The sequence below is a fragment of the Diabrotica undecimpunctata genome, chromosome 7, assembly GCF_040954645.1.
Source record: "Diabrotica undecimpunctata isolate CICGRU chromosome 7, icDiaUnde3, whole genome shotgun sequence".
NCBI lineage: Eukaryota > Metazoa > Arthropoda > Insecta > Coleoptera > Chrysomelidae > Diabrotica > Diabrotica undecimpunctata.
This window is the reverse complement of record NC_092809.1, coordinates 50,711,790-50,772,737: the sequence shown is the minus strand read 5'-3', so window position 1 is coordinate 50,772,737 and position 60,948 is coordinate 50,711,790. Positions and strand designations below refer to the sequence as shown.

General features: G+C 32.8%; 2 protein-coding genes across 3 annotated transcripts; both read left to right on the top strand.

The window, feature by feature from the left end:
• Positions 1 to 401: 401 nt before the first annotated feature.
• Positions 402 to 43,142, top strand: LOC140445337 (eukaryotic translation initiation factor 2-alpha kinase 1-like). 2 transcript variants are annotated; one of them, XR_011951386.1, is made up of 7 exons: positions 402 to 1,104; positions 4,977 to 5,341; positions 6,113 to 6,381; positions 14,540 to 14,745; positions 25,386 to 25,775; positions 35,234 to 40,371; positions 40,415 to 43,142. XR_011951386.1 is itself a non-coding variant. In XM_072537309.1 (6 exons), exons 1-5 carry the CDS (start codon positions 616 to 618, stop codon positions 25,770 to 25,772), a joined length of 1,716 nt encoding a protein of 571 aa, XP_072393410.1. In that variant the 5' UTR covers positions 402 to 615; the 3' UTR covers positions 25,773 to 25,775; positions 35,234 to 43,142. The 2 variants fall into 2 exon arrangements, 1 of the variants encoding a protein (XP_072393410.1); XM_072537309.1 differs by having other exon boundaries at positions 35,234 to 43,142.
• A 5,238-nt stretch (positions 43,143 to 48,380) lies between these two features.
• LOC140446727 (uncharacterized) lies at positions 48,381 to 51,782 on the top strand. Its single transcript, XM_072539318.1, has 2 exons — positions 48,381 to 48,672; positions 49,426 to 51,782. Exons 1-2 carry the CDS (start codon positions 48,453 to 48,455, stop codon positions 50,163 to 50,165), a joined length of 960 nt encoding a protein of 319 aa, XP_072395419.1. The 5' UTR covers positions 48,381 to 48,452; the 3' UTR covers positions 50,166 to 51,782.
• The last annotated feature ends 9,166 nt before the right edge of the window (positions 51,783 to 60,948 follow it).

Here is a 60,948-nt window from a genome sequence, read left to right as displayed (position 1 = left end):
ACACCACAGAAGAGCTGGTGGTAGACACTTTAGACGTCTTTGAAGAGGATGAATATTGGAATGATCCAGAAAAAAAACTTGTGGCGAAATTTAATTAGGAATGACAAAGGTAATTATGACGGTGGTGATGTGGTGGTGATAATATTTCAAGTTTTCTTTTCAAAATCTTCTATATTTGAAATTGTCAGATCCCAAATAGTTATTTAATATAAAATTAGAACAAGCTCATTATTATAAATATCAGAAAATATATCGTTTTTATGGATATTAGGAATAGTGTTTAATAACAGACCCAAGATTAAATGATCCACCTCTAACTTTTCTAGATGTTTCTTTGAGTGACGTAATGTATTATCAAAATAGAATGTCAACGTCAGTGTCAGTTTTTTAATTGTGTTACTTCATGTTGACAACTAGTGTAGAGCGGTGCAAGGTTATGTTTTAAATTTGAAAAACAATTTTCTTGTATTGTTCTTTTAATATTTAGATCTATTAATTTCTTCTAAGTGCCATAATAGTTATCTATAAGTTATAAGGTAACACTCCTCCGTAATCTTTGATAAAATCATTTATGAATATTTTGTGTGTTTTGAAACATTCAAAACAAGTTTTGACATGTCCAGTACGACCGATTCTGGAGGAATCTCGATAGAATTTACTAGCGAGGATGATGAAGACAATAATGAAAATCTTCGGGACGTTTCTAGAGCTACCAGAATTTCAAAAACAGCTGGCGATAAGCCTCGGTCCCTTTATTTAGTCCCAAAACCAACTGTTTCCATTCAAACAAGTTTACTGATCGAGTCGCTAATTAAACATATATGTAGCATATACGAGAGCAACAGCCAAAAAGCAGAAAAAACATATAAACTACTTTGTGATAAATTGTGCAGTATGAATCTGATAGGAGAAAGTTACAGTATGAATGAATTTGAAGGTATTAGAAGTCAGTACCAAACAGCACTATTTCAATTTGTGAGATCAGTAAATGGTGGCAATAAATCTTTGCCACTTAGTCCCATTTGGCCTAAAGTAGATAGTAGTTCTCATTACTGTACTGAGTTTGAAGAGGTGGATTATATTGCTGGTGGAGGATTTGGAAAGGTAACATTTTTTCTAAATCTGTACTTTTGAATGAAGTAAACTCTACTTAATACCTTTTATGTAATATAAAATTACTTTTTCATGCATTTATTTTCTATTTAAAAAAAAACTAAAATTATTGACAGTTCATGTGGTAAATATATAGATGAGTTTAAAGTGTCATACAAGTCAATTCATGTCAGATTAGGCTGAAATATATATTGTAACAGAAATTTCCATAAAAGAATAACAAAGGTAATCATATGATAGAATAAGAAATAAACTATTTTATTTAAAAGCTGCTCTTAAATACTTTTAAAATATTTAAATTTAAAAAAAGATATTAATACATGTAACAAATAAAAAATACAAATATATCAATATCTCCACCAAAGAATAAAATGCATAAAAATTGTGCAAAAAAAAACATAAAAAATTTGAAAATGTAATTATCTCAAAGTGAAAAGCAACTTTCAAGAACATAATAATCCAGTAAAGAACAAGTTCTAAACGGTTACAGCACTAACATTTAACATCTTTATTTATTTTTAATGCTTTGGTGTTAGTAAAGGAGACACTTAGATTTCAATTTATTGCTGTAAAGCCTTATCAAACTATAAAATATGAAGTAGCTTGTATCATAAATTGTGGTAATAAATTGAATCATATTGTGGTTATGAAATCTAAGAATATTATACTCCCATGTTTAAAAATTTCTTATATCACTCATTTCCCTGATATATTTTATATAATGTGATATATATTACCATATGGTTTAAAAAAACATGATATACAGTCACCTATTTCTAGATTGAGTATTTAAGAGTATTTAACTGAAATACTTATAATATGCTTCTAAAATGTGTAAAATCGTATTTCTATTTTTTTCTCAATCATCTCTTGGTGAAAAAGTATTAACCCTCCTTTCCACGGGTGACTTTCTTGTGACACAAATCCACGGGTGGGGTCTATCAGGACCAAATTTTAAACATCCTATTTCTCATTAAAAAATTTTTTTTAATATTTTTAAGGAAACTTACTGATATAACGTTGTACTACCTAAATGTACATATATGTGTATCAATATGTATTGGTATAGTTTACTGCGAAATAACTAACACCATTATTTTTTTACAAGAGTTTATTAAAAAAATTATGAACAGCAAAATACAAAAGAAAAATATAAAAAAAGACAACATTATTACTCTATATACTTACAGTAATACAAGTAAAAACTAAATATCCAAAAATAAAATTTGAAACAGAAAATAGAGGGGGTTAAATAATGTTAATTTTGTTTCTACACCATCAGCACAACATGCTTTTATATGTTCCAAACATAACCAGTTTTTACACAATTGGCAAAAATATCTAGTTTTTCTTTTTTTACAATACTTACACATCCCCGTTTTCCTGGGGCTGGCTCATCCTTCGTCGTTTGCTCAATTCCAGAAAATTTTGCAGCAAGTAACCGTGATGTTCTCGGTATACGCATATTTGGTGCTCGTATTTTCATTTTTTTCTGGACTACCCCAATTCCTAAAGACTTCAGAAACAATCGATGAGAAGACCGAAATTCTGCATTCCTATTATTGGATCTTAGTATATAATAAACGCATTTATAGCTGCAATGTTAGCCAAGCCATAGCACAAAAACAAGAAACCCCCACTCACGGGTGGGGTCTGTCAGGACACTTTTACAGGTAGCGATTGAAGGGATTCATATAATTTCACCAAATTATGCTAAAGTGTACTATTCATTGCCATTAAAAGGTACACCGAGTGTAGCAAAAAAATACAAAAAAAAAAGTGAAAAAATTAAGCAATTTCATTTATAGTTGTACTGATGGACCCCACCCGTGGGAAGGAGGGTTGATATGGCTAAAAATTTAATAATAAATTTCAACAATTTATTGATTCTTATTAAAGTCTTAATTTGCAGATAAGAAACAAGTCGAAATGTCAATTATTATTAGTTTTTTTGCAATTTGTAATTTTTAATATACTATATTTTAAAATCTAAAATTACTTAAACAAAAAAAAAACAACATTTTGAAACAGTTTTCTTGTGGCATGTATCTATGTATAGTCTTTACAGACCTTTTAGGCCCATTGCTGGATGGATAATTTCCATCTTTTTCTGTTCTTAGCTGTCAGCTTCCAATCTCTGATTCCCATCTCTCTGATATCTTCCATCACTACATCTCTCTGTTTCTTTTTTGGGGCTCGTCTCTTTTTTTGCGCTCAGGTACTCTCCAACCAATATTCTTGATTGCCTATTACCTTTCATTCCTTTTAGATGTCAGAGCCATGCTAGTCTATGTTTTTTCAATACTGTTGTTATTGTAGGGTTAGCATACAACTTGTACACTTCTGCATTAGTTTGTCTTCTCCATTCTCTCTCTATTACTTTTCCACTAAATATTATGCCAGTATCTTTACTTCCCATGCTTAAAATGTGTTCTTTATGGTTTTGTTCACAGCACATGTCTAGGCAGTGTATAGCATTGTGAGTCTAATTATAGTTTTGTGTACTCTTATTTTTGTATTACGAGATATATCTTCGGCCTTAATTATTTTGTTCATGTCCCCAGCAGATTTGTTGCTCTTGATCAGTCTGGATTTACAATGAGTACTTGGATTTATTAATATTAACTTTCATTTTCATTTTAGAAATTTTCCTGAATCTGTCTTTTTGCTATACTTGCCAGTTCTTTTCCATTTCTTGTAATGGGAACCACATCTTTAGCATATCTAAACATTGGTGCTCCTCATAGAAAAGAATGCCACACCTATTTATCCCACTAACCCTTACAATTTTTTCTAGAACTGTATTGAATAGTAAGGTAGACAACGGGTCTCCTTGGTGAACACTTTTTTCACTTTGAATTCTTCTGAGACTATACCATTGTGTTTCACAGCACAAATGGTTTTTCCAATTGTCCTTTTTACCAATCTTACTATTTTTTCTGGCACTTGGGATTCTAGATTTCCAGATCAAACTATAGTTATCAACAAATATGACCCAATTTTTCATGCAGTGACAGATTGAATTTTCATTTATTTTACAATTTTCAAAGCAACAAATAAGTACATTAACATTCAGAAAACGCTTATAAAAGAATTATAAGATAGTTATCTTTAATTTTTTTTATGTTTTACTTTTTAATGCTAGGTGAACATAACAAAAATGTGCATTTTTGAATGTAGTTGTTAAGGTCCATTCGCTCAACTAGGGCATATTTTGACAGATTCATAGCTGGAAACTTACAACACAAAAGTTCCTAGCTCACAGTATTAACAGCTTAAATAAACTTTTATTATAGACTTCTTTCATTGAAAAAGAAGAATTATTCTAAATAGTGGAAGTGTATACTAAACCCATAAAATTTTGGGTAGTATATATTTAAACGATATATTTTAGTTGTTATAATTTAACATAACTATTTATTATATGGTGCTAATAAATAAATATTGATTGTTGGTAATTCATAAAGTTCTATTTTATATACTCTTTAGTTTTTTTACTATTAATATTGGCTATGAGTATGTGTGCTTGGTTGTATAGTAATTTCCAGTCACTTCTAGTCTGTCAAAAAGTAACTAACTTCGCAAAAAAATAATTACTAAATTCACTAAATAGTTCGGACTGGGAATAGCGAGCCGACTATAAAAACTAAAAACCATGACCTAATTCAATGCAGGAAAAGTATAGATTGTTCTCATAGAGCCCTATACTACATAAAAAATGTCAAATAACTGGTTGGTTCAGAGTCCCCAGAAGGGTACTTTTTGGTATATACATTTTTATATTCATAAAATATTTAAATTTAACTGTAGTATTGAACCTTAAAATAGAATAAATATGTTTATAATAATCACTTTTGTTTTAGGTGTTTAAAGTAAAACACAAACTAGACGGAACAGAATATGCTATCAAAAAAATTCCAATACAGTCTGAAGGTATTGAGTCAGTAAGAACTTACCTTTCAGAAGTTAAAACATTCGCTAGCATGAATCATTCCAATATAGTACAATACAAAGGTGCTTGGCTAGAAATTGGGGCACCAAAAAGTACCAAAGTCATTACCCACAAAACTACTGAGTCTACACACCAAACAGACTACTTTTATCACCAAGAAACTACTCAATCGTTTAGTGAAGAAAGTAAAGAGGATAGCACTGATTTTCGAATAAGTTTTGAACATAGTGTTAGTGGAGCTATTTCTAAGAAAGATCGCTCGTCCAAAACTACCAGGTAAGTACTAAATATGTTTTCCAGATATCTATATATCTTTGTTGTCTGTTTTGCTAAGTTTATTAACTTACTTTTGAAGATTTTTTAAACAGTCTATTATAAGACAAATCTGAGTTGAGCCACAAAGGTGAAATAGACATCAGCGAAAAGGAAATGAAGGAGAAAAGTCAGACTATATCTAAACATTTCTGTTGGTGATGACAGTGTTGTTGCCACTGGAAATGCGTCAAAAAACTGGATGTAAAAGGTCATACAATCAATTGTCGATAGAATACATTAACGAAAACAACAAGTAGATGGCAACAGTGCTCAAAAGAATGAAAACAACTGTGTATGGTTTTTCGTGACTCAAGATCTCGGTCCAACTCAGCTTTGTTGTTTGTAGTAGTTACACATATTTAATATTACTTTAATAAATATATTGATGGTATGAGTAAAACATGTACTGTTTTTTTTGTAAGTTTTTTGTAACAATTCTTTCTCACTACATATTAATGTTTTATTTCTTCTTCTGCATTTACATACATATGCTTTTTTTAATAGTATATTGTCATTGCATCTCCTTCTAGCACCCATAAATCTATGTTATCTATCCTAAATTTTCATATTTTTCTTTCTCCAAAAGCTTTTTTTATCATATCTTGCTCAGAGCTTCCTTTCGCATGAAGCTCATATTTGATCTCCAGTTATTAAACAAAAAACGTTTTTGTACATATGTTTCTTACATATAATGTGATTATCGTTTTTAAAACAAGTTCTTTTTTTCAACAGTAGGAAGAAGAGAAAAAGCCTATCGGAAGGAGACGATATGGTAGTGTGCAAATTGGACCTGAAGGAAATAGAGAAGATTAGATCGCTCAATAGGACGAAGGTAAAATGGGCAACTCTTTACATCCAAATGGCTTTGTGTCAGATGACCCTAAAACAATGGTTAGAACAGAGGAACTCGATTTCTAATCCTGACAAGGCGTTAGTTCCTAAAAATGAACTGAAAATTAGGAATAACTATATTAATCAAATTCTTTTTCAATTATTAAATGGTAAGTAAATTAAAAAATTTAATCTTAACTTTATTTATAGTGATAGAAAAAATTATTCATTGTAATTTATTTTTAGAAGATAAACAATTATCACAATCTGTTTTGATCAAAATACACATATTTTATAAAGATTATCAAAGAATCTGCACTGAGGAAGCTGTAGAGGATTTCACTTCAATTTTTATGTATCTGCGGGATGAGTCCATTCTGAATTTTCTTTTAAAATTTGAAACGCCGATGACATTAGCATCATGTCTCGTAGAACAAAAGAGGCAGCAGAAATATATTCACAGTTAAAAACAGTGACAGAAAAGACCGGACTAGAAAGAAATAAATATTCAAAAGACCAAAAAACTACACAGGCAAGAGCTAGGGGAAACAGACACACAGTTGTATTAGAGGGCGATATTGAAACTGTAGACAGTTTCGCATATCTGGGAGTTACATTAAACACGGATGGAACAGAAGAACCAGAAATTCAAAGGGGAAGAGTAAAGGGAAACAAAGCTTACTTTTCACTCACTCATGTATTCCGCTCCAAAAACACCCACTGGAGATCGAAAATCAGTGTCTACAAAACTATTATCAGTATGATGACATGACACAAAACGAAAGCTGGAAGTCTTTGAAAGAAAAGTCCTAAGAAAGATATTTGGACTTATTAACGAAAACGGAGTATGGAGATCCAGGTACAACCATGAACTTTACCAATTGTTCAAAGAGGCACCAATCTTAGAATATGTTATTCGATGGGCTGGTCATGTAGTGAGAATGGAGGCATAGTTTGGAGGAGGCCAATGCTCGATTTGGGCTGTAGCGCCATTGGAGAGAGATTTTTTGATCTCTATAAACAGTCAACAAACTCTGGGGGGTCAGATCTGAATTTAAAGCTTCACAGACTGCTAATGCGTAATAATTCGAAGTACAATTCATCGACATGTGACACAGCACATTGTTTGGTCACTTTTCTTCTTTTTTGTGATTCAGTTTTTGTAATTGTATCATTCGAATTTATCAATAATACTTTGTAATATTTGTTATTGATAGTTCTTATTTTCTCAACGTAATCAATTTACAAAATGCTTTGCCTTTCCCTAAATATAAAAGCTATTCAGATAATATGTATGCCTTTTGTTCGCTTTGGATGGCTTTTATTTGCTGCTGTCTACTTTGCTTTTTACCGTTTTATGTTCAAGTGAAGTAATTTATCCATTTTCCATATATTGTCACATATTAATGCAAAAATTTTGTTTATTGTGCAGAAATAGCAATTAATACCACTAATCATGGACACGCTATTATTTTGATCCGCTGATAACAAACGCCTTTGAATTCATCTTTCCTATACTCCAGTGTTCAAACAAAATGGCAAATACACTGTTTCTGATATCTACTGCTGCACTGCTAATTCATGAACTTCAATTTACACTGTTAAAGTGATGTAAATTTATCTATCCAGGATTTACTTTATTTGACTTATTTGTTTATCTGTCCAGTACAACTATCAAATTTGCTCAACCAAAACATTAATTTATTTAATCTCGTACAATCTTATATAATATTCTGTTTTTAATCCAGATTCTACTCCTAGTTTCAGACCAAAAAAAAGTTTATATTCATGATCAATATTTACAGTTGTTACAACTGCGGTATCTTTTTTTATGGAGTGTGGTATTTTATGAGTTCACAGTGTTACCACATCTGATCCAGCTGCTCTAACGAAGCTCGCGATTTCAATAGCATATTTAACTGGTAGTACTGGTTAATAATGAATAACCAGTACGACTGATCATCGGGTCTTTACTTTATCGTAATCGTCTTTTAATAATCCATATCGTTGTATCATTGAGAGGGTTAGCAAATAGTCTCAAACATATTTTTTTTTTTTTATTTCCCTCTTAGATCCCCCTCAAAATAATATAGACACTGATTAACATATCCATAGTTTACTAATGTTATAATGAAGATAAGATATCAGTATTAAGATTAAAGATAATATTTTTATTAATATGATTCACAAAATAAGATTTTTGCTTGGATTGTAGTGATAATATCTAATAATACAGATTTTTAATATAAACATGATTAATAAAGTATAATCTTTGTTTTAATTATGATGATAACGTTTTTAGTCTAATATATGCATATCCAACAAACAAAGCATTTTTTTGTTCCTATATAGCTTTTATGGCACGACTTTATGAATATAGTGTATTTTTAATTTAAGTACTTTCACATTATTCAGTACAACTAACATAATTTGAATGTTTGTAAATCGAATTTTTACCATTTTGTTTTGAGCTTCTATCAAGCAATTTGGATTTCCTCAGCCAAAATATTTCACTTCTTCCCACCCGTCTGCTTTTTCGCTCTATATGGCTTTGGATCTATTTGCCTCAAGATGTATTTTTTGTCCATTTAATACACTTCTGGTCAAAAAATCCGAATACTTGCATTTTGTATATTTTTTTTTTAATTCTGTATTTTTTAAGTGGTTTAAATGGGGCGGAACTAAAAATTAATAGTAAAAATCATTTATTTAAAACACTAAAAAATAATATTACAAAAAATAAGTAACTCAAAGGAACGTAATAATTAATGCAAAAAAATTAACATTGTTCGAAAAATTAAACAAAAGAAAAAATAAAATTTTAATTGTCCACTGTTGACTGTTCTTTAGATTTGGTATCGGGTGTTACCTCGCCTACCTCTGTGGAGGATTTCAATACGCCTAGGCATACTTGCAATAAGTTGTTGAATCTGTTCTTGCGGCATATGTTCCCATTCTTCATTCAAGGCTATTTTCAGCTCTTGAATCGTTTCTGGCAATGGTTGCCTCTTTTTATTCTTTTTCCCTATAATGTCCATAAATGTTCTAATTTAGTTCTCATTTAGGTAGTCCATGACGATTCGCGCAGTAGGTAGTCGTGCGTTATTCTGCATAAATAAGAAATTATCACCAACGAAAGGGGCGTAGGGGAGAATATTGTCCTTCAGACACTGTCGTATGTATCTGTATGCTGTTAGAGTTCTATGTTAGATGAAAATTAATTCGGTACATCCGGATCCGCCACCAAACGGCGTTCTGGGTGAAATACAGCAAGGTGCAAATCGTTCTCCGAGTCTCCCCATACACGTTCGCGTCTGTCTGGAGATCGTAAGCAGAAACGGGACTCATCAGAAAAAATTACAACATTTCATTGTTGAACAGTCCAGTCTCTGTAATCATTTGTAAATCTCATCCTGTTATCTCGAGATGAGATGCTGTTAATTTAGGACATTTTACTGGCTTAGTTACAACATAAACCACTTTCATGCCGGACTCTTCTTACAGTTCGTTTAGAAATATGAGTTCCTCGGGCTTCTAACAAACGACTAGCAACAACATTTGACGTTAAAAAGCGGTTGCGTAATGAGGATATTTTTAAAAAACGTGTATCACTCTGATATCTGCACTTTTTCTGCCTGATCCTGGTCTTCTAGTGTGTTCCTCAGTCTGACGATACTTCGTAAGAGCATCATGGACGGTAATTTTGGCAATATCCAAATGATTTGCAATATAACTTATACTACGGCAATTTTCATATAATGCCATAACTTTTGCATTATTTTCGGGAATCATACTAACACCATTTGAAAACACTAATGAACAGTGATCTGAAATTATCAGAATAAATGTGAAACTTATCGTAAATGCAATAACAAACGCAAAAAAGTTGTTGCTAGTAAACAAAATAAAGTATCATTATTTGCCAAATGTCAAAATTTTATTTCTATGGTGACGCGATCATTTAATAGTTATTTAACCAACAAGTGTATTAATAAGGGCGATTAACAATTGAGATATATTAACGCGCGAGCGAAGCGAGTGCGTTAATGTTCGAGATTGTTAATCGCCATTTTAATTCACGAGTTCGTTACAAAACTTTTCCGTCGACCGAACTTTTCAGAAATAAAAATATCTTAGTTTAAATTTTTATTTACTTAACGATAAATAATTACATACAATGACAGACAGTACTTACAGCGGCTATGTCATTTTAAATAATTTTTTAGTGGGAATATAAATAGGTACCTATATGTTTGGTTGCCTACACCACAGGTCACTGCCAATCACAGAGCGTTAAATGTGGTTAAATTATTATACAAGCAATGTATGTTGTGTTGCCTATAAAAATCTTTCATTAATAGAAAATCATTCATTAATAGGGGTCATTAATCAATGATTTTGAGGGTGTTAAAATTAATCATAAATGGATGGTCGACGGAAAAACATTTAAAGAACCATTTTTATTGTTATGAATGAACGTTTTTTATTATTAATGTTTACTTCCTCCCATTAAAACCACTATACATTGACAACATTAAAAAAAACATACAAAATGCAAGTGTCCGATTGTGTGTGAATGAGTTTTTTGACCAGGAGTGTATATCCGAGATATTGCAATTTTCTTTTTTTATTAGCCTTTAAATTGTATTTATTAATATTTTGTATTTCAAAACGTCAAAATAAACTTATTTTAAACCCAAATTGTGGCTTATTCCCAATAAAAATAGAAAGCTGCCATTTGCATCAATTCGCACAAATTTTATTATCGTCTTAGCACATTTTTCAAATGCTAAAAAAGACGACAGGTCAATGAAAAACTATAGGTTTGGCAACAATGTTATCCTCTCAATTTTGGATAAGGTATTTCCGCTGCGATCTTGTGTCATTTGTCATGTAGGGATTTTCCAACCAGAGTCTTCATTTGTTCTGTCCATTGTGTTGGAGATCTTGCTCTTGGTCTTCGGCCTTCTACCTTTCCTTCTACTACTAATAGTTTCATTTCAGGCAACTAATATTGCTATGTTTTAAATTTTCCCCTTAGTTCCTAATGTTGTAAGTACCTACCCACATTAAATGTATTCCTATACATTATATTAGAATTAATAGAATTAATACACATTACATTGTTTCCCCCTGAAAACTGAATTTGGAACCCTCAACTTTAAATATGAGAACAGGATCAGCAAAGAACATACCTAAGCCTAAAAAATTGAAAGTCGAAAAAACAAGACGTTCATAAAAACTCTTCCATTTTGAAGAAGAGTTGCCAGAGGATTCTAATTTAAAAACAAAAAATCAAATTCAAAATCGACCTCAAATCATAAATAATATGATAGATTCAGGAGGTCGCCCAATTGATTTTTCTAAGCTTTTCTGGCCATTGGAATTTGTTCAACAAATTTGAAATGAATCTTTTACAATTTCTCCTGAAGAGTTCTATAAATTTTTGGCTATTTTATTGCTTTCTGGATATGTGAAACTTCCAAATCGAAGAATGTATTGGAAGAAATCGACTGACACCTACAACCCAGCTATGTCAAATGCTATGTCTCGTGATCGGTTTCTGATTATTTTTAAATACCTTCATTTTAGTGGTAACAACGAAACTGATTCACAGGATAAATGCAGAAAAGTAAGACCCCTTTTGAAGCATCAAAGTTTCAATCGTATGCAAACCCGTTACTACTGTATTGTCTCTGGATCAGTCGATGGAACCCTATTACGGTCGTCATCATTTCAAACAATTTATTAGGGGAAAGCCCATTCGATTCGGGTTTAAGTTTTGGTGTTTAAATACTCCTAATAGATGCTTTGTTAAGTTTGAACTATATGAGGGGAAAAGTCAAAAAGGTACTAATATGCCTTTAGGGCAGTTCTGTTACAAAAAAGATGGCTTTAGGATGTGTTCCTGAAGGAAGTTAAATTTTCGTAGATAATTATTTCAATTCCTTGCTATTACTGTGACATAACTGTGACTGGAACAATTCGCTGTGATCGTATCGAACATGCACCGTTGAAAGATTTAAAAAAAATACCCCGTGGATCTACTTATGGTCTTAGAGATGAGTCAAAAAATATATCTTTGTTACGTTGGCGTGATAATAGTAAAGTTACATTGGCTACCAATAGAAGCGATGATCTCACCAAAACAACAACTTGTAAACGTTACAGCCAGGAATACAATACTGGCATGGGAGGTGTGGATTTGTTTGATCAGTGTCGTGGTCGTCATTGCATAAATATTAGAAGTCGAAAATGATATTGACCAATATTCCGATTTTGCCTCAATGCATAGTGAACTCCTGGATATTATTTAGAAATATCGAGCCAAAAATCAAACAAATGGATTTCATACGACAAATAGTAATTCCTATATTATCAACAACTAATCCTCGTACTCTTACACCTCAGAGAACCTCAAATGTCCTTGATGAAGTTTGATATGGCAGACTTGATCATTGGCCGATCAAAAATCAAAAACAGAGACGTTGTGCAAGATGCCATAAATGAGTAACTGGTATTTGCAGCAAATGTAATGTTGGACTTCACATTAACTGCTTTAGATTGTACCACTTGAGATAAATTTATTTTGTTTATAATTTTAAGTTTTCGTTGTAAACGTTCGTTGGTTCATTAGTTTCTTTTCTATTATTGTATAATTTCTAATAATAAAAACGTGGTTTTGTGAAAGCCTAGCGTATGAATATTTAGACAGCTATTTACGATTAACTTAGCTATATTTGAAACAAAAATTTCTCAAGTATATTGTATCTTAATCTATTTTATTGCTAAATTGAAAAGAAAACATTTTTGAATAAGTTTTAAGGGGGGTGAGGTTTTGGGGGGGGTTAAAGGAATATGGAATGGATCTTAACAAAAATAAAACAAAAGTAGTAGTAGTCGTAGTAGTATGTAGACAATCATGTTAACACAAGAACTAGAAATAAATAACAGAATATTTTAAAATGGTAATATGTGATGAACAAAGCTTTATAAATAAAACAAATATACCAAATGAACAAAAATAAATGTTTTTAAGTCTATATACAGACTAATACTAAGGTTTGAATGTTATTTGTGGACTTGTAACTAAAAAATTAAAATCGAAGCAGTAGAAATGAGATATCTCCGAAGAAATAGTTGTCAAGATGTTACATGGATGGATAAAGTAAGAAATATAGTGATAAAGGACTAACTATATTCTATATAGCTATAGAACATTTAGAGTCAACTCCTAAATTTATAGAAAAAAGACAACCAAGTTTGTGGGGACATCTATAAAAAATTAACTCCAGACAAGTAAAATGGATAGACTTTCACGTTCACTCCATTGTCGTAGTCCTTTCCACCTGCTTATTATTTTGTATTGCTTACCTAGAGTCTCATAGAGTTTATGTATAAATGATTATTTATTTAAATCATGAATGTGTTGCTTGTGTGAGTCCATTTCAAAAGGTAAAAGAAATAATAAGTTAGACTTACTCACAATCAATTTAATTTAACTAATCGGACGACCGGTTTCGCTTTCTATAATATGCAAAGCATCTTCAGGTCACGATACAAAGTTAAAATGCTGAAAATAATAATCCCATATTAGGGTGTTGTCTAATAAAGATAAAAACATAGGTAGGTGATATAAATTATATAAATTACAGCAATTATGCCAATATTACATGTCTGTGGTTTTATAAATGAATAAAATGTTTAAGCAGACAAGGTAAGACCCACAAATTGGTAACATAGTCTATTAAACTGCAATGAATTAATAAATAAACCAATAAATAAACAGTAAACTGTAACAGTAAAAAACTGTTAAACAATTACAATAGTTGACCTGAGTTCTTCAATCAACAATCCAAGATAGTTTGAACCATGTTCTTTCAACCATCAATTAATAGAGTACCGGCATGTAAGTAATGTTTATTTATTGGTTTATTTATTAATTCATTACAGTTTAATAGACTATGTTACCAATTTGTGGGTCTTACCTTGTCTGCTTAAACATTTTATTCATTTATAAAACCACAGACATGTAATATTGGCATAATTGCTGTAATTTATATAATTTATATCACCTACCTATGTTTTTATCTTTATTAGACAACACCCTAATATGGGATTATTATTTTCAGCATTTTAACTTTGTATCGTGACCTGAAGATGCTTTGCATATTATAGAAAGCGAAACCGGTCGTCCGATTAGTTAAATTAAATTGATTGTGAGTAAGTCTAACTTATTATTTCTTTTACCTTTTGATTATTTATTTGTTAAACATATTTTACTTTAAATTAAAGATATAAACTATACTTTCTTAATTTTGACTGTAGGTCTAGAATATATTCACTCGAAAGACGTAGTCCACCATGACATTAAACCGAGCAATATTTTCATTCAAATGGAAAATGGTCAGTTATTGATACAGCTAGGAGACTTTGGACTGGCTTGTCCACTTCAAAGCGTTAGGCATAGTTTGGCGTTCGGGACGAAGCTGTACGCAGCTCCGGAACAGTTAGAAGGACAATGTGATAAAATGGTGAGTTAATTTTTTAAGGAATCTTTTTTCGGATCGATAAAATACTAGCAAAGCACGAATACAAAAACATTTTAATACATTACAATATTCACTATTTGACCATATTTTCGTAAAAAATAGGTATTTACATTGATTTCTACAAAAAAATCATTTAAAAAAAAATAAAACTTTTCAAAATAAAGATTTCAAGCTTAACCGAACCTAACTTAACCAAAGTAAATCAAACCAAACTTCTCACCAAGTCATCAAATTTCGCTCATTCGCACCTCAAATTTTATCATTTTCATATGAATCTTCTTCTTCAGATGCAAATCCACCAATGGATGTTAGCGATCACACTTTCCATTAATTCTCTATTTCTTGCAATATGTATCAGATAATGTATGTCGTTAATCCCTGTCCATTGCCTTATGTTTCGGAGCCAGGACATTTTCTTGCGTCCCATTCCTCTCTTGCCTTCAATTTTACCCTCGATTATAAGTTGGAGGAACTGGTATTTTTCATTTCGCATGATGTGACCTAGATACGCCGTTTTCCTTTTCTTGATGGTTTCGAAAAGTTGGCGTTTTTGGTTTATTCTTTTAAGGACATCTATATTTGTGATTTTCGCTGTCCATGGTATTTTTAGGATACGGCGATAGAGCCACATTTTGAAAGCTTCTAATCTGTTTATATCCCTCGTTTTGAGTGTCCAGCCCTCTACGCCATATAGCAGCACTGACCACACGTAGCACTTAGTAAACCTTAGTCTCAGTTGAAGATCGAATATTCTGAACAAGTCAGTACCTTCTTGAATTTTACGAAAGCTTGTCGAGCTTGCTCAATGCGACATTTTACTTCCCTGTCCGATGCCCAGTCTTCAAAAAGCCACGATACCAGGTATTTAAATTTACTCACTCTTTCAATGGACTTAGTATTCAGTGTTATGGTGGAGTTTTCAAGTGCATCCAAGTTTCTGGAGATGATCATAAATTTGATTTTTTTGGTATTAATCTCTAATCCCATTCGCTTACTGTATTCTCCGATTATAGTGACAAGTTGTTGAAGATCGACTATGTTATCACAAATTAAGACACCATCATCAGCATATTGTATGTTGTTGATCAATACTCCATTCACTTTGATTCCCATCTTTGCATCCTCCAAAGACTCTTGAAATATGGCTTCCGAATAAATGTTAAATAAAAGAGGGGAAAGCACACTGTCGAACGCTCCTTCTTATATGTATGGGTTTGGATATAGAATTGTCTATTTTTAACTGTGCCGTTTGATGCCAGTACAAGTTTTCAATGCATCTTATGTCTTTTTGATCTATATCAACTTTCTTGAGGATCTGCATTAACTTGTGGTGTTGGACACGATCAAACGCTTTTTGGTAATCTAAAAAGCATAGGAACACATCCTTCTTCTGATCGTAACATTTTTGCACCTGTGTTGCTACTATTGCTTCTCGTGTTCCTAAACCTTGCCTAAACCCGAACTGGGAGTCACTGATGTGTCATTCACATTTTTTGTATAATCTTTGATGTAGTATTTTTAAGAATATCTTTAAAGTGTGACTCATCAGGCTAATGAGTCTGTGATCCTCACATCTTTTTGCATTGACTTTCTTGGGCAGGGGAATAAAGGTAGAGCGTAACCACTGTTGAGGATAGCAGCCAGTTTAATAAATTAAGTTCAATATTTTGTGTAGTGCTGAAATTCCCCTTTCATCCAGTAATTTGAGTATTTCTGAGGGGATTTCATCTGGTCCAGGTGCCTTATTGTTTTTTGAATTTAATATGGCCTTTTCTATCTCCTCTTTGGTGATTGAAGGGCCAGTCAGCTGGTCGTCTGTATAAACTTCACTCATGGGTCTTTCGTCATGGAAGAGCTCCTGGATATAATTTTCCCATATATCAATTTTCTCCTTTTCACCCAGCCTTATCTGGTTATCTTGATTAACTATGGTAGTTGGTCTTCGTTTTCTGTATATTCCAGCAGTCTCCTTAAGCTTTTTATGTAAATTACGGTCGTCGTGCTGTCGTTGTAAATGTTCTAGATCGATACATTGTTGCTTAAGCCATTCATTTTTTGCTATTCTTATTTTTGCTTTTATTTGCCTGTTAATGTTTTCATACATATTGCTGCCATCTTGGTTATTCTTGTGTCTTCGTCGTTCTTCCATTAGTAATAGTATTTCTTCTGTCATCCATTTTTGCCTCTTGTTATTTCGTTTGTACCCTAAGTTGTTTTTCATGATGTCTGTTACAGCACTTGTAATCGTATTCCATGTTGGTGTTAGATCTTCGGCAATGTTTGTCGTCAATATTTGAATTTGTGCGCTTATTTCATTGCTTATTTCTGCTTGTATCATTGGGTCTTTCAGTTTGTCCAGTGCTATCTGTTGTTGAGTTTCAGGCTTGTTCTTGCATGAAAGAGCGATCTTTATGACGGCCACTAATAGTACGTGGTCAGAAGGGACATCTGCTCCAGGGTATGTGCAAGCTCTTTTGACAGTTGTGCTGAATCTACCGTTGATAAGAATGAAGTCTATTTGATTTCTTATTATGTTCTGAGCTCTATCGGCTGGAGATTTCCAAGTATAAAGGCGACCGGGGTGGAGTTGGAACCATGTGTTGGTAACTCTCATGTTTTCTTCTTGACAAAATTGTATAAGTCGGTCGCCCCTTTCGTTCCTTGTTCCAAGACCATAGGGTCCAACTACGTCTTCAAAGCTGCCCTTCCCTATTTTGGAATTAAAATCTCCCATAATTATGTTGACATCATGTTTCTTTGTCAATTTAAGTATAAAAGTGAAAAAGTGAAAAGTAAAATTTTGATTTCACTATAAAAGTTTTCCACTACTTCATCTGATGCGTCTGTAGTTGGTGTATAAACCTGTATGATGTTGAGATTATTTGGCTTCGCTTTAAGTTTTACTAAGGCTGTGCGGTCGGAATATGGTACAAACTCTGTGACAGCTCTCACCAATCTTTTAGTTATCATAATCCCGACCCCTTTTCTATGATCGCGGTCATCATTGCCTGAGTAAAAGAATGTTCCGCTTTCTGTAGTGCATTTACCGGATCCAGGCCACCAGGTTTCTGAGATCCCAAGGATATCTAGATCAAATCTGCTCATTTCTTGAGTTAGGTTAGCCAGCTTCCCGGCTTCAAATAAGCTGCGTGTATTCCAGGTGCCTATCTTTAATGTCTTTCTTAAGTTTGCTCGTACGTTTGAAACATTCAAGACCGCTCCCCCCGGAGATCCGATTGGGGAACTATTTATACCTCCGAATAATTTTGAGTTGAATGTATTCATGTAATTGTCTTGGGAAATATAAGGAAGGTGGTATCCCGTTGCCTTCCTTCATGCCGCTTCAGGGCTTAGTTTTCAGCCGCCCACTATGGAACAGACGCCGTTTGCAACCGCCCATTCTGGGTACAGACGTTGCTTTTTTCACCATATCTGGCTACCCTCACTTAGTTTAGCCTGCAGACCAATGCAGTTACCCAGGGTGTGGCACGTGGAGCCATAAGTGAGAGTTGGGTGTCTTATGAGGACCAGTTATCAAGAACCATCTCCCGTCTATGACGTTCGATGTGGTCGTTCCGATGAAAGGTACTACCTCTATAACACAACCCTACACCCCTTCATATGAATGATTCATATTTAATCAAATTGCATAAAGTTGTACAACCTTCTCAAAAATATGCCGACAACTCTTGAGTTGTCTTGGGCTGGAATATAGCAACTTTCCACATTGATTGGAACTGCTCTTATAATGCAGACATTGGTAATATATTTCAAATTAGGTAATACAATGGAAAGCACATATTAATCCTAAGTATAATTATTTTGTCACATTCGGTAGCAGCACTCTTGATATTTTTTATAAAATTTAAATCGTCACTCTCTTGAATACAAGAAAAATCTGCACCCATGTCCATACGACGATTATTTTTATAACACAATTTATAAAGTATTCATTCATGATACTATAACAAACAGCATATGCTCACTTGCCATTCTAATTTCAATCGACTTTAATTACGATAAGTAATTTGTAAAATTAATTAAAGAAATACGTATATGAATGGACATAATACATAAGAAAATGGACAGTGTGGGTTCATTCAAAGAGGGTGGCTACCAAGAGAGTAATGGGCGGCTACGAAATTTTAAAGCCAGGCACGCAATCTGGGAGTTGGACTTAAGTGGAGAGAAGCTTTCAGCTGACCCTAAAGCTGCTGAAAACTTCATTGAAACTTTTAAAGTTGTATACAATTGTATACAATGTTGATGAAAAGGGCCTAAACTGGAAAGTCTTGCCAAAAACTACATTGGCTTCCAAAAGAGAATCCAGTGCTCCTGGTCACAAAGTAAGCAAAGAGCGCGTGACTACCCTTAATTGTGTTAACGCAACCGTAAATCATAGATTACCCCTACTGATGATAGGAAAATCCAAAAATCCCAGGACATTCAAGAATGTAAAAAACTTCCCGTGGTCTATAAAAACCAAAAAAAGGCTTGGATGACTGCTACTTTATTTACAGAGTGGTTTGATGAAGTGTTCATACCTGAAGTCAAAAAACATCAAAAGAAATTGGGAAAAGAAGGCAGCATGGCGCTGTTACTTCTGAATAATGCACCCCCCCCCCCCCAACCTGAAAACCTGCTAGAAAGATAAGATGGAAGATTTCGAGCAATGTTTTTGCCACCAAACGTAACGAGTTTGTTGCAGCCGATGGATCAGTCGGTTATTGAAACAATGAAGCGTCATTATAGGAGGCAATTGATTAGGAAACTGTTGATAGAAAATGAAAATGAAGAAGGCATTGCCGCTCATCACAAAAAAATCAATTTAAAAGATTGCTCGTATATGGTGGCGGAAGCGTGGAGTATGGTTACGGCGACAATATTGAGAAGGGCTTGGAATAAATTGAAAGGAATTTCAACAAAGGAGGAGCTACAGAAAGAGAAGGAAGAGAAGCAGCTCCAAAAACAAGAGGAAGAGAGAGAGGAGGAAAATGACGAGGTAACGGTTGAAGAAATCAGAGATATCATCGTAAACATTCCCGGATGTTCCGAGTGCAGTGCAGAGGATGTAGAGGAGTGGTTGTTAAGTGATTGTACGGATCCCGGATTTCAGATTCTCGATGATAATGAACTCGTCCAAAGTGTTGTGACAGCAGGAAGTGATGACCCGGAACCGGAAGACGAGGACTTCGCTACCAGCTAGACGAGGGGCCGACTGCGAGTGAGGCATTTGTAGGGCTAGATACCGCGCTTAAATGGATGAAGCGGCAACCAGAGTGTGACCACCTGCAACTCCTCACCGTCAAAATAATGCGAGACTTGGTGGCGCGGAAACGATTCAAGTCAGAAAAACAACTGACTCTGCCTGATATGTTAAAAAATAATTCATTTTACTGTGATTCAGTATTGTGTGTCAATATTACGTAATGTAAACTTTGTCATTTACATATTGTTATGTATACCTACTGTATTGTTTTTCATAATAAATACCGTATATGTTCTCCATTGTGTTTTGCTGTAATTACGTTTCTTTCCCGGAAAAGGCCTTTCTCGAGAAAAATCCAATTATCCGGATTTTTTATTATCCGGATCGGGTCCGGTCCCAATTAATCAGGATAATTGGAGTTCTACTATATATGAATCCACGATTTGATTGCGTATATTACAAACAAAATAAATATTGCTACAAGACATAAATTAAATATAAAATGCCGATAAAATATAAAGAATTTGAAACTTAAAGGAAAAGCGTGTCAACCTTCAGACTTAATGAATATCATTTAGACATTTATTTTACAATCTTCGTGATTTTTCTCTTGCGGGTATTGTAATTATCTTTAATATTTTTATTTAGCATTCTAGCGTATTTTAAAATACATTTTACATCTAAAAAAAGTAATTTTACATATTCGCTAACATTTACATATTTTGCAGCTTCTATTAGGTTTTTCAAATAATTTTTAGTTATTTTTAATGTGTTGCCATTATAACTACGAAAAATATGTTCCAGTTCACTACATCTACTTACAAATTCTAGTATTGGTTTGAGTAAACCACCCTCAGAAACGTTGTTTACCCAAGAAAACGATTTATCGTTAGCGTCCGGAATATATCCAAGTATTTCTTTTTTTGTAACTTAAATGCAATGAAACCGCCTAATTTTTTCAATTCATCCCATTCCAGGTCTTTTATATTCGAATTAATAAAATCTTGATGACTGTCAATTAAATCTTCAAGGTTAATTTCTGTATCACCACTAGGAAGGTTTAGTGAGGAAAAGATTTCTTCAGTGACAATTTCACAATTAATTATACTATTAATAGTCATATTCACAGACTCTGATATATCATCTACGTTTTGCAGATGTTGAAATAATTTCATCATTTCTACCCATTATATAGTTTCTTAAAGGAAGATATTTGGACCAACCCAATGCAGCGATGGTTCGTGGAGAATTAAAATGAACCACGAGCTGGATGAACTAATGCAGAGCGCAGATATTGTCAGATTTGTAAAGTCACAAAGACTAAACTGGCTTGGTCACCTAGAAAGAATGCCAGATAATCGAGCTGGAAAAGTAGTCCAGAGATGGAAGCCCAAAGGAAACAGAACAAGAGGAAGGCCCCGTAAAAGATGGATAGACGACGTAGAGAGGGATCTTAAAACCATGAACATCAGGCAGTGGCGAAGGAAAGTATCCGACAGGGCAGAATGGAAGAACATTGTTAAGCAGGCCAAGACTCACAAAGGGTTGTAGCGCCACTAGAAGAAGAAGAAGATATAGTTTCTTAATCTATACTTAAACTCCATAGCAGTTAATGATCATGTAGACCACAAATTGCACTTAAAATTGAAAATAGGCCTTCTAGAGAGTTCTGGTTAAGATTATAAGTTAATATCATCATCATTTTGGCTTTACAACCCTGTGTGGGTCCTAGCCTCCCCAAGAATTTTTCTCCAGTCGTCCCTATCCATCGCCTTCCTCCGCCAAGCACGTATTTCCATATTTCTCATGTCTTCATCGATGTTATCTAGGAATCTTGTTCTGGGTCTTCCTCTTCTTCTTTGACCAATAGGTCTATCAAGGAGCGTTTTTCTAGCTGGGTCGGTTTGCTCCATCCGCATAACATGGCCTACCCACCTTAGACGTCCTATCTTTATGTGTTTTACGATATCTGGTTCCTGGTATATCCTATAGAGTTCGAAGTTGTATCGTCTTCTCCAGACACCATTTTCATTTACCGCTCCATAGATGCGCCTTAGTATTTTTCTTTCGAAACATCCTAACATGTTTTCATTACTTTTTGTTAAAGTCCAGGTTTCTGAACCATATGTTAGGACTGGGCGTATTATTGTTTTGTAGAGTTTTACTTTTGTATTTCTTGATATAACTGTAGATTTAAAAAGGAGATTAAGCCCAAAATAGCATCTATTAGCCGTGCAAATTCTGCGGTTTATCTCTGCGGTAGTGTCATTTTCAGTATTGACGAGCGTTCCCAGGTATACAAATTCGTTAACTGCTTCGATGACGTCATTTTCTATAACAAGTGGCCGTAGTGTTTGTGGTTGCGTACCTATTTTCATGTATTTTGTTTTGTTGGTGTTTATTATTAAACCCATTTTTGTAGCCGCTTCCTTTAATGCTACGTACGCCTCTCGTGCTGCGTTTTCCGTTCTCCCAACAATATTGATATCATCAGCATATGCTAAGATTTGCACAGATTTGTTATATATTGAACCGGTAGTTGTGATTTGTGACGTACGTATTACTTTTTCCAAAGCTAGATTGAATAGTATACAGGAGAGTGGGTCTCCCTGACGTAGTCCGTTATTTGTTTTAAAAGGTTCAGAGAGTTCCCCCTGGATTCGTACTTTGCATTCAACTTTTTCAAGGGTTAGTTTGGTTAAACTTACCAACTGATTTGGTACTCCTAGGTCTATCATTGCTCTAAACAATTCTCTTCTATTTACAGAGTCGTAGGCTGCCTTGTAGTCTATAAATATGTGGTGCGTGTCTACACCGTATTCCAGTGTTTTCTCTAGAATTTGTCTTAGGGTTGAAATCTGATGAATTGTTGATTTACCACCTCTGAAACCAGCCTGGTATTGTCCTATTATTCGCTCTGCATATGGTGCCATACGATGGCATAGTATATTGGAGAATATTTTATACGCTGCATTTAGGAGCGTAATTCCTCGATAGTTAGAGCATTCAAAGATATCACCCTTTTTGTGTATGGTGCAAAGTATTCCAATATTCCAATCATTGGGAAGGGACTTCTGTATCCATATTTCTTTTATAAGCTGCTTATAAGTTAATAGTTAATATATATTTTACATTAGTCATTTTTTAAGTCAACAAAAAGTTGTTTTAAAATTCGTATAGATATAATTATATCTCGCTGAAATGTATGTAAAGAGTTAGATCCAATTCCAATTTCATTTTATTCTTTCAAAGGCAATCCATATGCTTTTATATGACTTCTAGCGTAACTGTGGGACACTCTAGAGTTAAAAATATCAAACCAATCATTAACAGTTTTGAAGAGGTCAGAGCATTCAAACCCGTTGTTATGATTTTTTATACAAACCTAAAACTCCTAATCTAGAAATGGCTCGAGAAACGGTGTGTGAAGATAATTTAGGGCAAATTGTGTAGTGTCGTTTTTCTTATTATATTCATAAGATCTCTGAATTTTCATCTCGTCAAAAAGCAAAACACAGGCATTCTCCATTTTGGACATCTCGTTGTTTTTCATCAGTGTCAGGACTATATTTAATATACCTAAAAATATATTCGTAAAATGCACTTAATTAAAAACTACAGTATTTTTCTTATTTTAGACTGAATATATTAATTCACTGAATTATCAAAATGGATTTGCCTGGTTGCAAATTTATTTTACTTGCCCATCGTCTTAACGTTCCTACAGCCGGAAGGGGATAGCCTCTTTTTCTTAATAAACGATAGGACCTTGCCCTCGCAGCATACCAAGAAAGTGCCCAAGCAATATCTTCAATTGTCCACTTAATTTGTTTTTTAATTCTTCATTGAATATAGTGTTTTCACTGAAATTAAATAATTTTTAAGTAGATCATAACTATTAATATAGATTTTAAAAATAGAATTTTTCCTCTTGCATTGCAGTTTGAGTAGCGATACCTTAAAATTTTTGTCGCAAGTTTCTTCTACTGCTTTTTTTGGAATCTCATTTGATATTACAGGTTGTACTTCATTTGTGTTTTCTCTGTAATAAAAGTTAAATATAAAAAGAACACATTTTACTACCTCATTCGTAGTAAAACATACATCCAAAGTGATTTTTTTAAAGACCTATCAAAAATAAAGTATTACTTCAAATTGAGAGTTCTATTAAAATGGCCATTAGTATCAATAGAAACATTTGCGCTATTAAAATGTGTATAAAACCAAAATACTTACATGGTTTTCAATATATTTCTTTTCTCCATTCTTCTTTTGCGTCTCTTTTTAGGCGATGTTGTAGCGCTTGGGGTTTTTATTAAATGAAGATAAAGTATGGCATCAACCATTTCTCAACTTCTGTTGTTTGTCAGGCAATCCGAGTACTTTTTCTTTTAAACAATAGTCAACGTCTGTAAAATGTTTTGAGCATAGGAAAAACAAAAAAACGACACTTCGAAAAAGTTTTACTTTTCTTTTATTATTATTGTTTAAACAGCTCACCACTGAACAATACATTATGGCAAACAAATAATTAGTTTTCTTTATAAAGAAACTACAGGTAGGCGAGAGGAAGTTGCGTACGATAAACAAATTAGGTGATATTAACACAGTAAATTGAATGTTTTCACCACAAAATTTATAAAACGATATAATATCCAAAGTCTTTACTACATCAATGAATAAATAAAAATCTCATTCACTGCGTTTTGCAGCACACCGGATAGCAAACTCGATTAACACAGCCTAATTAACATGAACACAGATAGAGCATTTAACTTGGCGCCATTAAAGTAGTCTCTGGCTTACGTCAGAGGTGTGCGAGAGAGATGTAAGAACATGCGCGTTGACTTATCTTATCTGTTTGTTATAGTATCATGGTATTCATTTATTGCAGAAATGCAAAAATTATTAAGGAATCACAACGTTCCCTCCCTTTTTATTATCCAATTTTTTTGTATAGAAAATCTTTTTTCTCCTCTGACAGCTAGATAAAGTAAACATGTTTCTAATCGCGTTGTATTCCTTCCAAGATTGTATGCTTTTGTATTTTTTGTATGAACTCATTACTTTGCCCGATTTGATACCCAGCTATTTAGTGGCTTGAATCATGTACGCCTAGTGGTAATACATTAAAGATAGACTTTTTAGTTTGAAAACGTTCTGTGATGTAGCCCGAAAGGGTCTTTTGAATTATATACCATTTATAAAGGATTTTAAATAAAACTTTTTTGAAATCAACACAATTCAGGACAACATCATGAATAAATAATTATTATATGTAATAATAATAAATTTGCTGTCATGCATTTCCAAACCGAATATAGTTACAAGATATACCTGCTTTGTAAGAAATTTTTGAATTTCGCAGCCTGTACAAGTTCTTCACATAATTAACACACTATTTGTTTTTCAGAGCGATATGTATTCCCTAGGAATAGTTCTCTTCGAATTAATAGAAAATTTTCGCACTGACATGGAACGAGTAAAATCAATTACAGAGCTGCGAAATGGTCACACACCAACTCATCTCTCGACGACACACCCCCAAATCGCCGACATGATCAAAAAATTAATCGTTAATAGCCCCGAACTTCGACCAAACACGACAGCCCTTTTACAAACACTGAAACCCCAGAGCGAGGAAGTGGAACAGCTGAAGGTAGAAGTTGTGGATCTACGTGAAGACAACGCGGTGCTACGCCAAGAAAACGGGGTCCTACGAGAAGAAATTACTGACCTGCGTGTAGAAAATGCACACCTCAAAGAGTTGCTCAAAATGCATGGCATTCATAGTGTGTGAAATGTAAGTTTGTGATAGAATAATTGCATCATTTTTATTTATTTTTGCATTTTTTCAGTCTTATATTTTTTATCACAATGGGTCTGATAATTTAATATTTATCATTTATCAATAGTGTATTATTTAGTGACATGCATTTGTGTTTTATCGATTTTCTACTAGTCTAATAGGTTCGATCAATGTTACTGGTATATGTTGATTAACCACTAGGAGTATCCTTTTGCGACTATACATTCATTTTGAAAGTCTAGTAGCTTCACTTATTTTTATTGTTAAATACACTATATTCTGTTAAATACAGTGTTTAATACTTTTTATGCGTTTGAATCAACTTTCTAAGCACTTTTTTTGTTCCAATCGAGTAGGTCCTTAATTATATTAACGTTAATCTAAAATTGTCCTTAAACAGGGTCCTTAAACACGGACACGTGTATTAAAATAAATAGACTTGAAGATTGCCACGGTTTTAGTAACGCCAATCCAAAGGAGTATAGTATGTAACTGTTTGTATGGGAAAGTAAAATTGTTGCATTTATAAGATTTAAAATAATAAAAGAACAAAGTTAATGCATTTTAAAAACAAAAATTTCTAGCCGGATGGAAATCGAACCACTCTCCCCTAAGTGACAGCTGGGCATACTCCCCGCTAGTAGGACATTTGAATAGTAGTAACTGTCGTAGTAATTTCGGTAAAGAATATATATATATATATATATATATATATATATATATATATATATATATATATATATATATATATATATGTATATATATATATATATATATATATATATATATATATATATATATATATATCTATTCTTTACCGATTTTAATTTTCTAATATTTATAGTAGGTTCCTGCGGAAAGAAAATTGCACAGAAAATTTAAAAATCTCAAAATATATATATATATATATATATATATATATATATATATATATATATATATATATATATATATATATATATATATATATATATTGACCATACGAATATCTTCAGAGTGAAAATAAATCATGAACATGTCTCTAAATAATACGCTTAGTGATAAAAAATATTTCAAATCATTGGGTTGAACGACCGCAAGTGTTCAAAATTTATCATTTGTGCGAATTAATGTGTGTGGTGTTTACAAATTTTTTTAAAGAAATAAGAAAAACAAAAAAAAAGATTGTGCACAATACAAATGATTGCATAGTTTGATTAAGTTTAAACAAAATAAAGTTGTTTGGTAGGAAAATATCCGTTTGCAAATTGTGTAATAATTTTCGAAATATTTGTTCAATTTTTAAAAACAAAAAAATCATAAACAGTTTATTGTTTGCGTTTTGTGCATTGTTTACGCAAGTAAATGATTTCTGTTTGATTTTCGTGTTTTAAACTTTTATATTGCGAAAAATATTGGTCCCGACAACGCGGTGTTATTATAAACGTCACAGGTCATTTTTTGAGGTTACATCTACGATCTGATACTACTATATTGATAGATGAAGAGACTTGTTCTGCGTATGCCTAACGATCCTAACGACTGGATTAGTGTGAAATATATACGTATTTAGGTGTATGCAACAATAAAAATGTACAGGAAGCACCATTGCTCTAAAAAACGTTGAGATATATTTTTTAAATAGTTCACCCTATATATTTTTTTAGTACTTTATAATCTATAAATTAAAAATATATTTGTAAAATTAAATATTTCTAACTTAATGTTAATTTAAAATGTATGGGTAGAAAACAGCAAAAAAATATACCAGGTGCACCATTAGTATAAAATTTCGTCGAGATTTATTTTTTAAATATTTCACGCATATACTTTTTCCATCATTCCGCGACCAATAAATTAGCAATATAATCATAAAATCGGATATTTCTAGCTTAATTTGTTCGATTTATTGAAAAAGTTTTATTACAGCAAGATTTTTATTACTATTTGTTTCTTGATCTTCCTCTTCAGTTTTTTCACATGGTGCAGTCATTTTCTTCTCGTACTTCTTGTTTATTAATGACTTTCCATGTAATTCTATGACTTCTTCCTTTTTCGGTTGGTTGGCTGTTCGTCGTACAACCATCTTAAGTTTTTCTGTCTCAGTAGATATATTGTATTATTTTTTGCCTCAGATCTCCAGTTATACCTTCTTTTCTATTCAATGTCCATAATTCATAGCCTTAAAAACCAATCTCTTGGGAGGGATGTTGCTTTAATTTCAATAGGGAAAAAAACAAAAGTATTTTGTTGTAATTAAAACAAAAGTATTTTGTTTTAATTGCTTGTCAAATTTTCATCCGATTAAACCGATTTTTTTATCTTCATAAGATATAATATCTGATTCATAGCGCTCTGCACCTCTCTGACATTGCTGTTTGGGCTCCAGCAAACCGTGTTGTTTTTGGTCGTCTTCGTTTTCTTCGCCTGCAGGAGGTTTCCAATCCAATAATAATTTCCCTACGGGATGCTGTGTCATTCCCTCTACATGTCCATACCAAATAAGCACTTTTTGCTGTCTTTCTTTCATGATGGTGGTTGTTAAGTATATAACAAGCAAAATCTCCTTTTTAAAAGCTTCAACGGCTTAGTCTGATGTTGAAAATCATTGACCATGCAATTAATTTGTCACTTTTAGTAACTTCAAGAAACTCTCTCTGACCAAATTTAAATTCTTTACCACATAAACTCATCATCAATGCACTCCTGTTTACTTTCTTTTAATTGATAGTAAAAAACCCATTTTCTAAAAACAACCAACAATCCGTATTTTTTTATTATTATTATTATTTATTCTAAAAGGGTTCTGTAATTGTAACAGCTCAATATTATTACATTTTGTCACTTTCCTTGACAGTACAAATGTCAAACGTCCGGGAACAGAGGATGGTTAATTTATACCGTCAATGGTGACGTGGTTTGGATGGAGGTTGGCGTGGGGATTGGCGCAGAAGTTGACGCGAACATTTCTGACAGTAGGATTTTGATTGGCGGGTGGAACGGATGATATTTTCTTTATGAGATATCTCCATGTCGAAGGTAACCCTATGTCGTCATCTCTTTTATTGAAACAATTTGGCCTTTGTTCAATTTCTATGGCTTCTCGGATAATTCTTGGTTTATGGGAGCGGATGTGTGCTATGGTTCTGGAGTTTTCAAAATCAATTTTGTGACCTGTATGAAGATAGTGTCCTAGAGCTGAAATTGTATCGGAATTTCGAACAGAAATGGAATGTTCATAAATCCTATTTTGGATTCTACGATTTGTTTGTCCTATACAAGATCGGGGGCAGTCTGCACAAGGAATTTTATAAATTCCGTGTTGTTCGTTTGGAATGTTGCCTTTGATTGGTCGGACAAGAGATGAAAGTTTTTGTTAAGGGGTAAATATCTCTTGATTTAAGAATTTTGTCTATTTTGTAAGTGATACCTTTGATGTAAGGAAGAAAAGCTTTCGTATGATGAAGACCCAAGTCTTTAGGTTGAGATTGATGTCTGTGGATGCTCCTATTGATGTGATTTTCGTGGTAACCGTTTTGGACGAGGGCTTGTTTTAAACTAGAGAGCTCAGCGGATCTACTTGCATCATCGCAAAGGCGTATGGATCTGGAGACAAGGGTATTAATTACTCAATTAATTTGTGAAGGTGGATGATGAGAGTTGGCATCCAAGTAACGATTTGTATGTGTGGGTTTTCGATAAGCAGAGTGATGAAAACCTTGGAATTGGTCTTTCTTTGGGATAACGTCGACAAACGGTAGGGATAAATCAGTTTCCACCTCAATCGTGAATTGGATACTAGAATGTATACCATTCAGATGAGTTTGAAAAGACACCAAAGCATCCCTGCCCTAGGACCAAATGACGAATGTATCGTCAACATATCGTAGCCAACATGTGGGTTTGAGCATTGATGTGGATAGTGCTAGGGTCTCGAAGTCTTCCATAAAGATATTGGCAATTACTGGAGATAGTGGGGAGGCCATTGGGGCACCATTTATTTGTCTGTAGAATTGATTTTGGAAGATGAAATAAGTGTTGGACATACAATGTTTAACGAGAGATAAGTGGTCTTGCTGGATACTGTATTTAGTTTTCAGAATGTTTTGAGTTTCGTCTTTAGGAATGTTTGTAAAGAGTGAAAAGATATCGAAACTTACTAGAATGTCTGACGGTGAGATAAGGTATTGTTTATATATTTCAACTAAAAACTACAGTGTTGCCACATCCCAAAATTAAAGAAGGAATCCTCGTAATTGGGATATATATTCATATTCCTATTTTAATCATCTTAAAGACATGCTTTAATTTTAGAATTGTTCCTGCTTCTACGAACTTTATTTATTCTGCTCTGTACCGCCAAACTGTCTTCGTTTCTATCGTTTATGTTTACTTCTAGGTACACAGAGTTATCTGTGCTTTTAAATCTATAAATTTTTGCCTCTTAGAATAGTTTTTGATTTTTGAGTGAAGGCTCGTTTTCTAATCAACATTTCTTAGGGCAATTGATACCTTTGTTCTCATTACTCCAAGGATTGGTCTTTGTGTGTGTATAGTGTACCTTAGGTATGTGTGTGACTTATTGCAAGTATTTCTTCTGGGGCCAAATTAAGAAGTGTCGTAGACAAAGAGCGTCCTTGTTGTACCCCGCGGCTCGTTCTGAAAGGTTCTGATTTCTTCCTATGTACTGTTACTTTATTGTCTGTATTGGTTAGTGTCATTTTTGCCTGTTTAAAAAGTTTTTTTGTCTTGTTTAGTTTATCATTGGTTTCGGACAATTATTTTGTTTGTCGAAGGCTTTTCTAAAATCTACAAATAATCGAAGATTGGTAATCATAATGGCTATTTTTATTTTTGAACTGGCTGCTCTAAACAATCGCATCCAGCAGTGCTATATTTCTGTAATTGGTACAAACTACAGGAACAGCTAACTATTAGAAACGATCTTTGTTCTAATTGGAAGTATCAAGTAACAAAATGGACCCGAAATAATAGTATTAATAATGCTTGTTCGTTCTGTGTTTTTATGTTCCCTGGTCTAGTGTTACACTCCTTAGTCTTTTGTAACCTCAACCACGAAAAATTGTTGGTCACGTGCTTCTTTCTTGTTTTTGTCATTCAGAGTTTGTATGACCGCTATCACGACAAGTTTAGTTGAACATTACTACGTATTACGTTGTTTATAACTTAATAATTGTGTATAATTAACAGGCATGCGCATAGAGTAATGAGTCCTCATAATAAAATTTATACTTATATGTTGTACACATACTAGATTGCACATACTATTCTCCTAGTATACGAATTTATTCATTTATTCATTATCGCTATCATTATCATTTGTTATTATATTTAATAATAAAGGAACAAATTAATCAATAGTATTAATATAATTATGGAGTTTTTGAAGATCGTTCTCAAAATGAACAAATTTTTGATAGAATACTAAATTATTTGCTTTGTCAAAGCTGTTTGCAAGAGTTTTGCAAGATATGTTTACGAAATCTCATTCAAAGACAGTAAAAACTAAAGTAAAATATTAATGTGAAATCAAAATGAACGAATATTGGAGTCACGCAGGAAAAACGGTTTGATTAGCCTTGGCTAACCTTGACCTAACCTTAAAATATGATTGGTGACGTCACAATTATTTTAGGAACTATCATTCATAAAAGAACGAATATTTCAATTGTGTTTCTTATGTCAAAATGTTAATGATTGGCTACATTAATGCAGTAATGTTCCTCTGATTTGGTAAATATTTTAAACTATTTCCGCAATCGGGTACCAAAGTTTTCGCTAATCATTTATTCTTTTCATAATATATTGCTTTCCCATTGGTACAGTTTTAATCGATTTTTAATTAAAATTCATAAGAACAAAGTTCTGTGATAATGATGGATGCTTCTTTTGGCTAATGACGTAGAGGTCATAAAACATTAACAGTTTAACAAATTTAAGACAAAAAATATAGGTTTAACTTAAAAATTTTTTAGCTCTTATCAACTCCAGGCTCACGCGTTTTTTGGATTTTTTATCGGTTGCAATATTTATCATTGTTAGTAGCTGTCAGAACGATCTAAATTATTCTTTTCGAATATGTGAATATACACTTTTTTATTTCATTGTGAAAATCTGTTTCTTTAGGTCATACGTTTTCCGATCTTATTTCTATGGCTTTTGCTTTAGTCTCTTGTTGTTTAGATTAAACAGCGTCCACTTCCATAAGTAATTATATGAAGCCGTCGAGAAAAATACTACCTAGAGCAGTCTGTACAATAAAAAGATTTTTTTTCAGGGTAATTTTTTCTCTCGTGTCAAATTGCTTTTGTTGTATCAAAAATTGTCAAATTGTCAAGTTGTTGTTTGGTTTTTTTAACTATTTAATAAAAAATATATGAAGCTGTGTACTTATTCTTTCCTTTTTTAACAACTTTCTGTGATTCTTTTAATTTTCCTTCAGTTTTTTATTTATTTTAATCTTCTCTAATACTCTTTTGTAGATCTTGCTAAATTAATATTATCATGTCATGAGATTGTTCTGTTCTCATAACCTACAAAGATTTTGCACTGGTTTTTTTTTTTTCTTTCAAATATAGGCAACTACGAATCATCAAATTAAGTCAGTACAAACGCAGCTGATCGTCGTGTGGAATTAGAACTTTCTAATCTCCCATAGGCACATATTTTTTAACTAATTGAAAAGCTATCGAATTGAGTTTGAGTATTTATTATCCAAATCGCTTAGTTTGATACCGCTTTTGTTTTTTAAAACTGTTTAATGAAGTTTTATGATTTTTGCTATCGAATCGTAAAAGTAATATGATCAAATGTCCCTAAATAAGTATCATCAATAAATAATTTGTCGTTGGGAAAGTAATAAATTATTTTTTATTTCAGTTTTAATTATAAATAAGTCGGTGTAAAGAAAAAGCAACGAATTAGTTCAGATTTTAAACAAAATATTAAACATGTAAACTTCATTGTTTATCAAAATGTATATAACTTTAAATTTAAGCATTGAGTTAATAGGTTGGCATAGTGTGTGGGGGATTCACTAGGATGTGATTAGTTTAGTGGGTTCCTCGTTCGAGTTACACTCTAGCCAGACATTTTTCAAACGCAGCAGTAAAAAACCAAAGTGTATCACCAACTTAAATCACGTCTCCCTATAATTGAATAGTACGGTGATACATATGATTTTGCAGCTTGCTGACGCGATATTATGATTTCGAATCGTCCGTAGATTGAAACTTTAGAGTCGTCCGAAGAACAATTTCTGTAATTGTTGTCGTGGCAGTTCAGCGCGTTTCGAACGCTTATTTACCTATGATTGGTATAGTTATAGTGGGTTCGATCCTCATTTCAGGCAAAAACATTTTAAAATGTAATATTTGGACCAGGGTTGGCGACTTTAAACTGGAATTTTCAGGTGAATCGAGTTAGCCGATGGATGAGTAGTACGGTAAGAGATATTGCTATTGATAGACTTGCTACGCGAGATATTGTGATTTCGAATCGTGTGTTGCAGTTCTGGAAAAATAATTTCTGTTATTATATTTGTTGAGGTTGGTCGGCAATTTAGCTGGCAAGCAGAGCTCATTTCGTTGTGAGTGGTACAGTTGTACTTGTTTCGAGTCTCACTTCAGCCAAAAATTTTTAATATGTCGTATAAATCAAAATTTGATTCTTCTTCTTTTTCGTACCGTAAACGTCCCCTTGGCGTTTCCATTTTAATTTATATCTTGCTACCTGTCTTCCCGCCTATTCCTTGACATCGTCAAGCCATATTTTTGGAGGTCGACCACACCTCTCTTATGCAACCTAGTCTCCATTGTACTATGCATTTAGTCCATCTGGTACCATCTCGTCTTTCAACCTACATCATGTCCTACCCAAGACCACTTCAATGAAACAGCGCGTTTTGTTACGTCCTCTAGTTTTGTTCTTTATATTTCTTCATTGCGAACGCAATCTTTTTAAGTTATTCCCAGCAAAAGTCGTTCAAGTGCACGCTGTATTACTCTCATTTTGTTGTCGGCTGTTATGGCCAACGTAATTGTCTCTAGACCGTGTGTCATCACTGGAAGTATCCAAGAATTGAACTTTTACCTTGAGGTTAATGAGAATATTATTGTTCTTAAGGAAAATTCTAAGGTTGCCAATGGCAGCCCATATCATGCGGTTTCTTCGGAAATATGATAGAGATAGTATATGGCAGCTCTGTGGCACAAGATTTTGTGATTTCTAATCGCGTGTATACTGAAATATTGCAGTTATCGAAGAACAATGCCTGTAATTATATTTGTATAGGTGAGCTCTGCAATTCAGTTGGCAAATAGCGCTCATTTCGTCGTGAGTGGTATAGTTGTAGTTGATTTGAGTTGGCAGCTTTGAATTGAAATGTGCACGTGATTTGAGTCGGCCGATAGATGAGTAGTATTAGCTTCACGCTTCCCTCTAACTCTGTATCTCTGCCCTAGTCCAGGGCAGTTTTATTCTTTCGCTTTCTCTCAGTTCTCAGAAACAAAAATGTTCTTTAGAGTTTTTTTGAAAAGTCAATATTTTTGGAGTTATTCGTTACTTAAAGTTCACGAATGACACGTCAAAAAATCATGTTTTTAAACGGTTTTTCGCGAATATCTCCAAAAATTTAGATTTTATCGGGAAAAATGTTTAAATATAAAATGAAGCTTATAAAATAAAAAAAAAATCCTTTTTTACTATTTCCGTAAACTTAATATTAACAAAATTATGGCTGTTCGAAAGTAAACTTTTATTCATCGAATACAAAAATCCAAACATATGATGTTGAATAACCGGAAAACGGTAAGTTTTTCATGGAAAACTCACTTAAAGAAATTTTTTTAAAGACCTTACAAAAACCTTTAAAATGAGCACTGATAACAGCCTTGTGTTACTCCTATGTACTAATGTTTCTATTTCTTTGTTCGTCGATTCTAATGTGAAAACTTTGCCACCAATATAAATTTATTATTACTTGAGATCTTTCTCATTTTTCGTGAAGAATGTAACATTTTGTGATGACATAAGTCTTTTTAAAATCGAAAATGCAAAGAAAAACATTTTTTTACCTTACTTCTTCCTCACACTTTTTGTATGAGCTCTTATGAAGTATCTTTATAAAAACTTTAAGTGCTTGAGTCGTAACAATTATTAACCTATTAACACACATTTTCTAATTAGCCTGTTTTGGTATTGAAATAAAAAAAAATATGCTCGCTGTTCTTCCTTCATAAATTGTCCTAAATAAAACTGCTAATAGATCACTATTATCACTTTCTATAAATTTGAATATTTCAAGATATACTTCGTCAAATCCTGAGCTTTCGTTGTTTTTACAGACTACAATGGTGGATCTAAAATATTCCAAAATTCAATATTTTCTTGCCCTTGATCATCTTCTTGGGTAATCTTAACCAGAACGTAATTAATTTATTCCCATGTTTGAGGTTCCTAATGTTCCCAATTTATTGTTTAGCTCGATGATATCACTGCTACATTATTGTTTGTAGAGCATGTAATATACATCTAAAGGAATGATCTTTTGCCATTTTTGGCGAAAAGTTTATGTTCCGGCTATTCTGGGACTAGTTTCACTAATATTGACGCCCATCTGCTAGAGGTAGTTTGAAACACAAATTCGAAAGTAGAAGATAGGCTATTTCTCCTATCTTTATAGTTGGCTGACTTACAATCCTTATTGGAAACAAGTGGAAGTAAATTACGAACGAACTTAAATTATGTATAAGATAGCTCTGTAAAGCGGTGTCTATTAGACCATTATTAAGACAAGGGCAACAATACTATTACAAGTTTTTAATTTTGTAGTATATGTGTGCAATGTTCTTGTTTATGACTAATAACTAATAAGGATCTGCTTAAAATAATTCGTTGCTTTTTACAATAAATATATTTGAGTTTATCTGAATTTTTAGAATGTTAGTATTGTGCTAAGATAGGTTAGAATAATTTCTAAGCCAATTACTCGATGAACATGTGATAAACGAACTGTGTTTTATATTTTTATATGAAATTGTACTACCGAATTATCTTTTGTACAATTTATATTGTGTTTGTCCCAAAACAGTCGAATCGATAGCCGTGGGTTTCAAAATATTGTTGATACGGTAAGGCTGCTACATTTTAAATTTTCAATCGAGTCGTTTAAAATCAAACCAAATTGTCAGATTTTTACTATCTAGACAATTGGTTGATTTAGAGTAACTATAACTATAAAAGTATAAACCAATGTTGTAACTTTCAGAACCGTATATACTTGTAGTAGGATAGACATTGTTGTCACATGTGTCACATGAAAGCCCTCAATTAGCAGGTCAATTTCGGCGTATCCTCCAATTTTGCTAGTAATCGGTTCCCGAGATATAATGGGCATGAATTTAGGTTAATTTACTATTTACTTGCCAATCCCGTAATAAGGGAATTATTTTCAGCAGCAACTTAACTAAGTTTTTAAAATAGAAATGTTAAAATGTAGCTTTGGAAGTTTCAAGATATCTTTTTTTATGTTTTTAATAGAGTATTGTTTGAAATATTCGCCTTGTTTTTAATAGGTATGATTTTTATAAAACCTAAGCCTTAATTTCATTATAGAAGCAAGGTGACTATTATAAATGGTGCCCCCTATCAAAATAAGGAAAATATTTGGGTGACATTTTAACTGTTTATATTTTAACCTTAGTTTAGTTTCTACAAGAATTCCCTTATTATAGAATTGGCAAGTAAATAATACAAGAATGCAAGTGTATACGTAATTATATGTTATTCTTTTAGGTTTAAGACCTAACTAGTTCCTCCAATTAGGAGCTCTCATTTGACACAGGCCTTTACTTTAAGTGACGAATATGTTTATTTTACTATAAGTACAGTAAAATTTTAGGCGTTGTCCAGTGGTTGTCAGCTATATATCCTTCATGTTTCACCATCGCTATACGTCGGATATTCACTTTCGAATTTTAAAACTATTCAACCGAATTCTGTTGCAATGTTGAATGGAAATATTAGAGGTATGAGAAACCGTTTTTTTTTTCTGAGTCGAGTTTAGTTTGTTAGCTTACCGACTTCGCCGATTCAAGAAAAACCCTGTCAAATACCCAATCCTTATTTGTATACATAACTTTATTGTATTTATGCTTTTTGTTTATGGTTTAAACTATTGTTGTTAGAGTTTGCATAAAATAATCCACACAAAATGTGATCACATACAGAATCTATTAACACAAGTAGTTTTTAAATTGTTCAAAAAACTTAGATTTATATTGTTTTGTAAAAATCCCCAAATAAAAATATCATACGTGACCGATCAGGCACGTGAGGCATTCGGTAAGTCCTTAAAAACGATGTAAAATCAAATTATTTCTGGTATTTTTTGTATTTTCCAATATCATCTACCTTCAGCTCAAAACACTTTTCTAAAAGTTTCGCTAACATTACGCAATCTAAAAATAATTAGGAAATTAGGGAAAATGTTAAAAGAGGTTATGTTTTGCTGACTACCTCCTCGTTTGATCTCAATCATTGTTCGCCGAGTCATTTTTCTAGTTTGGGAATAAAAAAAATAAATCACTGCGTGTCAAATCATCAGAATACGGTGGATGTGGTAATAATTATAATTCCAATTCCATAACTTTCCATTCGAAACTATGCAGGTCTTCACGCGTGGATTGTTCCAATAAAAGTTGTCTTTTGTTTTTCAAATGAGGTCTTTTTTCAATACCTTCGCTTAACTGTTGTTATAACGACGCGTAATAATAAATTATAATTATTGTTTTTCCGTTTCCAAGTACTCAATATGAAAGATTCCTCGTGCGTCCCAAAATACCGCACCTATCACTTTGATGGTCAATTTTACCTCTTTGCCTTTTTCGGAATCCATTCGACTTCGAAAACCTACTGTTTTGATTGTTCCTTTGTCTTTAGAGTGTAATAATGTATTCATTTTTTTACTTCAGTTTTTTTCATTTTATTCAGTTTTACAAAAACTAATCAGTACTCTTACGGAAACCCTCAAAACAGCCTCAGAGTGGACCAAACGGTTTATTGTCTACTGAAGGCATACCCATCTTACTCAGTTTTTTTACACACAATTTTTCGTTTGAAATTGAAAAGACTGAACCTAGTGAAACCTCTGTAGCTTTAACTACATCATACACTTCGATTTTTATCATTCAAAACATGAACTTTATTCACCTCAGCTTTGATCTCTTTTGGTGCCTTTTAGTTTTTTTTTTAATAAAAAAATTAGCATTTTAATTAAATGACAATAAAATTTAAACCTGTGGTGAATATACCTGAAATTTTGGAAGCTCTCTGCTGAGAAATGATGCTAACGAATAATAAAACATTTTCTATACTACTAGCGCCATCTATTTAATTTTACTAAGCACTTATTGAACACCCTCTACTTTGTATAAAAAAATAATATTGTTTCAAGTATACTAAAAAGTGACGAGTCAATGACCCTGTCAACTTTAAAAGTTATTTAGAGGTAAATAATATAGTTTTTGAGAAGTATATATCAATGTATATACAATAAAAAAATGTAATGTATGTACTATTTAAGCTATGTCATAGCTTAGAGGGTCAGCAGAGCCACTTCGATGTGAGTAATTTACAAGTTCATGGTTCGATCTACGATCCAGTCAGAAATATTTCAAAAGTAACAGTATATAATCCAAAATTGATCTATAACTTTAAATTCAGTCAAATTCAGTCATTCTGAGAGTGAATTACAATTCACCGTAAGTCTCTCAAAACTGTCCCAAATTAATTGGAATAGTATCTAGCGTCAGTTAACAGTGACACCAAACTGCGCCATTTCTAAGATTCAGTTTGACAATTCGTGTCAAATTAAATTGCAATTCACTTTAAGAATGAATTGCAATTCACTGTAAGTCTCTCAAAACTTTACCAAATTAATTGGGATAGTATCTAGAGTCAGTTAATAATGACATCAAACTGCGTCATTTCTAAGATTCAGTTTGACAGTTCGTATCAAATTAAATTGCAATTAACTCTGAGAGTGAATTGCAATTCACTGTAAGTCTCTTAAAACTGTCCCAAATTAATTGGGATAGTATCTAGCCTCATTTAATAGTGACATTAAACTTCGCCATTTCCAAGATTCAGTTTGACAATTCGTGTCACTATGAAGATTCGAATCAGTGATCCTGCGCAATAGCTCTAGCCGTTTAAGAGCGCGATAGCAGAACGCATGTAATTCATAGGTTCGATTAATTAACTGAGGTTCAATTGGTATTTGTGGCACAGGAAGGAATACACAACACTATGAGACACATTAGAGTCAATGCCATCAAAAAATTCAATAAAAATTATTCATCAATATTCATCACAGAGCGAAGACAGCAAACTTTGAATCGTGGGAGGAATTCTTTCGTTAATTGTTCACCAGGACTTCACTTTGGTAATCCTCTGGCATTCAGTTCGCAAAAAACATATTAAAATACACGCTGGACAGTAATTGAAGTAGTACTATATATGATTTGTTGCTCTACTACCATCCAAATGTTCCAACTTCAAGAATTTGCACAAACATTCAAGATATATAAAAGTAAACTTTGTACCAATATGATATTTATTGAGGACCCAACAGGTCTGTGTGATAACTCCTAAAGGAAAAGTCCTATTGAAATTTAGTACATAGTTTCCTGTTGATGTAAGGAAGATATTGAGTTTGTAGTCAATAGAACTCCTAATAGATTCGACATAGAGCTTTAAAAATTCTTCCATACTTCGTTTGAATTTTTTTGTTTAATATAATACGTTTCACTCATCGTCCTTGACAATAATGATGACAGATCGCGAAATGGAAGAGCATTTGACACTTCAAAACAATTTTGAGAATGGAATCAGTCGAGTTACTGAGCAGAACAGTATCCTCCATGCTGACAAATATTACAAATTGTTAAATAGTCTGCAGGTCAGAAAAATTGTTCAACTTACTTCTTTACCATTGTATTTAGTTGACTGTAAATTTCTTCTAAATACCACCAGACTGTGTATAGGAGATAAGACGAAATTTACAAAGAAGGATTGTCTAAGAATAAACTTAATAAACGTATATGAACACTCAAAAAGGATTCAAGGTTCTGTCCAGTCTGCTGGATCTGTTAAACATGGATTTCAGAGTGGATCCTGATAATAGTTTTTTTTACGTACATCTTCAACATTTATAATGAGTATTAATTTTTAAGAACAACTTTAACGAGAATAGGCTTGTGAGGACTTCTGAAAATGTTTTATTATTGATCAGGTTGTCGAATTTATATTATTAGACTCTCAGAAACACTAATCACCAACTGTTAGAATGTTTTGTATTGTACAATTTCTTCAGGAGCAGAGTATCTAATATCACTAGATAATCTAGTTTTTCTCCATTTTTTAATTAATCCTTGCGCGGTTGACATTCAATATAATACATTCGTATTATCGTTCTTATTTTAGGTATGGATGCGACTAGTTAGAAATCGATGGGGAATATGAACTTTCAGTACTTCTACGAAAAACATCAATAGAAGAGATGATAGGACTTTTTCATCTCCATTTGTTTGTCATGGTGTCTAGTTTTGTTTGCTTAGACTTTCTTATAAAAGGTTGAAATTATTTGACTAGCTGTAAATTTCTTCGCACTGCTGCTTGTCTCTATTTAGGAAGTCAGATGAAATTTACAAGGAAGGATTGTTTGAAAATGTACAAACGTTTATGCTTGTTCTATAAACGTCAGTCATATTTGATTAGGTCAGTGAGCCGCTAGCGTCCATATAACGTCGAGACTTAATACGTATTAGTTAGGTTGAATTCGTAAGACATGGATTTCAGTGTGGATCCTATTGACAGTAGGTTTCTTTGAGGGTTAAAAATATTGAAGATTTATAGTGACATGTTGTAGATGCAATTATTTTTCAACTATCACAATAATGAACGATTTTAACGTGACTAAAACAAATCTATGGTTGAAGACGTTCTCAACAATTCCTATAAGTAACTATTTCAACATGAAATCTTCTTCTTTTCTCTTCTAGGAGGAAGGTGTTGATAAGACCCTTATTTCAACATGATCAAAATGAACCTCATTTGTGGAGATGATTTTGTTCAAAAAATCGCCCTTCAATTCCAAAATTCATTCAAAAAACCGTCTTCAGTGTGCGCAGTCGGTAGGATTCCTAAAAGAACAACTCTAACAATAATTGTTAAGACATTTTATATTGTATGATTTGTTTAGGGATAGTCAAAGTGTCTAATGTCATCAAATAATTAACCTTCCCTATTTTTTTTTTTTTAATTAGTCCTTGTGAAGTTGACTGTTGATTTCTATGTAAGAAGGTACAAACTGATTTAGTATATATATATTTAGGGATTCTACAGTATTCACTGCCTTCCCTCGCTCAACCGTTTCCATCTCTCTCTGTTGTTCCATTCTCCATCGTTTAGTCCTCTCTTATTCATGGCGTCGTCTACTTCGTTCCTCCAGGATTTTCGGGGTCGTCCTCTTTTCCTCCTTCGTATGGGGCTCCATTCGGTTATTCTCTTTATCCATCTGCTGTCGCTAGTTCTTCTTACATGTCCATACCACTTTAGTCTTTTTTGTTCTATATATGTTAGTATGTCTGTTTCTATTGATGTTCTTTGCTTTATTTCGTCATTACTTCTCCTATCCATTCTTGTTACTCTGCAGCATCTTCGCAGGCATTCCATCTCTGTTGCTACTATCTTGTTGTTGCCTTTTTCGTGATTATAAACCCCAGGTATTTGAATTTATCCTTTCCTTTGATTGTTTGAACAATCAAAAAACTGATTTAGTACTTCTGCTAAAAACAAGGATGGAAAAGATCGACTTTTAGTACTTTCCCATCCATGATTTTAGCAAAAGTTGAACTCCATCCGGTTCTAAGTATTTATGAGAGACTATGGAACGGAAGATGTTTAACAATTCTAAAACATTTTTGAGAATCAGAACTAAGCCAGATCAGATCCGGTCTACACAGAGGCATGACATTTTATTGATGTTATTTTCAGAGATGTGTCTAGTTTTATTTGCTGAGACTTCTATACCGTTGACATTATTTGGCTACCTGTCTTTTGGTATGTCTCTATTTAGGTAATCAGATAAAATGTACAAGAAAAGAATATTTGAAAATGTTGCTGTCTGTTCTGTAGACGCAATCCCAATCGTGTTTTATTTGATCACTTCAGCGAGGTCTCTAGTGTTGGTAAAACTTCGAGAAGCAATATATCAAAGTGTAAATGAGGGTATACCACTTCTTGTCGGTACCTTAGTGCCGTAGTGCTGCTCAGCATATTAGATCCATGAAACATGGATTTCAGTGTGGATCCTGTGACAGTACTTTTCTTAGAATATTAAAAATATTAAATACAAACAGTGACATTATTTAATAATGTGATAAACAGCAATTTTTTTTAACTATCAGTGTAATTAATGATTACAAAGTAACTTACATTAACCACTTCGTTGAAGATAATTTTGTTCGAACAATCTCTGATCATTTGTTGTTTTTCCAAAATGAATTCAACGAACTGTGTGCAGAATCAGTATTAACCAGAAAGATACAACTCGTGCGGGAATAGGCTGAAAAGCACTTCTGAAAATGTTTAATTCTTGGTGCTCAATTGATGTTATTGGACTATCAGCAACACTCATGAACTGTTTGGATGTTTTATATTGAACTAGTTATTTAAAGATGACAAGAGTGTTCAATATTAATAATTAATCGAGTTTAACTATATTGTTTAATTTATTCCTTCACAGCTGATAGTTAAATCATTATTTCAATCACGGCATTCCTTATAGACATAATAAGAATGTATTCTTATTATATCTATGGTATTCCTTCTTTTAGCATTTTATCTTTAACACCACTAAATTGTCAGTTGTCACGTTATTTGTATTTTTCGTTGGCATCACTTGATGCCAACGACAAATGACGGAAAAGTCAAATCTTACATAAACTTTATGACAACTTTTAAATGTAGTAACGGTTGCTTAATTATTATTTTATGGAGTAGTTATGAAAATAGAACATTGGTTAAAAATGTAATAGCCTTACATATATAATTAACACTATTGGCTAGTGTATTGGCTTAGACACGCAGGTTAAAGTTTCAGTAACTACGATATTTTTGTTTTGATGTCGATTTAGATTACTTGACTAGGTGCCTATCGTGTTGCGTCATACAGATCTCGACAGAAAATGTACTTTTTACATTTTTATAGATTGTTACTACTTAAGAAAATTTGAAAGTGATATTTTCTGTGAAAATTATATTTATTGTTTTTTAATAAAATACTTTTGACCACTGTCAGTGTTTTGTTTAATTTTTAAATAGTATAAATATGCCAAAACTAAGTTCTTTCTTACATCAGTAAGTTCCAACAAAAAATACTGAAAATTTGGCAAAAATGCCAAAAATTGTATACTACTGGAGCAACGACGAAATTACCATCAATAATTTTGCAGAGAACGTCATGCCCAGAATCCGATTTGAGATTTTGTTGTGGATGATCCTTTTTGCTGATAATTCCTTGGCAGATCAAACTGATGTAAATACAAACTAAAGCCCCTAACAGAAATTTTAGTGACTAATTTTAAGTCGTTATAATTTCCAAACGAATACATCTGCTTCGGGAAGATTAGGCTTTAAACAGTGTTGTTTAAGGTATGTTCTGATCTTGGATATATTTAAAAATAAATAATTTACAATTATTTTTACTGAGAATAAGCCACAATTTTACTTTAAAATAAGTTTATTTCGGCGTTAATACGAATACCTTCAGAACAATATTAAAAATGTATGCAGGAATAGAAAATAATCAGGACACTCCAGAACGTATTGTACTGACAACTGATATACAAGTTTGGAATTGAGAGAAAAAACGCTAGATTCCAATAAGCATTTAGTAGGAGATTATAGAAAAAAGGGCTAGCCTAATAAAGTGATAATTTCTCTCACAGAAATAAGTGAAATTATTTGTCTTGAAAACCAAGATGGAATGACCATTGGCAACTGTAAGACAAGGAATAATTATGTCCTTTCCATTAAACATGGAAATTTGTTATGATGGTCATTAATTAATGAATTATATAAATATGATGATAAACCATAGTTAATATTTATACGTCTTTATTGACCACGCTTTCCCTACCGGAAGCTGGTATGACCTGACCATTCTTATGTACACTCCTTTATACTAGAGAGTAGTGTGCAGAGGTCAACTCAATAATAGTATTACACTAAAATTATTTCCATTTTGCACAGAGCGGTTAATGAATGTTTATTATTCATGCAAACATGTCTATTCATTAAATAAAGTTTATTTTAAAGCCACATCCCTCCTTGTATTATGTTTTCATAGGGATCACGTTCCAACAGCGATCACGTTTCTCATGGAAAAATTTAAGAAATGAAATGTGCTGCATATAGCTTCTAAGCTATGTTGTCAATTTCTGCAGTGGTACATAGTTAAATATGACATAACAACCCAGCAGCTATTAGAAAATGTGTTGACCCCATGGAACCAACATAGCCCGGCAAGGAAAAATATATGACGGCCCCATGTGACCTGCTGAAAAAGCAACAGTGTTGGTTCTATATGACCAATGTGGCAGAGAATGTGTTAAGTAAATTTTTGTAGTTCAAGAGATGGCTTCAGTTCAGTTCGTATAAGATTAAGGATCATGTTAACTGTATTATCGGCATATGTAGCAATTTTGTATTAATATTAATTGGTAGATCTGCTTTAGATAATAGTTTCCAACACAAAACTCGTTTTATAAAGATATTACAAGGCTTATTTGGCGGGACAAATATGTTTGTGAATAATTAATACAAATATTGAATAGTTTTTAACCTATAATGGCTCAGAAAAATTGCGAAGGATGAAAAAGATAGTAGGTAACACGACGAAGATAGGATATATGAACATAAATGGAAAAAAGTGGAAATGAGACTACAATAATGAAAAAATATAACAAGAAACCCAGGAAAAATGACTCAAAAAAACTGAAAGAAAATAAAGGAGAGGAACCCAGTACAATGACGAACAAGGCGATCAACAGGGACAAGAATTTGGAATGACAAAATACAGAAAAGAGGAAGATAAAAGACAGGATAGAGAACGGGGAGAATGGAGAGATTAAATTGGGAACATGGAACATGAGCCAAAAAATAGAAATACTGAGAATAATTAAAACAAAGATAAAAGAAAAAGGCTAAAGAAAATACACAAAGGATACTGGCTATTTTGGTCAGGAGTAGACATAAAGGAGATGGCAAAAGAGGGAGTAGGACTAATGATCCCGCCAAATAGGTTAAAAGATATAGAAGAAAATTATGTTAACGAGAGAATACTAAATAGGTTTTGAAGATTAAAATGCATTTTGACTTTTGTTGATAGGGCACTATGATCAAAAGATATAGAATTTTTACCATCGAGTTGATACAAATTTTATTTCGTTTCAAAATCGACGGTAGCTTCAAGCATTGTTTCTGAGAACGCTTCATTCTACAAAAGTGCTAATAAATATATTTTTGTTCAAAATTATCTCAGCTACATTTTTTATTTCAAACATTTTTTTCTACGGCGTACAGATTCGATACGAAACGAATACGATACGAAATCGGTAAATCGATTTGTTCCGTTTTTCCACACCTACGAGGTGACATTTTAGGAGAAAGCCAGCGGTAAGAGTGATAAAACTTTTTTACATTTTTTTTTTTTGGTCCCATAATTCACATTCTCAGCAAAATTCAGCTTGTTAGCATGATTTTTACAGGTCAAACCTTGACTACCTTAGACTAACTTTAAAGTTTCAAAAAACAAGCTGTTTTATAAAGACAATAAACTAATTTTTTGTACAAACTAGACTCGCACGACTGTTCGTATACTTCACTTGAAGGCAGACCTTTCATCATCATCGGTGGTGCTACAGCTCTAGTTGAGCCTTGACCTTCCCCAGTCTATTTCGCCAGTCGTTTCTGTTCATCGCCAACCGTTACCAATTTGCCGCGCCGATTTTCCTTGCGTCCTCGTCCACACCGTCCCTCCATCTCAGTCGTGGTCTGCCTCTACTCCTATTTCCCACTGGGACCGATAATAGAGTTCGTCTGGGTGGGTAATTTTCATTTGCTCTTGACACATGTCCAGCCCATCTAAGCCTACCTATTTTTATGAAGGATATTACATCTCTACCATTTACTATTTTTTTATACTTCTCGTACAATTCGAAATTATATCGCCTTCTCCAAATACCATTCTCACAGAATGCGCCCATTATTCTTCTTAGTATCTTCCTTTCGAAGACGAGCAGAAGATTTGCGTCTGTTTTGGAGATGGTCCATGTTTCTGACATATATGTCAGCACTGGTAGGATGAGTGTTCTATATATTATTAGTTTGGTTTTCTGGCTTAAATTTCTGTTTTTTAGCTGCTTGCTTAGTCCAAAATAACATTTGTTTGCTAGCAGTACCCTCCGTTTTACTTCTTCAGATGTGTCATTATCGTTTGTTATGAGAGAACCCAAATATGTAAACTTATTTACTACCTCAAAATTATATTGGTCTATACTGAAGTTTTCTTCGGCGTTTCTAGCTCTATCTCTGTTATTTGGAATAGATGCTAACATTTTGGTTTTTTCCTCGTTTATTTTAAGGCCCATATTTTGTGCGGCTGTCAAGAAGGTGGAAGTCATCTCTTTAAGTCCTCGTGTAGTACGTGCGATCAAATCCAGATCGTCAGCGTAAGCCATAATCTGCGTTGATTTATTAAAGATTGTTCCCCTATTGTGTAACTCGGCATCTCTTATAGTCTTTTCTAACGCTATATTAAAGAGAAGGCACGCCAGCGCGTCTCCCTGCCGTAACCCTGCATATGTTTCAAGGCAGACCTTTAAATGTAGTTTATCATCGTACAACGCTCTACAAATGAAATGAAAAAGCCTCCTTGTGATGCTAAATTGAAAGTTGTAAACTCATTTTTGCAAAAGTTATTAACAATTTATTCCATTTTAAAATTATGACTCTTTTTGAACCACTTGTTTATTAATTAATAAATGTAACGAAAAAGTTTTACCGTAGCTCATTTTAAAGTTCTCGTTTTTCAATAAACTAACCGATATTTTTTCAATTTTTAGATAGGTATAATATAAAATTTAGCTTAGATGCCAAAAATTCTAAAAATCAGCCACTCTTCACTTAAATTGTTAATAATTAAAAATACGAAAACAATTTTGATGAATTTGCATTATATAGAACCCAAACGAATTATTACATAGTAGTCTCAACGGCTCTCTTGTTACATTATCATTTCACCGGTCAATTAATTGAGTAAAGGATAATGAATGAAACACATACTTTATATTTGCAGATACTATCCTGTCCGCGATACTTTATTCTGTCTTTTTTTATTATTGAACTCAAAATCAGGTAAACCAAAATGTTCACAACAGTTTCTTGTTGTTGTTTTTGATTTTACTTTTAAAATGTTACACAAAATATAGTTCCACTTCAATTGACGCACATATGATGGCGGTTTCTTTGTTTCATTTGAATTTACTCCAGTTTTTCTTTAGTTCTTATGAATGTTATTGTATTTTACTTGTTCTATTTTAAATCAATATCTTCTACTCTTTGTGCCAAAATCGCTACAAGCATTGAAGTCACAAGTTTTTTATTCAAATAAACAATATTTATAAAAAATATTTATAATCATTATAAATATAACAATATTTTTATAGTTATTTTAAATCATAACAAACTGGTCTTTATTTATTAGGTACTCGTCGTTAGTAGTAGTAGCACATGAATAATGCCTACCTAATAAAATGTATACGAGAAAATCAGCGTTTTTAAAGTGCACTTAGATTGTCACCTTGAAATATTCATAAATCGACTGTATTTTTATTTAAAAGTGCTTGCACTACTCCAATTAATATACACAAAATAATATAAACAAAGCTTAAAAGGTTCTTTATTGCTTTGAAAGTGTAAATATCGGTCCATAAACAATAACTTTGAAATCCTACAAGTGCCGATAAAATGTTAAATCCTCAAAAAACAAAGTTAGATTTATGTATAATATATTATACTTAATATTCTTGGGTAAAATAGGTTAATAATTTTCATTGAAGTTTAAACCATAAAGAATGTTTATAATCATTGCCTAATATTGAATCGATAAATCCATAGCTTGCAGTATATAGGTAGGTAGGTAATTTCTTAAAATTAAATCTGATACTGGTGGTTTCCCTAAAATAGGCCCTTTTTTATTACACTAATTTTTAAATATGTACTTATATACTAATTAATATATAACAATATAACGTATTTAAAATAGTTTTGTATAATTATATATCATTTAAAAACTCCAATTTCCTTCAAAATTCAACTGTAGCGAAGTCTCACGATTTCTTACGATTTATTTCTTCCGATCTCACGATTTCTCTTCGACTTCATGTGGCATCACTGGCATCACTGCCGAGCTAAGCGAATGGAATGTCTTTTTGCTCGATGCGCTTAGGTCTATATTCTTTGTTTATACTTGTTTATACGATTATACGACGCATACAAGCGGCTCGAATTGTTTTTAACAATATTATTTAAATCAGGTGTAATTAAATGGAAGTAAAACAAGAAATTAGCGATGAAACCTGCAAAGTAGAAATAGAGTATAATGATTTTGATAGCTTTAAATGTGAAATTCAGGTAGAATCAAATAAGCGAAGTACACATGACACATATGATTATTTAGACTTAAAGGAACATCCTATAAATCCCAAACGAGAACAACATGGGTATAAACTTAACCCATTTGAAGAAAACCAAAAAACTGAAAAAGGTGAGTAAGAATGTATGTAAGAGTTTCTGCCATATTAGCAGTACATATTATAAATTAGGAGGAATAACTTTTTACTTACCATACTATTTTGATTTTAAATACAATTTAAGGGCATATAAGAGACAATTACAAATTAAGTAATTGGTTAAATAGAATCTTGGAGATTAATGCATGGTGCATGTTTTATATCCAAATTTATTCTATGGCAGTTTAGCTGTGGTAATCTTCTACATGCTATTAATCTGTGTGTACCTTCTAGGCAACAGAAATACAAATATACTCAGACTCTACACTACATTTCACAATACAAATTATGTGCCAATATACACAATATTGCAGTACTTCAATACAAATCCATGTATTGACATCTTTAACATAGCAAATCAAATATCAAAATGAAGGAATTAGGATGTTATATGAGAAAGTAAATTTATTATTTATTACTTTTATTACAAATTAGGTATCATTTTTAAATTTGTATCTACTTGTAAAATTCTTCCTGTTAAATAAATAAATATTATTCTTTTTTTGGTGTTAATATACTTATATTGAATGCTTATATTAAAAGTCAAGGGGGTTGACTATTATGTATATAAAAGATAGAAACACAGGCTTCTAAAACATATTGAAGTATATTATTAACTACAATTCTTTTCAAATTTTATTATGCTATAATTTGATTATTGCATTTTTGTTTTTCCATTTGTTTCACTCATTTTCAAATATTTATATTATAACTAGTTTGCATTTTAGGTTATCTCCAAAATGAAAACAAAATGGAAATTATGGAGACACTTATTGGACATTCATCTTATGAAGGAAACTGTATGAGTTCACATGCTGAAGAAAAAACGTCAAATCAAAATGTGAAAGTTGAGACTGGACAAAAACCATACAAGTGTGAAATTTGTTTTAAGCAATGTGTTGGAGCAAGTAATTTAAAAACACATTTGAGAGTGCACACTGCAGAAAAACCTTACAAGTGTGAAATTTGCTTTAAACAATTTATTCAAGCAAGTGATTTAAAAAAACATTTGAGAGTGCACACTGGAGAAAAACCTTACAAGTGTGAAATTTGTTTAAAACAGTTTATAAAAAAAGGTCATATAAAAACACATTTGAGATCGCACACTGGAGAAAAACCTTACAAGTGTGACATTTGTTTTAAGCATTTTAGCGATGCATGTAACTTGAAAAGGCATTTGAGAGTGCACACTGGGGAAAAACCTTACAAGTGTGACATTTGCTTTAATCTATATTCTCACACTAGTGGTCTGAAGTATCATATGAGATCGCACACTGGAGAAAAACCTTACAAGTGTGACATTTGCTTGAAGCTATTTCCTCAAGCTAGTACTTTGAAATATCATATGAGATACCACACTGAAGAAAAACCTTACAAGTGTGAAATTTGTTTTAAACAATTTATTCAAGCAAGTGATTTAAAAAAAACATTTGAGAGTGCACACTGGAGAAAAACCTTACAAGTGTGAAATTTGTTTAAAACAGTTTATAAAAAAAGGTCATTTAAAAACACATTTGAGATCGCACACTGGAGAAAAACCTTACAAGTGTGACATTTGTTTTAAGCATTTTAGCGATGCATGTAACTTTAAAAGGCATTTGAGAGTGCACACTGGGGAAAAACCTTACAAGTGTGACATTTGCTTTAATCTATATTCTCACACTAGTAGTCTGAAGTATCATATGAGATCGCACACTGGGGAAAAACCTTACAAGTGTGACATTTGCTTGAAGCTATTTCCTCAAGCTAGTACTTTGAAATATCATATGAGCTACCACACTGGAGAAAAACTTTACAAGTGTGACATTTGTTTTAAGCATTTTAGCGATGCATGTAACTTTAAAAGGCATTTGAGAGTGCACACTGGGGAAAAACCTTACAAGTGTGACATTTGCTTTAATCTATATTCTCACACTAGTAGTCTGAAGTATCATATGAGATCGCACACTGGGGAAAAACCTTACAAGTGTGACACTGGAGAAAAACTTTACAAGTGTGACATTTGTTTTAAGCAGTTTAGCGATGCATGTAACTTGAAAAGGCATTTGAGAGTGCACACTGGGGAAAAACCTTACAAGTGTGACATTTGCTTTAATCTATAGTCTCACACTAGTAGTCTAAAGTATCATATGAGATCGCACACTGGAGAAAAACCTTACAAGTGTGACATTTGTTTTAAGCATTTTAGTGATGCATGTAACTTGAAAAGGCATTTGAGAGTGCACACTGGGGAAAAACCTTACAAGTGTGAAATTTGTTTGAAGCAGTTTACTCAAGGAGGGGATTTGAAAAGTCATTTGAGAGTGCACACTGGGGAAAAATCATAAAAGTATAAAAGCTGTTTTAAATGTGTCTCATAATTGAAAATGTAGATAATCTAGCTGAAAAGTATCCAGAATATAAGTTGTGTATCCTTGGAGATTTTAAGCTTCCCAATTTTCAGTGGTTCATTGATGGATTGATTATCTTCTGTGGCTACTCTATTACCAGGAACCTCACCAAATGAAGTCAATTCCATTCAATTCCTCTCATTTTTATGTTTATTTCATAATCTGTATCAAGTAAACACTGTTAAAAATGAAAACAACTCCTTATTAGATCTAGTCATGGTCCAAGCTGTCTAGAGCTGAGAGTGCCCTACCCCCTAAGGATAGGCATCATCCTTCACTCTCATTTGGGTTTAAATGTGAATCTCAATATTTCAATGAGTCAGAATTGATTGGAGACAGATTTTTAGAGACTCACTCAATGAGTGTACCGGACGTAACAAACTTTCTTTCACAATTTAACTGGGATGATTTGTTTAAAGATAAAAGTCTTGATGATTTGATCACCATGTTTTATGATGTTATTTATCTTGCAATTGATATTTTTGTTTCACTCAAGAAGTATCCAGCAAAAAAGTTTCCTGTCTAGTTTTCTCCAGAGCTTAATAAAACAATAATAATAAAAAAAAGAAAATGCATAAAAAATATCTAAAATCTCAATTACTTGTTGACTATAATGAGTTTTCTTTATTATAAGCTAACTATAAACAACTGAAAGAAGAATGTTAAAAATTTCTGGAAATTTGTTAACAGTAAAAAGAAACAATAATAATATTAACAAAAAGAGAAATCAAACGATTTCTACCTAGCGAAACCGAATTCAAATCTTAACCACTGTGTTTCCTAAAATTTGCGAAACAAACAGCTGGATGAATTAATCGGCAAGGGAATCTAAAATTGCATCCCACAAGCCGTTCATCCTAGTCAAAATTCGTAGTGAATTCAGTTTCTCGTACTTCCAACGAAGTAAATAACAAAACAGAATGACGGTATTAGATTTTTGTTTTGATAAAGTGCAGCAACAACCGTTGATACGTATTTCGACCTCCTTAAGTCTCTTCAGAACGGTATAGCCACTGCTCTGAACCAAAACAAAAATCTTTCCCGTCCTAGACAATAGTTATTAAAATAACTATATACAGACGTAACTACGCCATCTAAAAACAAAAAGAGAAATCAAACGATTTCTACCTAGCGAAACCGAATTCAAATCTTAACCACTGTGTTTCCTAAAATTTGCGAAACAAACAGCTGGATGAATTAATCGGCAAGGGAATCTAAAATTGCATCCCACAAGCCGTTCATCCTAGTCAAAATTCGTAGTGAATTCAGTTTCTCGTACTTCCAACGAAGTAAATAACAAAACAGAATGACGGTATTAGATTTTTGTTTTGATAATACGGCTATACCGTTCTGAAGAGACTTAAGGAGGTCGAAATACGTATCAACGGTTGTTGCTGCACTTTATCAAAACAAAAATCTAATACCGTCATTCTGTTTTGTTATTTACTTCGTTGGAAGTACGAGAAACTGAATTCACTACGAATTTTGACTAGGATGAACGGCTTGTGGGATGCAATTTTAGATTCCCTTGCCGATTAATTCATCCAGCTGTTTGTTTCGCAAATTTTAGGAAACACAGTGGTTAAGATTTGAATTCGGTTTCGCTAGGTAGAAATCGTTTGATTTCTCTTTTTGTTTTTAGATGGCGTAGTTACGTCTGTATATAGTTATTTTAATAACTATTGTCTAGGACGGGAAAGATTTTTGTTTTGGTTCAGAGCAGTGGCTATACCGTTCTGAAGAGACTTAAGGAGGTCGAAATACGTATCAACGGTTGTTGCTGCACTTTATCAAAACAAAAATCTAATACCGTCATTCTGTTTTGTTATTTACTTCGTTGGAAGTACGAGAAACTGAATTCACTACGAATTTTGACTAGGATGAACGGCTTGTGGGATGCAATTTTAGATTCCCTTGCCGATTAATTCATCCAGCTGTTTGTTTCGCAAATTTTAGGAAACACAGTGGTTAAGATTTGAATTCGGTTTCGCTAGGTAGAAATCGTTTGATTTCTCTTTTTGTTTTTAGATGGCGTAGTTACGTCTGTATATAGTTATTTTAATAACTATTGTCTAGGACGGGAAAGATTTTTGTTTTGGTTCAGAGCAGTGGCTATACCGTTCTGAAGAGACTTAAGGAGGTCGAAATACGTATCAACGGTTGTTGCTGCACTTTATCAAAACAAAAATCTAATACCGTCATTCTGTTTTGTTATTTACTTCGTTGGAAGTACGAGAAACTGAATTCACTACGAATTTTGACTAGGATGAACGGCTTGTGGGATGCAATTTTAGATTCCCTTGCCGATTAATTCATCCAGCTGTTTGTTTCGCAAATTTTAGGAAACACAGTGGTTAAGATTTGAATTCGGTTTCGCTAGGTAGAAATCGTTTGATTTCTCTTTTTGTTTTTAGATGGCGTAGTTACGTCTGTATATAGTTATTTTAATAACTATTGTCTAGGACGGGAAAGATTTTTGTTTTGGTTCAGAGCAGTGGCTATACCGTTCTGAAGAGACTTAAGGAGGTCGAAATACGTATCAACGGTTGTTGCTGCACTTTATCAAAACAAAAATCTAATACCGTCATTCTGTTTTGTTATTTACTTCGTTGGAAGTACGAGAAACTGAATTCACTACGAATTTTGACTAGGATGAACGGCTTGTGGGATGCAATTTTAGATTCCCTTGCCGATTAATTCATCCAGCTGTTTGTTTCGCAAATTTTAGGAAACACAGTGGTTAAGATTTGAATTCGGTTTCGCTAGGTAGAAATCGTTTGATTTCTCTTTTTGTTTTTAGATGGCGTAGTTACGTCTGTATATAGTTATTTTAATAACTATTGTCTAGGACGGGAAAGATTTTTGTTTTGGTTCAGAGCAGTGGCTATACCGTTCTGAAGAGACTTAAGGAGGTCGAAATACGTATCAACGGTTGTTGCTGCACTTTATCAAAACAAAAATCTAATACCGTCATTCTGCAATAATAATATTCTTTCTGTAATAATAATAGTCTCCCGTTTTATACCGCTGTCGCGGCTTTGGGAGTATAGCAGGGTAGTCTGCTATATCTATATTCTATCTATTCTATCTATTCTTTCTGTTATGCACTATAATAATATTTCTGGCTCTTCTGGTATGGAGATTGTCAATTTATTTGCTGAATACTTTTCCAAAACTTATAGTGATAAAGATTTTGATTTGCAGGATGAAACCTTTTTAACAGAAGACATCAACCTATCACAATTTAGTATTTCTATTTCGTCTACATATTGAAAACTTTCTATTTTGTATAGCAACAAGGGGCCAGGTCCAGATGTCTTCCACCTTTTTGTCTTAAACACTTTAGCTTTTTACTTTCTAGACCTCTTTTTCACATTTTTAACCTGTCATTAAAGACAGGGATGTACGCAGAAGTTGTATTCCCAAAGTTTTTGAGAGCCTTATCTATGACTATTTGTCAGCAATTTTAAAAGGCTGATTTATCAATCAGCAATTTGGATTTCTCTCTAGCCGCTCCACTGAATTTATTGACATATACCAAATAGAATCTCTTGAAGAAGGCTTTCAGGTTCATGCTGTATACACAGACTCTACAAAGGCGTTTGACTGGGTAAATCACAAGATTTTAATTAATCAATAAATCATAATTTCAATAAATCATACGATCTTAATTAATAAGTTGAGGAGTCTGGGTATCCTGGGTGAACTTTTAGAATGGTTGTTATCCTACCTTACTGAAAGAATACAAATAGTACATGTTCAGGGTTTTCAATCGTTTGAGATTAAGGTACTTTCAGGAGTGCCACAACGATCACACCTAGGACTATCAAAAACTACAGTTTGATTTGGATCGGTTGAGCTATTGGTGTGACGGCAACGGAGTGGAACTTAATTTAAAAAGTGTCATTTAATGATTTTTGGTCGGAATAAAACTCCTACAAATCATATCTATACTATTAATGGTTGCTCTTTAGACTCTGTATCTCAGATAAAAGACCTAGGTGTTATGCTCGATTCCAGCTTATCCTATATCCCCCATGTCTCATCTTTTGTCTCAAAATCACTCCAACTTTTAGGATTTATCAAACGTTGTGCTAAAGACTTTCTAAATATCCCATCCATAAAAATTTTGTATTGTTCACTTGTGAGACCCCACCTAGATTACTGTTCATGTGTTTGGTCTTCTCACTATAACTCCCATATTCATGCTATTGAAAGAGTTCAACACAAATTCTTAAGATTTGTTGCATTTAAACAAAACCAGAGGATTGAAGAAATTAACTATTTAAATATGGAAAGGTCCCCTCAGGTCTCTTATGTGTACCTTGGCACCAACGTAAATGCAAAATGGGAACAGGCCACAGAAATTAAGGCGAGAATAGAACGAGCTAGAGCAGCATTTAGCAATATGAAAAAGCTCCTCATAAGCAGGGATTTGTCTCTTCCCCTAAAACTACGTCTAGTTAAATGCTACATTTTTCCGATCTTACTGTATGGTGTGGAGGCCTGGACGCTGACGGAGACGCTCACGAGAAAACTAGAAGCATTCGAAATGTGGGTGTACCGACGCATTCTTCGTATATCCTGGACCGAACATGTCACCAACACAGAGGTAATCCAAAGAATCGGAAAGGAGAAAGAAATCGTGAATACAATTAAACAAAGAAAGCTTGAATATCTAGGCCACATATTGAGACACGATAAGTACCGTCTACTGCAATTGATTGTTCAGGGAAAAATAGACAGTAAGCGAGGGCCAGGCAGGAGAAGACACTCGTGGCTCCAAAATCTGAGGAAGTAGTTCGGGCTCACATCGGTCGAACTATTCAGAAGCGCCGCAAATAAGATCAGAATTGCCATGTTAATAGCCAACGTTCGCAACGGACAGGGCACTTGAAGAAGAAGAAGAGAAAGGTCCCTCAACATAACTTCTCTCCAAATCCAACGCATGCACAAAGGTCTCACTATGTTTTATAGTATACTGCACTCCATTATTTTTGGTCCTGGACTATTGGAAAAAATTAATCTCCATGGTCCCAGTAGACAGACAAGGTCAACCCTTTTGTTAGACCCGATCGCACAAACTACGGACACAATTCTTTCACGTCTAGAACACCAATGTTTGCTAATCAATATTCCCAAACATTATATTATTGTGGTATTCCAAAAGAATTTAAAGCTGTGTTTAAGAACTGCGTGTGATAGTTTGATGTCCTTGTGTTTTGTATATTCTTTGTTAATGTTTGTTATTTACTGTTTCTACTTTTATTTTTTGTATGATTAATAAAGTTTTTAAATTTAATTTAATTAGGATACGTTAAGAATCTTCTGTAATTTACCAATAATGTCTACTTTGTATTTTAATTGAGCGATTGACCATTGATAAATAATTAATAATAATATTTGAATATATATTTGATGTATAGTGTCAGTGTAATAAAGTTAATAAATTTTGCAATAAAACCACATAAACTTATACAATATTGATGATGTTGTTATATTTAAAAATTTTAAATTATTTATTAGTTTATTACAAACTTTTCTGCCACATGAAATCTTCCACCCGGGGCACGGGTCCCCTTTGTCCCGTTTTAATTAAAGGCTTGGTTTACAAGTTTAAGAATAATTAACAAAGAAAAATAGTATAATTTGAATAAAGATTCTACATTTGTTATTCATTTCTTAGACATCTATATTAAAAGTACTATAGATTTTTTCTTGCATCCAAAAATATACTTTAGGATTTATTAGTGATATTTGTCAATTTTATTATCGTTATTAAAAAAATCTTTTGGAAATCTGTAAAGTTGACTTAACTAAACTGGATACCAGTATATCTAAATCTAATATCGTTAATAAATTTTCTATTATTTTACACAACATATGTTCTGTACGCAGTAAAGTTGAGGAACTTTAAGTGTTTGTTAACCAAAATATTTGGCCAGATCTTGTGCTTTTAACTGAGCACTGGTTGTATCCTCTGGAAACACTTTGTATTAACAATTACTTCATAATATCAAAATTTTGCAGATCTGAAAGCATCCATGGAGGCACATTAATTTTAATTAATGCAATGTTTCAATTTAAATTCAATTTTGTTGACTACAATAAATTTAACCACCTCTGCATTGAATCTATTACTTTCAGTAAAAAGCTTAATACTTTCTCATTGTTGTGTACAGACCCCCTAAATCTATAATTCAGTTATTCTTTCAAAGATTGGGATCCTTGCTTGACAAAATTTCATAAAATGCTTTTATTATCTTGACAGGTGACTTTAATATTGATTATCTGGATTCATCACACAGCCATGTTATTACCATTACAAATTTTCTTAATAGTTTTAATATGAGAATGCTGGTTACTGATCCAGAGATAACAGCATAAATTGGATTATATTTGTACTAATCTACATCCAGATCTGGCTGTGTGCAGAGTGGTTCCCTATTTTTGATCAAATCATGATCCCATTTTATGTGAATTTCCCCTTAAGAATCTACCTTATATACAGCCAGATGGGGTAGGATTTTTAGCAAAAGTAATTTTGACAGGTTTATCAAATTATGTTATCAGGAAGATTGGAATAATAAAAAGCCTGCAAAAACTTAAGATCGTTAAATTACATTAAATAACATATAATATATAATGATGAATTTTTGATATATTTATTTAAATATAGGTCCATATATAAGAATGTTACTAAATTAGCCAAATGTATATATTTTAAATGTAGAATGGAAAATGCCAATAACAAATAAAAAGAATCTTGGCGTATAGTTGATAATTTTAAAGCTAAAGTTCCCCAAACTGCTGATATAGTCTTAGACTCTAATGAGCTGAATAAATATTACTGCTCGGTAGGTCCAGAACTCACTGGAAAAATTAATTCTTCTGGTCCAATCCATTTTTTAAATGGAGTAAACATTACAAATTCCTTTTATTTTCTTCTTACTAACTCGGGTGAAATAAAAAATATTATATAAGGTATTAAAAATCCTACGGTTGCAGGTTGGGGTGATATCCCATCTAAAGTGTTATCGCTTCTTCCTGATAATGTTCCGAGAATTTTAGCGGAGGCAATTAACACATCTTTTTCAATGGGTCACTTTAGCGATTGTTTAAATTGTGCTAAGGTTATACCTCTGTATAAAGGTGGTGACCACGAGTTACCTGCTAATTATCGTCCTATCTCTTTGTTACCGTCGCTTTCAAAGGTTGTAAAAAAATTGGTAAAAATCCCAATTATGACTTTATTACAAAAACATAATTTACTTTCTTCCTTCCTATTCGCTTTCCACTAATTGAAAAGTACATATGATGCCATCTTCGAATTCATGGAAAAACTGTACTTGGACTTAAATAACGATTATGTTGCTGTCGCAGTTTTCTGTGATCTATCTAAAACCTTTGACTGTGTCAATAACAAAATACTTCTTAATAAACTGGAAAGATATGGTTTTAGAGGCACTGCTGTAAAGTGGTTCCGTTCATTCTTGGAAGAGAGATGCCAGTCTGTATCAATCAATGAGCGCTACTCTAGTAATTATGGAGTACCTCAAGGCTCTGTCTTGGGTCCTATCTTGTTCTTGATAAATTTTAACAACATAACTAACCCCGACATTAATGGCCGGTTTACTATATTTGCAGATGACACCACAATTTTATGGCAAAACAAGGAGTCCAAGGTACTGAACAAGATTATTAGTAGTGATATCTGAAATCTTAGAGTGGTGCAAAGCTAATCATTTGACATTTAATTTTTCAAAACCCAAATTAATTTCTTTTAAGAATGATCTAAACAGCATTACTGTGGACAATGAAGGCATTTGTTCTGACACCGTAAACAAACTTTTAGGTCTCTATATTGATAATAAATTTAAATTTGAGTAACACAGTACGTTTAAACAAAAAGGTATCATCGGGTTGCTTTGCGGTCAAATCAGTTGCTCACCATTTAGATTTCAAGATTGCAAAAATTGTTTATGTGGACTTGATTGAATCTAATTTGAGATACGGTATTGCCTTTTGGGGTAGCTGTTCTCTTGCAAGTCTCTGTTCCGGAAACATGGTATCTTGACACATCCTTACATGTATATCCTTGAATTGATGTGCTTAATTTTTAAAAAACAAAGAGGATATTCGGACAGATTCCCCTTAAAACACTCGTCTAAATGATGTTATTCCAATTCCCTGTTCTTATTTACACTGGTAAGAAAATGTTTAATCACCTACGACTCGATATAAGATCCTCAAGCAATATTTTTGTATTCCGAAGAGCAATCAAGAAGTTTTTATTATCTAAATGTTACTATAGTATAGAGGAATTTTTTGAGGACAGTTGCGCTAATTGGTATATATTAATTATGGAAATCCACAAGGAAACTAAGTTCCTGTAGCTGGCTGTATACCATGTATCACAAAAAATTTAAGTAAAAATCCTTTATGAAAGGTATATATAAATTAAAAACCCAAACTGGCTATGTCATGCAGACAAAACGTTTTCGGAAACCATGTTCCATCATCAGTGTCTAGGTGTACATGTTTTGAGCCACTAAATATCTGGGTAAAAACCCGTTAAAAGTTATATGTTACAATTTGATTTACATTATTTGGTATTATATTTTATGATGTTAGAGTTACCAGTGGATATGGTAACATGGCGACGTATGACTCTACATGAAGTTGCTGGTCCTGAGACGAAGTGTTTACGAGGGCTTGAGTTGCTATCATCAAACCGAAAACGTTTTGTCTTCATGACATAGCACGTTTGGGTTTTTAATTTATATATACCTTTTATAAAGGATTTTTACTTAAATTAATTATGGAAATGTTATAATTAGTATTTTAATGTATCTTGTGCCTTGTTTGTATTATACCATGTTGTGTTTTATAAATGTAAACTCATTTTAAAAACAATAAATTTCTGGCTCTCTCTCTATCATAAAAATCCAGATATGATGTTTGAAGAATTTCAATTTTTTCAAAAAGCAAATTTTACTTTAAAGCTAGCTGACTGACCAGACAGACATAGCTGTCTTAGCTATATGTGTCAAAAAATGAATAGAATCTGGTTAAATGCCTGTAATGTCTTGCAAGGCATGACAATTTTAATGTGGAATGTAGATACTTACGGGAAAACCGTGTAATTTGGACCAATGTGTAAAAGGGTTTTGTTCCACAATTCTAAAAATTAAACATTTAATGACATCTTACTAATTCGTTACGAACTATCCCTAACCAAGATGAATTTATAATGCAACCTTGTTTGAATGCGTTATTTGGCTTTATATCACCAGAAAGTTTATTGCGAACACGAGGTATGACTGAAGTAGGATTATTTTTTTTTTTAATACAACCACACGTTCAAGTTCTTTAAATATTTAAGAATCTTATTTATTCTTCTTTAAAAATTGTTTAATGATTTTAGATGTTTAATTGTTTTATTTTGATTGTCATTATATTTCACTAGTTAATTTGCCCGTCGCATGCGACAAGGGATCTAATCAATTGTCTACAGTCAGTCATTAAATTGTTAAAATAATAAACTTTTTGCAGATAATCCAAGTAAATATAAAGTATGATCTGGTGCACTTCTTACCTGTAGTGCCCTTTTGGTAGTTGCCTTGTTTGTTTTTTCTATCTGAATATATTCCTTATTAACTCCCCTTTCATTTGCTATGTCGCATGTGAGGATTGTTTCAGTTGTTTATTTTGTACTCAGCCAGAGGCCTTCTTTAAGTCAATAAATCAAAATTTGTTTTTTACTTAAACTATTTTTATGCATAATGCCCTATGACATCTCGTACGTAACTAAACGTTCATTAATAATGACGACACTGTGTAGTGTCCTTTTAGTAGTCG

What these genes read in the sequence shown, in the direction of transcription:
- LOC140445337 (XM_072537309.1), top strand. Translation starts at nt 616, where the DNA reads ATGTCCAGTACGACCGATTCTGGAGGAATCTCGATAGAATTTACTAGC. An exon ending in TCTTTTTCAATTATTAAATG is followed by an intron (nt 6,382 to 14,539) that starts GTAAGTAAATTA and finishes TTTTGACTGTAG; the next exon opens with GTCTAGAATATATTCACTCG. An exon ending in AAGGACAATGTGATAAAATG is followed by an intron (nt 14,746 to 25,385) that starts GTGAGTTAATTT and finishes TTTGTTTTTCAG; the next exon opens with AGCGATATGTATTCCCTAGG.
- LOC140446727 (XM_072539318.1), top strand. Translation starts at nt 48,453, where the DNA reads ATGGAAGTAAAACAAGAAATTAGCGATGAAACCTGCAAAGTAGAAATA. An exon ending in AAACCAAAAAACTGAAAAAG is followed by an intron (nt 48,673 to 49,425) that starts GTGAGTAAGAAT and finishes TTTGCATTTTAG; the next exon opens with GTTATCTCCAAAATGAAAAC.